Source organism: Oryctolagus cuniculus, chromosome 20, assembly GCF_051225735.1.
Source record: "Oryctolagus cuniculus isolate XC-2025 breed Fujian yellow rabbit chromosome 20, ASM5122573v1, whole genome shotgun sequence".
Lineage (NCBI taxonomy): Eukaryota > Metazoa > Chordata > Mammalia > Lagomorpha > Leporidae > Oryctolagus > Oryctolagus cuniculus.
The window spans coordinates 49,344,078-49,415,653 of NC_142886.1; the positions used below are offsets into that span (position 1 = coordinate 49,344,078).

Genomic DNA, 71,576 nt, shown 5'->3' on the forward strand with positions numbered 1-71,576 from the left:
TCTATTTCCTGTAATTCACTCATGAGGACATATGGAACATAATTTTTTACTGTTACTTCAAACCTGATTTTGGCAATAGATGTACAGATACAAACTCAGCTTTATTTCTTCAGTCAGCTTTGGTCGTGTGTGTCTTTCAGAACGCAGGGGTTCTCAAATACTCATGGAAAATGCATTTTAGGAAAAAAGAACCAGGCGTGGATTTCAAAAATTTTAGCACCAGAATAAACCACTTTGAATTCAGCTTGCTGCAGTTTTCTGAGTATGTGCGCCCCTCCACAGGGTGGACTCTGGCCTGCAGCTGCTCACTGTTGGCCCGACTGCCCCCTCCACAGGATCCACAGCAAGCTCCCCGCTCAGCCCTGGCGTCAGTGACCGCATCTGCGCTCTCCTGGGCCGGTGAGCTGCAAGTTTATTACTTGTGCTGCATCTTTTCAGAGAATCCGTTTTTCTTTACATCGATTTTCTCGACTTTTTTTTTTTTTTTTGACAGGCAGAGTTAGACACTGAGAGAGAGAGAGACAGAGAGAGAGTTATAGACAGTGAGAGAGAGACAGAGAGAAAGGTCTTCCTTTTGCCGTTGGTTCACTCCCCTAATGGCCGCTACGGCCGGCGCCATGCCGATCCGAAGCCAGGAGCCAGGTGCTTCTCCTGGTCTCCCATGCGGGTGCAGGGCCCAAGCACTTGGACCATCCTCCACTGCACTCCCAGGCCACAGCAGAGAGCTGGCCTGGAAGAAGAGCAACCAGGACTAGTACCCAGCACCACAACCGGGACTAGACCCGGTGTGCCAGCGCCGCAGGCGGAGGATTAGCCAAGTGAGCCACGGTGCCGGCCCCAACTGCTTTTTTGATTTCCATCTTATTTATTTCTACTACCACTATTGTCTTCTTCTTTGGCTCCAACTTTCTCTAAGTGCTGATTGAGTTCCTATCCTCCTCTCTAATACAAGCATCGAAAGTGGCAAATTTCCCCTCATCAGTGCTCTGGCTGAATTCCACAAATTATAATACGCTGCATTCAGATTTTCACACGGTTCATTTATTTAGTAAATACCTTGTCATTTCTTGTCTCATTGGTTGTTTAAAAATATGGATGGTACCTAAAATTCAGGCGTTTGGGGATTTTGCAGATTGATTTCTGTTACTGAGTCCTGCCTTAATCTGATTTGGTCAAACAATATATTCCGCCTACTTTCTCTCCCCTCCCCTTATTTAATGAGGCTGCTGACCGGTCATATAGTCAGCCTGGGTTAATTTCCTGTGTGCACCCAGAGGTTACGTTCTACACCTTACAGGGAGATGTCAATCACATCAGGTTGGTTTCTGGTGCTCAAGTCTCGTCTAATCAGATTAATTTTTTATCTACTCTATCGGTTCCTCAAAGAGAACTCTGAAACTTCCAGCTACAGCCATGAATACACCCTTCATCTTCCCTGTGCCTTCAGGTCTGACATCATTTATTTTAGAGCTGTCTTACTAACACCTTCAGGACGGCAGTGGGTGGACACTCACCACCACAAAGTGTCTGCATGGCTGTGTACACCCGCCCTGGGGACTCCTTTGATGACAGTAATACAGCCACACCAGCTTTCACATGACCCACGTCTGCATCGTATGCTTTTTCCTTCCTTCTCGTTTTAACACTCCATGTCTTCCTGTGTAGCATAAATTTGCTATAAACAGAATACAGACAGATGACGAAGCTTTGGTCCGGCAGTCCCTGTGTTAACAACAGTGTTCTGACCAGTGCTGTTTAATGCCAAGCATTCCAACCTGCTAGGTGGTACCTGTGAGTCCCATTTGTTCTTTGTTCTTTTTCTGCTATATTTTGATGAATTATGTTTTACCACCCCATTTTCTGTTACTGACTTTTGACCTAAACTTCTCTGTGTTTTTCTCTTCTTTCAGAAGCTACTCTATGATTGACACTATATAATTTAACACGGCGCCTTCACGTAACAATACAATGTTACCCACTTGACAAAGAACCCAAGAACCTTACAGCAGTTTATTTTTACCACCACCTGTCCTGGTCCTTTTCACTCTTACGTATGTAATAAACACCACAGTTAATTGTTTATTTATTCAAGATAGTTATCTATGAAGAAATTGTAAAATAAGAAAAAAAATATATTGTCTCACTTGGGGGGCTTCAAAAAGCACACGAAAATAGCATTAAACCACAGTGCCCACTTCCTAATGTTAGAGATGTGTTTGTTTATTTGTAAGCAGAGTTAGAGAGAGACAGGAAAAGAGAGAGAGAAAGATCTGCCATCTGCTGGTTCACTTCCCAAACGGCCGCAACAGCGGAGGCTGGGCCAGGCCAAAGCCAGGAGCCTGGAGCTTCATCCAGGTCTCCCACGTGTTGGGCCACCTTCTGCTGCATTCCTAGGTGCACTAGCAGGAGCTGGATCAGAAGAGGAACAGCCAGGACTGGAACTGGTGGTGCTCACAGGTGATGGCGGCACTGCAGGCGATGGCTTACCCAGCTGCCGGCTCCAATTTCTCCATGCCCATTTGAAGCACCTGGAATTCATCATGTGCACCATCCCTCATTACTTTGTGTGGACCCAAGTATCCATCTCATATCTGTTTTTCTCCTAGAACTTTCAATAATTCTTATAAAGCAGTTCTGCTCACAACAAACTGACACAGGCTCTTTGTGTTAGAAAAGTATATGTCTAAACTTCATTTCTAAGACGTGTTTTCTTTAACCATGTAACTTCGGGCTAACAGTTTGTTTCCTTCACACTGTAAAGATGTCATTCCATTTCCTCTAGCTTGCATAATTTCTGGTAAGAAGTCTGCAGTTCTGTTTCTCCCATAAAGTGTCATCAGTCTGGCTTGTTTCCTTTGCAATTATTTTCAGCAATCTGACTGTGCTGTACCTGCTGTCTAGAGTGTATGTGTGTGGGAGTTAATCCTGTTTGAATTGTGTGCATGTTCTTAGACCTCTGGGTTTACAGTTTTTTATCAAAGTATATATTCTTCCAACTGTGATTCCCTCAAACATTTTTATGTTCCTCCTCCTTGCTTTCTGGGATTTTCCATTTGCTGGGTCAGCTGACATTTTCCCCATAGTCACTGATACCTGTGTATTTTTCTTGCAGTCTTTTTTCTCTATTTCATTTTCAATAATTTCTCTTACTACAAATCCAAGCATACTGCTCTGATGAACAGAATTTTTCCCCTATAGTATCAAATCTACTATTAATTCTACCCAGTTTTTTGTCTCATATATTTCATTTCCCATCTCTAGAAGTTTCATGTATTTCTTATTTTTATATATTCATCTTTATCCCATTACATTCATGTTTTATTTTATGCTGCTATAAACACACTGCATGCTTTATAAACAGCTGTCTCGGCACTGCTGCCTGCTAATGCCATCTGCTTTGTCATTCGCGGGTCTGTTTCTAATGACAGACTTCTCTCCTATCTGTGGGCCATGCTGTCCTGCCTATTGGTATGTTTAGTACATTTTCACCAAACGCTAGCTCCTGTGAACTTATGTTTTCACTTGCTGGATTTTGTTGTATCTCTGTAAAGGGCAGGAGGTTACCTATGAATACCTCTGACGCTTTCAAGGCTTGCTTCAAAGCTGCTAACACCTTCCACCCAGCATCCCGTCTGTGTGCTTAGGGACGGTTCAGAATGGCCTTTCTTCAAGGACTAGGTTAGCCGCTCTACTCTGCATGGCCCTGTGTCCAGTCATCCCTGACCCTCTGTGGAATCTGGGAGTGTTCAGCTCACAGCTCCCTGAAGACTGCTGTTCTTAGCTTCGCCCTGTGGAACTTCATATCATGCAAGTGCACAAAACCCTTGAGCAGGAGGCTCAAGGAATCCTTACACAGTTTCTGGAGCCCTTTCTCTGGCACCCCCTCCCCTCGGTACACACCCTACCCACCTCCCCCGACTGCACCTTCCACACCTTCACCTCTCCACATGACGCACACCTGCCTGCTCATCCCACTCGTGCGCCCCTGCCCCAGGATGATGATCTGGTACTGATACTCAATGTATGGAAAGTTGGTTCATATACTTTTATCAACTTTTCCTTGTGATAACGGTACTCAGGTAAATCCAGACACTTTACTCCCTAGCAGTCAGAAGCAAAAGTCTGATGTCAGATGTGGACCAGCCTTGGGGAAAGCGATCCAGGAGAGGGTATGGTACCTATCACAAGTTCTTCCAGGACGCGCTCAGCACGTGTCAGCTGCTTCGGGGGACACAGACATACACTATCTTACATCACTGCACAAAACAAGCAAGCACACGCGTGGCACAGAGGAGAGAGGGCGAACAGTTCTGGAGATGACTGTGAGGTGCTGTGCCCCGCTACACCAGTCCCAGCTCCCGCGACTTTCTGCTCGCTCCTCCCATCGAACTTTCTGCTTTTGATTGCTTCGCCTGTTTTACGTCTTTTTTTTCTCCTCTCCTTCTGGGCCCATTCTGTGCTTTATATGACCTCCCTCCCTCTTTCACTAACCTGACAATTCTTCCTATGCTTTTAACAGTTACTCTTGAAATTAAGGTCTAATAAAAATCATTAAATCTTTTGCCCCCTCCTGGACAAGGCAAGGACCATGGAGCACTCTGATGTCACGTAGCCTCTGCTGCCTTTGGCCATAATTTGCATGACTCCTCCCTTGCTGTCTACTCAGGATTGCACCGGAAAAGGTCACTGCAGTCCCGTGGAGTCGGCTCGTTGTGACTTCCCCAGGCGTCGCCCCGCACTGCGCCTCCGCCTTCTGCTGTGAGGGACAGCTCCTGTCCCCACTGTCCTGTTTCGAAGGCCGCGTTTGTGCTCTGAAGGTGCCAGTGCCTCAGGTTGTGACCGCCCCTCTCTGCCAGGAAGTCAGTTCTGTCCTACCGGGGCTCCTTCGAGGGCCTCCATCTTGTGCTCTAGCTCCTTGGATTGTTCCTTAGCTGTTTCATTGTCATGCACTCTGTGAGTCTCCCTAGCAGCATGTACAACCCATGGGATTCATAGTAATTCTTCTTCTTCTTTTTTGTACAGGCAGAGTTATACAGTGAAAGAGAGAGACAGAGACAGAGAAAGGTCTTCCTTATTTCCATTGGTTCACCCCCCAAATGGCCGCTACAGCTGGCACGCTGTGCCGATCCGAAGCCAGGAGCCCAGTGCTTCCTCCTGGTCTCCCATGCGGGTGCAGGGCCCAAGCACTTGGGCCATCCTCCACTGCACTCCCGGGCCACAGCAGAGAGCTGGACTGCAAGAGGAGCAACCAGGACAGAATCCGGCGCCCCGACTGGGACTAGAACCCAGAGTACCGGCACCGCAGGCAGAGGATTAGCCTAGTGAGCCACGGCACCAGCCTCATGGTAATTCTTGAGTCTATTTTAAAGATTTATTTATTTGTTTGAAAGGCAGAGTTAGAGTGAGAATGAGAGTGAGAGAGAGAGAATAAGCTTCCACCTGCTGATTCATTTCCCAAATGGCCACAATAGCCAGGGCTGGGTGAGGCTGGGAGCCTAGAACTCCATCCTGGTCTCCCACATGGTTGGCAGGGGCCCAAGTACTCAGGCCATGTTCTGCTGTTTTCCCAGGTGCATTAGCAGGAAGCTGGATCAGAAGTGGAGCAGCAGGGACTCAAACCAGCACCCTTAAGGGATGCAGCGTCTCAGGCAACAGCTTAGCCTGCTGCACCACAGTGCCAGCTCCCACTTTTACCATTTCTGACCCATCTGGAGCTATCATAACTTCCAATTCTGCACCTCCCCCAGCCTGTCCCTTCTCCTTCTCAGGCTTCAGTTACAAACACCTGTGCTTCCTGGGTCCAGGGTGGGGCATTCCCACTCTTTCCCAAACAGCTCAGGCCCTCGCTCTTTGTCACCCCCTTTCTCTCCAGCCCCCAGAACAGCTCTTTTCTTCTCACTTACCCTCCCCGCGCTTCGTTTCTGCGAGTGGGAAAGGGCGACGATCGGGCTCCACCGCAGAGCGGCCATGGGGAGGAGCGGACCCACAGCAGCACACACTGAGAACAGGCGACCTGACCAAATCCCGGAGAGGAAGAGACGCCTTGCGAGCCCCCCAGCCGCAGGCGGACAGAGGGAAGAGCTGGGCACAGGGGACCGAGTGCAGCAGGGCAACTGGGAGGCAGACCACTGGGGCTGGATTACAGCCGTGGTCAGCTGCCCCACCAAGCCCCCAGGTTAACAGAGACTACAAAGAGACAAAGGTGTGTCTGCCACTTGCATGACATAACGTGTGTGGGGGGGGCATTTGAGGCACACTAAAGACACCCACTGCACACAGCAGGCCACAGTGCATTTGAAAGGGACCCCGTCGGGGGCTGGGCAAACCAGGGCCTCTCCACTGGCCTCACTGAACCCCCCGCCCGTGCCTAACGCCCTGCCCAGCAGCTCACTGCCAGGCTCTCCCTGCAGGACCCCAGCGTGCCAGGGGCATTCTTTCCAGGAAGTAACTCAACACCTGCGCCTCCCCTAGTTACAGAGCAAAGTAAGGAGGCGCTGTGTCCTGAGGGCTTCCCACTTCCTTTCACATAAAATGCAAGAGAACTCCACCGGTCTCCGCACTGCCCCGCCCAGCAGCCTGCTCTCGCTGTCACACTGCAGCGGGTCTGCAAAGGCCCTTTTGGCCTCTCTGCTACCTGGGGAGCTCAGCTCACACCGTGCCTCCCAGAGGGACCCCAACAGTCAGCCTGCACCCGCATCTCAGCCCGGGCGGCGGCGACCAGTGTGTGGGGTACCACTCAAAGGCTGCCGGGAGCAATGCGGGCAGCACTGGGCGCATCCTTCATGCCCCAAGCCCATCAGACAGTGACTGGATCCTTCCCAAGACTCGCTCTTGATGGAACAAAGACGTTCACCTCAGCCATTCTCACTCACTGCCCTCAAGACAAATGTTGGAATGTATCCCTCGTCCTTGAACCTCAGCTGGGTCTCACACCCAGCACCGTCACACCCCTGCATTCTTCCCAGGTCCCTAAGTCCCTGCGCAGCCACCTGAAAGACCAGTCCCAGGAACTCCCCCCCCCCCCCCGCCTGCTTCCCCTACCCCACCCCCATCCCTAGCCCTCCTAAAATATACAAAGGCCCCGCCCCCGGGGTTAGGGCCCTCTGCCACGTGTTCCATCAGTGTGCACGCCGGCAGCGTGCACGCCCATCTCTGCGGATTTATTTTCTCTGAATCAATTCGGTCTGGCTGGAGCTGTGTACACTGCCTCCTCTCCATTCTGCGCCTGCACTGCCCCAGGCTCAGCTCTCCGTATCACCTGTGTAGGAGCCCTCAGTCCACACAGCCTGGAAATCACCGCTCTTGGCAACTTGAAACCAAGCCCAGAACAGAACAGATAGCAGCTGGCAGCTTCCGAGATGCAGCTCTGAATCAAGACACGGCATGAATTTAAGTGCAGCCGGAAAAAAAAAAAAAAATCCTGCAATCCATGGAACTCAGGCCCTGGTCTGTCACCCAGAACCCTAAACACAGCATCAGCCTGGGCAGGGGACGCCCACCACAGAGCCGCAGGTGATCCTCTGCCCTGGCAGCTCCTGGTAAAAGCAATTTTTTTTTTTGAGAGGTAGAGTTGCAGAGAGAGGGAGGGAGAGGCAGAGAGAGAGAGAGTGGGGGGGAGTCTTCCATCCACTGGTTCACTCCCCAAATGGCTGGTGCTGGGCTGATCCACACCAGGAGCTGGAAGCTCCCTCCAGGTCTCTGACGTGGGTGCAGGGGCCCAAGGACTTGGCCCTCTTCTGCTGCTTTCTCAGGCCATAAGCAGGGAGCTGGGTGGGACGTGGAGCATCCAGGACTCGAACCAGCGTCCACATGAGATGCCGGCACTGCAGGCGGAGGCTCAGCCTACTAACCACAGCACCGGGCCTGTGATTTCCATCTCTATCTCTCTCCGTCTTCATTTGCTGAAGGGTCTTCTTTATCTCCGAATAACAAAATCATAAATACTGAACCCGCTGACTGCTGCTGCGATAAGACCAAGGAAACCATCCAAGTCCTGGGAGCCAACATCTTCCCCGTGGGCCCCTGGAGCAGCCAGGCAGGGAGGCCTCCAATTAGCAGGCAATCAGTGACTGGCGAGCTTTCGTACAGCGCTGGATCGGGCAGGGCTTTCCAAACGCTGAAGGACTCACAGGCGCGGAGTTCCCGAATTAGAAGGGAACTTGGAAGGAGAAGCGTCCCAGCCTGCTGTGCTCAGGCCCGAGGGCCAGGGTGCAGAGAAGCCCCACAAACCGCTGACAAGGGGCCCTTCTTGGACGTGGCACCAGCGAGGATCGGGGCGAATTCCACACTCGCCGACGGCTGTGTCCCGAGCTTCCTTCCTGGGGCCCCTCTGAACAGGACACAGCCGGGCGACTCTCTGGGGCCAAAAGGCGGCACAAGGGCCATTTGCCACCAGGCAGGCTCCAAAACAGGACAAGACCTGAAAGGAGGGGGAGGTCCCTGCCCATGAGGGCATCTACCAGTGGGAGGAGGGCTCCGGCCCACGCTTCTGCTCTCATGTGGTTTCGGTAGACTTTTTGTATTGTTTTAACATGTTTTTTGAATGTGTCTAAGACAGAAAACTTACATAACCCTTTGGACCAGTTCCCGAAGAGAAGAAGAAACCTTAAATGTCAATTTGCAGCTAATGAAGAGCAGACGCTACTTAAGCAGGCCGCCCTGCCTCAGATGGACCACGGGACGGGCCCCGGCCACGTGACAGGTAGCTCCCGGTGTGCCTCTCCCGAGAACCCCCGGGGACCCCCCGAGAGCCAGCTCTCCACCATGCTTGCTCCAAGAACGGCTCCGGATTCCCAGGAACAGTCAGGCCTCCAGACAAACCAGCGCTCCCCTCAAACTGGGTTCTGTTTTTTTTTTTTTTTTTTTTTTGAATGCTTCTGACTTGAGCCCTACCCTACACTGGAACTCTGAGCTGGTTTCGTGACATCGCAGGAATCTTAAACCACTTCAGATAAAAATTAACCTCTGAGAAGACTCGGTTGATGACTGGTTCTGTGATTTCATTTTCTCATTTTTTTCCAAGGAAAAGGCTTACCCAGGGAGATCCCAGTGATGTGCCAGCAGAGGCTCCGTCAGGTGCACAGGGACAACCCCGGGCGCCGGCATCTGCCTCCCTCACTTGACCCACAGCCCGGGCTGGGGGCTGTGCTCTGCAGCAGGGTCATTATCTCTGCGGAGCACCAAGGGGGGACCCTCCATGGGGAGCACTACAGTGGCAGGGGGCAGCCAGCAGGCCCTGGGAACCCTTCATGGGGAGCACTACAGGGACAGGGAGCCAGCAGGCCCTGGGGGACCCTCCATGGGGACACTGTGGGGGCAGGGGGCAGCCAGCAGGCCCTGGGGGACCCTCCATGGGGAGCACTGTGGGAGCAGGGAGCCAGCAGGCCCTGGGGGACCCTCCGTGGGGACACTGTGGGGGCAGGGGGCAGCCAGCAGGCCCTGGGAACCCTTCATGGGGAGCACTACAGGGACAGGGAGCCAGCAGGCCCTGGGGGACCCTCCGTGGGGACACTGTGGGGGCAGGGGGTAGCCAGCAGGCCCTGGGGGACCCTCCGTGGGGACACTGTGGGGGCAGGGGGCAGCCAGCAGGCGCTGGAGCCTCTGGTGGCCACCTGGAAGGGACCCAGATCCCGCTGTGCACAGCAGTTTGAATAGCCGCCCCTAACAAACAGGGTGGAGAAAGGCCGGCCTGTGGATGGCACACGGACACCCCAGGAAGGGGCCTGACCCACGGGGCCACGCAGCGCGCGCTGTCCCGGCCACTGTGCAAACTGCAGAGCAACACGGTCGAGCCAGCATCTGTCAGAGCTGAAGGCTTGAGGCGTAAGAGCGAGTGAGCGAGCGAGCGAGCACCCGTGGAGTCCTCCCAGACGGCAGCCGCTCAGGACACGCACACCTGCTGTGGGGTGAACACGATCATGTGACCACGAGGATGTCCCCGCACGGCACCTACAGCCCCGAGAACATGACTCACTCCTCTGTGACATCCACACTGAACCAGACGTCCTGGCGGGGGCTTTGTTTGTTGCCAGTTCGGGGGGAGGGGTGCTGTCACCTCTCCACACAATGCACACATGGATGACACTGAGAAAGTAAAGTCATCCACACACACACAAAGCCGCAGGATTGCTGACGCCTGCAGGGCCAGGAGCCCACCCCGGAGAGCCCTGCACCAGGGCCCGGCACGCGCGAACGAGAGCTACCCTGGCAACCCCGCGCTCCTCGCGGCTCCCTGCTCTCCACATCTCCCCAGGAACACGCGTGCTCTGGACCCACTGGGCTGCCTCTGCACACAGCTTGGTCTGGTGAAAGCCTGGCCTCTCCGGAGTCCATGTTTCCTAAGACCGGGACATTCCCAGGGACACAGAGGACCTGGACGCGTGGTCACTGAACAGAACTGAACCGGAAGGGAGGGAGGCCAGAGCGCAGGGTCCCAGTTTGACAGATGGCCCTGAGGACTGTCCTGAATGCCCCGGGGCCCTTGGTCAGCGCCCTGAAATCACCTGCCCGGGAAGCAGCCGATGGTGTCCCGCTGGGAGGACGCCACCCCCAGGGACAGGCGTGGGCCTGAACAGTGGACCAAGGCAGAATGCGGGGCCCCCAGGCAGGCAGCAGGGTGGAGGTGGGCTTCAGCCCTCCTCGCTCCCCAGCCCTGCAGCTCCCACACTCTGCCACCTGTCTCGGGTGCAGACAAGGGAGCACCTCAGCTACTGACTAACTCCTGGCAGGAGATCTCTGCCACCCAAGACATGCAGGAGAGAGAGAGAAAGCAACACACACACAGACACACATGCAGGCACACACAGGCACGCATGCACACACACACATGCACATGCACACACACAGGCACACATGCACACACATACATGCACATGCACACACAGGCACACATGCACGTGTACACACACATGCACACACTTGCATGCACACACAAGCATACACAGGCACACACGCATGCATAGGCACACACACATGCATGCACACACGCATGCATGCACACACAGGCACACATATACATACACATGCACACACAGGCACACACATGCAGAGACACACACACGCATGCACGCACATGCACACACATGCACACACATACATGCACATGGACACACACAAGCACACATAGGCATATACACACACAGGCACACAGTTACACACGTATACATGCACATGCACAGGGCACACACACAGGCACACAGGAACACACACAGGCACACGTGTACATGCACACACATGTACGTGCACATGCACACACGTACACAAGGCATGTACACGCAGGCACGCAGAGACACACATGCACACACGTATACATGCACAAGTGCACACACACACAGGCACACACACGCACGTGGGCACACACATAGGAACACACACATGCACACACGCGCACACAGGCACACACGTATACATGCACATGTACACACAGGCACACACAGGCACACACAGGCACACACACGCATGCGGGCACACACATAGGAACACACACATGCACACACGGGCACACACGGGCACTGCTGCGTGTGCGTCAGGACGGTACCGACTCCACTGCAGTGAGGTCTGAGTGCAGCTAATCCAATCCCATATTTTGCAGATGGAGCCAGTGGAGTACACAGCCCCTTCACGTACTTTCACTTTTTTACTGTCTTCTTCGTGGTTTTGATGCTGCTTCAAAGTAATGTAATGAAACAAGGGGAAGCCGTCCCAGGGCGACCGGCGCGAAGGCTGCCGCTCGCGGCGCAGCTGATTCGGCTGTGACCACCTCCCCGCGTTCCTCTCCGCGGCAGGGCGGCGCGGAGCCCCCGGCCCTTCCCTGCCGGGCCGAGTGCCTCCCCGCTGGCAGAGGAAGCAGCCCGCGCACCGCGGCCCCACCGAGGGGCAGCCCACTGCGCCGCCGGGAGGCCCCGCTAGAGCCCCGGCCACGGCCAGGGCGGACCCCGCCGCCCGCCATCAGCCCGCCGTCTCCCCAGAACCCGCCCGGAGCCACGCGTGTGCCTCGCTGCTGCTCAGCCCGGGTTCTGCCGAACGCTCCGAGCCCTGCCGTTCGCTGGAATTAGAAATTTCTCAAACTTCAAAATTACACCCTAAAGTCGATTTTTCAACAAAAGTGGGACTTCTTCGTTTACCTTCACTGCAATTTGGTTTGGGAAAATGTGGTTCTCAGCCATAGCGAAAAAATCGTCTTCAGAGCTCAAACTGTCTCCGGGGGAATGTCATTCTCACCCAACGTGTTTCCACGGAGAGTGCCAGCAGCGAGGCCAGCTGAGCTCAATCTAAATGGATCCCCGCTCTGCCCCACCCCCGTCCCACAATGCCCCGCTCTGCCCCACCCCCGTCCCACAATGCCCCGCTCTGCCCCACCCCCGTCCCACAATGCCCCGCTCTTCCTCGACACCCCGTCCCACAATGCCCCGCTCTGCCCCACCCCCGTCCCACAATGCCCTGCTCTGCCCCACACCCCATCCCACAATGCCCCGCTCTGCCCCACACCCCGTCCCACAATGCCCCGCTCTTCCTCGACTCCCCGTCCCACAATGCCCCGCTCTGCCCCGCCCCCGTCTTTTCAGCCTCCACTGCTCAAGCACCCGCGCACCAGGGTGCAGCCTCCTGGCCCCTGTCTCCCCGGAGCTGAGGGTCACCGGGCCCTTCCGCTGCTTAGAGAACGCGGGCCGTCCCACCGCACAGGAAGGGGGCTGGGGTTCTGCTTCAAGACAGCGACTGCGCGAGCGATGGAACAGCGCGGGCGAGAGCAGGGGCCGGGCCGCAGCACGGAAGAGCAGAGAACCAGCAGCGGCCCGGACCCGGAGTCCCCCGGGCAGCACAGGGACCCGGGTCGGCACACTGCGAGGACGCGCAGTCCTCTCCCCGACTCACCGGAGGCTCCCACTGCATCCTGAATTTCCCGCCACCAAATGGAAAGAGCGACGGAGAAAGGACGGCGGCCCCCTCCCGCGGCCCCCGGGGTGAGAGGTGGCTCCGAGCCAGGCCTGCCCAGCACCTGCGACCCCGTGGGGGCAGATGGCGCTCCGCAGGCCACGTCTGGGAGGTGCCTGTGCACAGGCGCGTGGGGGACAGGAGCCCGCGCCTCTCTCAGGCAGTGTCCTGGAGCAGTGAGAGGCAGGCCACCACCCACCCCTCCCCACACAGCATGGCCAGGAAGGCCAGCTGTCATTCTCCTGTCAGAACGGGACACTGAGGCACAAGGGTGTCCAACCACTCGCCTACGTGGCCTGCAGGCAATGCAGTCACGTCTCAGAGGCCGCCTCCGCCCAGGGCCGCCCAGCGCCCACTCACGTGGGCGGGAGGAGGCGCTCGCCTGTCTAACCTCTTGGCTGCGAGGGCAGGCAGTGGTTTGCAGCGACAGTCCATCCGGGACGTTCCGTGGAAGCCCCGGGCTGTCAGCCGGGCGGCAACAGCCTGCCTCTCCCCTGGCCGGAGCCGAGCACACGGGCTGGCACTCGGCGCCCACCTCCCAGACTCACGGGCTGATGGGCTGGGACCTGACCGTACAGGACACGGAGGCAGGACGGTGCCACCTCCCCGCGGCCTCAGGGGCCAGCATCCCAGGAGAAGGACCGCAGAGAGCTCGGCGCGGCCCCAGCCAGGGCAGGAGGGAGCCCTGCGGGGCACAGGCTGAGAGCGAGCCCGCCCGCCCCCCGCGGAGGACAGAGGCCGGGGCAGGTGCAGCCCAGCCACCCTCCCGCCCCCCGCGGAGGACAGAGGACCGGGCAGGCGCAGCCCAGCCACCCTCTCGGCCCCCGCGGAGGACAGAGGACAGGGCAGGCGCAGCCCAGCCACCCTCCCGCCCCCCGTGGAGGACAGAGGACAGGGCAGGCGCGGCCCAGCCACCCTCCCGCCCCCCGCGGAGGACAGAGGACAGGGCAGGTGCGGCCCAGCCACCCTCCCGCCCCCCGCGGAGGACAGAGGACGGTGCAGGTGCAGCCCAGCCACCCTCCCGGCCCCACGGAGGACAGAGGACGGGGCAGGCGCGGCCCAGCCACCCTCCCGCCCCCGCGGAGGACAGAGGACGGGGCAGGCGCGGCCCAGCCACCCTCCCGCCCCCGCGGAGGACAGAGGACGGGGCAGGCACGGCCCAGCCACCCTCCCGCCCCCCGCGGAGGACAGAGGACGGGGCAGGCGCGGCCCAGCCACCCTCCCGCCCCCGCGGAGGACAGAGGACGGGGCAGGCACGGCCCAGCCACCCTCCCGCCCCCCGCGGAGGACAGAGGACGGCGCAGGTGCAGCCCAGCCACCCTCCCGGCCCCCACAGAGGACAGGACGGGGCAGGCACGGCCCAGCCACCCCCCCCCCACGGAGGACAGAGGACAGGGCAGGCGCGGCCCAGCCACCCTCCCGGCCCCCATAGAGGACAGAGGACGGGCAGGCGCGGCCCAGGCACCCTCCCGCCCCCCACGGAGGACAGAGGACTGGCAGGCGCGGCCCAGGCACCCTCCCGCCCCCCCGCGGAGGACAGAGGACAGGGCAGGTGCGGCCCAGCCACCCTCTCGGCCCCCGCGGAGGACAGAGGACCGGGCAGGCGCGGCCCAGCCACCCTCCCGGCCCCACGGAGGACAGAGGACCGGGCAGGCGCGGCCCAGCCACCCTCCCGCCCCCCGCGGAGGACAGAGGACGGTGCAGGTGCAGCCCAGCCACCCTCCCGGCCCCACGGAGGACAGAGGACGGGGCAGGCGCGGCCCAGCCACCCTCCCGCCCCCGCGGAGGACAGAGGACGGGGCAGGCACGGCCCAGCCACCCTCCCGCCCCCCGCGGAGGACAGAGGACGGCGCAGGTGCAGCCCAGCCACCCTCCCGCCCCCCGCGGAGGACAGAGGACAGGGCAGGCGCGGCCCAGCCACCCTCCCGGCCCCACGGAGGACAGAGGACCGGGCAGGTGCAGCCCAGCCACCCTCCCAGCCCCACGGAGGACAGAGGACCGGGCAGGCGCGGCCCAGCCACCCTCCCGGCCCCACGGAGGACAGAGGACGGGGCAGGCGCGGCCCAGCCACCCTCCCGGCCCCACGGAGGACAGAGGACGGGGCAGGCGCGGCCCAGCCACCCTCCCGGCCCCACGGAGGACAGAGGACGGGCAGGCGCGGCCCAGCCACCCTCCCGGCCCCACGGAGGACAGAGGACGGGCAGGCGCGGCCCAGCCACCCTCCCGGCACACTATTGAAGCCAGCAGTGCTGCAGCCAGTCTGCGCCCCGCAGGTGCAGGGCTCTGCGTCTGAGCACAAGGCCCTTCCCCCGCGGTACCCCACCACGACCCCCAGCCAGCAGCAGGGCAGCTTTCTGCAGCTTCCAGCCGCCATAGATCTGGAATTTACATAATCACAGGCAAATAAAATGATAAAAGCGCTCTCTTTCATAACAGGCATATTGTTACTATTATTATTCTTAAGGCAAATTAGCTTCTGATTATAGAGATTAGTCAAAACCATGATTCTGTTGTCTGTGAGGTGGGACTGATTTTCTTTTCTTTCTTTTAACAAGCAGAAGAGCTGTTGTTTCGATGTCAGAAAATTACATAAAGTGGCACGCAGAGAGAGAAAGTTCCTGAAGTCATCTAATTACCAGCTCTCGGAAGCAGGCAGGCACTCCAGCCTTTCAGCGCTGCTCACCCAGCCCAATATTTTACCCGAGTTTATTAACTTTTTTAAACTGTTTCTATTTAACCTCTTCCTTTTAAAAGGCTCTCCAGTTCTAAGGCATCCCGTGTTCAGGTTCTGGTGTGCACACTGGGGTTCTCCCGGCAACTGCAGGGACGTTTGTTCTTGGCCACCAGCCCTGTGGGAGGACGGCCCGGGAGGCACCGGCTCCTCTGGGCCGACGAAGGGCCTGGAGCCGAGGGCGGCCCAGGGCCTGCCAGACTCGGCGCTCCGACGGCCGGGACGGGGTGCGGGCGTGTCACCCACAGCCGGGAGGAGCACTCAGAGGCCCGCCTCCTTCCGTGGTTATCCCACGTCTCACCTGGAGGTCATCCTGCCCCTCAACTTGCTTCTGGCATCTGGCGGAGCGGGGACAGCCCCCACCACAGGCAGAGCCCTGGCCTTCCTGACATTCACCCGCTGTTGAGAGGCCCTGGTCCACTGGAAGGGAAACCCTTCAGAACCGGTCATGGCCTCTGTCACGAAGCCCACAGGGCTCTGGGCGCAGGGAGACGGGGCTCACACCTGCTTCCTTTTGGTTCCTTGGGACGCACCGGACTCATGATGACATTCTGCGTAGAATTAAACTGGGGCAGCACAAAAATTATAGCATTAACTGTCCCCATAGGTCTGAATATAGGGAGAATTTCCAAACAGAAAGATCCCTTCCATTCCCAAAACATGCGCATACAAGCTTTTACGGATGGGGCTGATGAGGCCGGGGGCTACGCTGTCGCCGCCACATCGGCATCCCCTGTGAGCACCCGTGCGAGTCCCGGCTGCTCCGCTTCCCATCTGGCTCCCTGCTGACGCACCTGGAAAAGCAGCACAAAGTGGACCAAGTGCTTGGCCCCCGCCCAGCCCCCCACCATGGGAAACCTGGGTGGGGGTTCAGGCTCCGGGCTTCAATCTGGCCCAGCCCTGGTGGTTGCAGCCATCTGGGGAGTGAACCAGTGGATAGATTCTCCCTCTCCCTCTCCCCCTCCCCCTCCCCCTCCCTCTCCCTGATTTTGCCTTTCAAGTTGATTAATTGATTAAAAACAACAGAACTGCTCAGGGATGCAGATGAAACAGTCACTGGTCCACTTCCTTCACCCCGCCTCGCCCCAGCTGTGGTCAGGCGGGCTCTGCCATACCGCTGACCACCTTCTCGGTTCTCCCATTCATCACAGTGCTGGGGACTAACCCTGAGGCTGTGTTTCCTGACTGTCACAGGAGGCTTCAGAGGAAATCAGTTTCCCCTGCTTTAGCTCTCTGGAGTAAGACACACAGTTACATGCCCCAGGCTGCAGAGTTAAACTGGTCTCGGCTCTGCTGCCAGAGCCCAGAGCCCCACGGTCAACGGCCGACCTGCAATACACGGGTACAGCTGGGTTCTAATAAAACTTTATTTACACAATTGGGCCGTGGGAGGGACTTGGCCCCGTGACCTACTGCCGTCTTAGGTCACACATTTCCTGGAAAGCAGGGGTTCAGGCAGCAGGGTGTGGGGTCCTGCAGAGACAGCCATATTCCCGCTGCCCCCAGGAAGGGGTCTGCAGGCTGCACGGAGCGGGGGTGGGGGAGAGGTTGTCGCAGCCACACCGCTCAGCACCCGGCGCCCTGGGAGCCTCTCTTGGGCTAAGGTATCGCGTTTGCTTCAGAACCCCCTGCCCCGCCCCTCACACACAGCAGGAGGGAGGTCGGCCTCAGAGGGGCGCGGTGGCCAGGGTGCCCTAGGGTCATGTGGAGCCAGGGCGTGGGCACTGATGGACTCCCCAAGAACGCGTCGCCATGCACACCAGCACCCGTGGTGTGGGGTATGAGATCCGCATCTCCCGCGGGGCCGTGTCCCCGACCCCTGGCAGGCTGGGTGTCGGGATGTAGTCTGTGAAGGGCCCTGGGGTGCAAGACACAGACTGGGTGTTCAGGGTAGGGGAGGCCGCCCCATGGAGGCGCAGTGAGGGCGGGGGCGCCGGTCCAGCCTGCCCACCGCTGCGGCCTCAAGCCCCGCCTGGTCCCAGCTTCCAAGCAGTCGCACCTTCCCTAGCAACCGTTGCTACTGAGAGCCCACGGCCTGACATTCCCGCACGTTACCGCACGGGCCGGGCTTGGACAGGAGCGCCGTTCCCACCCTGCAGCGGCAGGCCGGCGCGGCGGGCGTCCTTCTGTCTCCCTGTGGCCACATCCCGCTGCTCCCTGTTCCCACTCAGCGGGGTCCACGCGTGCCTGTAGCCCCTCCCTAGAGGGAAATCAGAGCAGCATCAGCAGCCCCAGGAATGACAAACGACTCAAGCATGGAGGCAGATGCTAAGTACTCCACAGTGCTCAGACGGCACCAGAAAAGCTCGGGTGAGAAAACACGCAGCTGTGTGCACATTTCCCTGAGCGCGCACCCGCTCTGCGCCCCGCCAGCCTTCAGTGTAACAGATACGCCCATTCGGCGGGGGCCACGGAGCAGCAGCCCCACACGCTGCCCTGCACGACCGCGGCTCAGGCCTCCCCTCCTCCGGAGCTCAGAGCGGGGCAGAAAGTTCAGAACACACAGAGCCCGGGGCGTTCGTTTTCCCACTGGCCTCCTTGCTACATTAGCCCAACCGTGGCCAACTCGTCTGCCTCTGTCTCGGTCCTGCTCTTGGCCACAGCCATTCACAAAATGCTTTGTCATACTCGGGATGAGTCGGAGAGCCCAGGGGTGCCTTCTGCACAAAAGGCAGTCAGAGGGTGGCCAGCCTCCACCGTCCCCCTTTGGAGATGCAGGCCAGCTCTACAGTTAAACAGCGATGACAGCCAAAGGCCAGGTCAGCCAGGTATGCCATGAGCAAGATCCCCGGATGGACGGTGTGCAGGGGACAGGCTGGCCAGAGCACCAGGGTCTCCACCAACCTCCCAAGGCTTACTCTTGGCACGGCCACAAAACCAAGCAACAAACAGACCAGGCCAGCAAAGAGTATGGTAAGAACTCAGCCACCCTCACTCCTCAGACTCCCCAGGAGGGCTGGGGGTCCTCTGTCCATCAGCCAGGGGACAGGATCAAGGAGCCCCGTGGGCCAGGGCCTCTGCTCCTGCCTCTGCCTCAAACCAGGCCCCTGCCCTCAAGGAGCTCAGTTCCAGTGACATGACCAGCAATGACCACACTCAGAGACAGCATGGCCTGCACCTGACCCCTGAGCAGCCCAGGAGGTCTGGGCAAGGGCCTCGGAGGCCAGAGGAAGAGGGCTCAGTCCAGTGAGGACGAGCATGGGGAGCAGGAGAGCCTGCCCAGACAAAGCATCTGCCTGGAGCACATCCCCCTTCCTCCTCTGATGTCTTCTCCAGGGGACGGGGCCCTGGGCTTGACAGCAGCGGCCGGCCACGACAGGCACCCAGGGGCTTGAGAGCAGCAGCCGCCACACGGGCACCCTGGGGCTTGACAGCAGCGGCCGGCCACGACGAGCACCCTGGGGCTTGACAGCATCGGCCGGCCACGACGGGCACCCAGGGCTTGACAGCAGCAGCTGGCCAAGACAGGCGCCCTGGGGCTTGACAGCAGCAGCCACCACACGGGCACCCAGGGGCTTGACAGCAGCGGCTGCCACACGGGCACCCTGGGGCTTGACAGCAGCGGCCGGCCACGACGGGCACCCTGGGCTTGACAGCAGCGGCCGCCACACAGGCACCCTGGGCTTGACAGCAGTGGCCGCCACATGGGCACCCAGGCGTTCTTCCTGCTGTGTCCCTGCAGGAGTCAGAAACAACGCCCCCGCCCCCGCACCAAGGACAAACATCAAGCCCCCTTCCCACTTCTGGAGGTACGGTCTCCTCCATCTGAGTCCTGCTGGGGAAGCCGTGGGGGGAGCCTCATGGCCGGCCACGTGGTCAGGCCCAGCCACTACAGGAGCACTCTCAGCCCAGGGGCAGGACCGACGTTTGCATGGAGCTGCCGGGTCGCTGTTCCTGCAGGCAGGAGGAAGGGCTGCAGACCCAGCCAGTCCAAGGCCAGGTGGGTGCGACCCTGCACAGGTTGCCGCCTCTCCCTCCGCCCCGCGATGCTGAGAAGTGGGGGACCTCTCCCTCCGCCCCGCGACGCTGTCTGAGAAGTGGGGGACCTCTCCCTCCACCCTGCGACGCTGTCTGAGAAGTGGGTGACCTCCTCGCTGTCCGGCAGGTCATGCTGCTTTCCAGCCGTGTTTATTTTCAATTGCTTCCCCCAAGCGGCTGCAAGGAACTTGTGTGTTTAAACCCCCTCACCTTTCTGTCCACAGCCGACTTCCTCCTGGGAAGGGCGGTCAGCGCCTGCGGACCCAGCATCATGTGACCCAGCTGGAAGGAACCAGGGAGCAGGGCCAGCCGGAGGCCGGGTTCACCTCGAGGGTCTGTTTCTCCATCCCCTGCCTTCCTACCCACCCTCGCCGGAGCCACGGATACACTCAGAGTCCTCACGGGGAACTCTGGACGGAACCAGGACAGACATCGATGGTGGCTGACATATGCTAGCAACACTGATCCGAGGACCACCATTTCCGAGGCACCCGCTAGCGCCGGAACCGTCCGTGCACTTCACACGTTAGCCCGCTTCTCTCCAGCACCTTACAGAGCAGGAGCGGAGGCGCAGGGCTGTGAGGTGATGCGCCGTCCACGTGTCCCAGGGTCCACCTTCGAGGCTCACGCCAGGACTCGCCACGGATACCAGGATGTTGGCATTCAGGAACCTCGCCGACCAAATGACCTGCAGTGGGCGGGAATCAGCCACGTCCGAGTGAACTTGGCGTCAGTGTCTGTCCCCAGCCCTCTGGTGTTCCGGGCAGCATTTCCTGGAGCCCCCACAGAACGGGAGAAGCCGTGTTTCAGATGCGAGGACCCCGTGTTGCTCCTGTACCCTAGCACCGGTCTCTAATGAGCCAAACGAGCAGCTGCACCCGGGCCTGCACTCTGCCTCCTTGCTGTTGCCACCTGCACGGCTCACCCTTCCACCAGGAGACCAGTGTCTGCTCTGTGACACAGAACCAAGTACGACTTCACCGGTGAACAGCTGAGCAACAGGCTGTGGCTTATGAGGTACACACGGTCACGGTCACGGTTAGCAATGCCCACGAGGTGGCTGGGTCCACGGAGGCGCGGAGTGCGTGGCGAGCATGGGCGCCCCTGGTGCACGCAGCTGCATCAGCCGCCCGTGCGCGTGCACGGCCTGCAGACCACGGCTTGCAGTGGCGCCATCCCGCAGCCGCGGCGCCCACCACGCATCAGTGTTGACATCTGCTCGTGTTTGCCTCAGGACTCAGCTGAACACAAGTGATTTTTTTTCAGGGAAGACTAAATCAAGACAGAAATGCCAGGATTTTTCTCCAAGTGGAAGTAGACATTCATTACTTAAGAAATTGCCTAAGTATCTGTTACTGAGGCCTATTATGGGGGTCCACAGGGTCCTGGGAAGAAAAACCGACCCCACTGATTCTGCAGCGGTGACTGCCCCGGGCGAATGGCCCATCTATGACCGACAGTGGCACAGACAGGCAGCACCTGCAGTGTCAGAATGCTGGGGGTGGGCGCACTCCGGTGACAACCACAGAGGAAAACTGGCCATTCCTTACAACTCAGTTCCCCTCACTTCTAAAATGAAAATGGCGAGCTTGTTAAGATGCAATGTAGCCCAACTCCCAAGAAAACGGGGGTGGAAATAACAGCCCAACGGAGAGCCCGAGCCGAGGAAACACCTGTGGGAGGGCTCTACCTCCGGGTGTGCCAGACAGCAACAATCATCTGACCTCTGACCTCCACAGCAGGGGCATCAGGCTCTCAGCGACGTCCATTCTGAAATCAGTCAAGAAGGCAACTGTCCAAATGCAACCATGGCGTCCGGATGGTGCCCCAGGCTCTGTTCCGTTGAGGTCTAACGGGCCCTCGTCCACTCTGAAATCAGTCAAGAAGGCAACTGTCCAAATGCAACCATGGCATCCGGATGGCGCCCCAGGCTCTGCTCCGTTGAGGTCTAACGGGCCCTGAGCGGGAGGATGGAGGACGCTCCCGCACGGCTGGCGGGGAGCTGCCGACTTGTGTCCGTCCACAGAGAGCGGGAGGCTCAGACCGGTTCTCCCTTCAAACATCTCCCATTGGGCACCAGCAGCCTTTCCAAGCGCATGATTCAGGCAAGGAGACCGGGCGGCTTTCTCTGTGAGCGGTCCCTGGGGTCCTGCACACCCCAAGGGGCCGAGACACGACGCGGACACCAGACAATGGCTCCTGTGCCATTGTCCTGCGCCAAATATCTTTGCAAATTAGACAGTACCAAGAGAAAGAGAATGCACCTTTGCTGTCCTAGAGACCCACGTATTCTCCACCAATGCAGCGTGACTTAACTCTGTCCGGGGTTGCATCGTGTCCCCAGAACTCATGTCTGTCTGGAAGCTCAGGATGCAGCTGCATTTGGGGAGGGGCTTCTTGCAGGTTCCGTTAGTTAAGATGAAGTCAACCCAACGACTGATGCCCTCCCAGGTGGAGGATGCAGATGGCGGGAAGAAGGCCACGCATCAAGAGAGACTGGGGCGGGCAAGTGACAAGACACAACGCCAGCGAAGCCGGGGTGTGGAGAGGAAGGGTCCTCCTGGCACCGTCCACAGCCGGGGCGTGGAGAGGAAGGGTCCTCCCACAGCCGGGACGTGGAGAGGAAGGGTCCCCCCGGCACTGTCCACAGCCGGGACATGGAGAGGAAGGGTCCCCCCGGCACTGTCAGAGAGTCCATGGCAGCTGGTGCTTTGCTATCAGCCTCCAGAATACCTTAGTTTTTTGTAAGATATATTTATTTTTATTTGAAAGGCAGAGTTATAGAAAGAGGGAGAGACAGAAAGACATCATCCATCTCCATGTTCTCTCCCAAAAGGCCACAGTGGCAGGGGCTGTGACAGACTGAGGACAGGCACCTGGGACTCATCCAGGCCACCGCCACGGGTGCAGGGGTTCGCGCACTCGGGCCATGTTACCGCTGCTTTCCCAGCCTCGTCAGCAGGACCCTGGATCAGAAGTGACACAGCTGGGACCGGAATCAGCATTCCTGGGGGATGCTGATGTCTCAAGCAGAGGCCTAACCGGCTGTGCCACCGCGCAGGCCCCATCTCTCTCATTTTAAGCCCCCCCTCCCCCCAGTTTGTGCTCATTTGTCATGGCAGCCCTAGGACACCAACACATTGCTGCAAATGAGCCTTGTGTGGATGTGTCTTATCCTGTGAGACTGCTGATGTGACTGGGCCATCTGCATCCCTTGTGGTGGGTGGGCCCCTGGCTACTGCAGATTGGAGTCCCCTACAAGCTTTTGGAAAAAATCCCACCGCCACGCTGCACCCCTGCCCACTGGAATCAGAACCTCGGAAGGTGGGCGTTTCCCAACCTGGGTGGGGGTGGTGACCCCAGCGGGCGGGCAGTGCAGTGGGAGGGTTTCTAGCAAAGCTCCCCACTTCGGGGTTCCTCGCGTCCTGGGCCGATTTCTGGCTCTGCTACCTCCTAGCTGAGTCCTTGGGCAAGTCACTTAATTCATCGGCTGACAATGAGACTGCCAAGATTAATCTTAAGTATGTGAAACATCTGAAACCGCTGACTCATATCCGACACCACTCAAATGTCCCTTGAGAGGCAACTCAGCGCAGGCCAGAACCCAGCTGCGGGCGCCAGGCTCCGAAGCCAGGCTCCGAAGCCAGGCCCTGAAGCCAGTCCTGAGCCACCGCGTGCCTGCCGGGAGCTGCCACACTTGCCAGCGCTCGGTTTCCTTATCTGTCCGGCATCCCAGGGCCGTCCCGGGGTGGACGCAGATGAATGAGCGATCCAATCCGGGTGCAGCACGATCCAGCGTTCTGCCGCTCGCGGTGCAGACCTGCCTGCGACACGCACGGCCCTCCCGACAAGGCGGGGCTCCCGCTTGGCTCCCTTCACTGTCAGCAGCAGGGGGCACACAGGCGACCACACGCTGTTCACGCAGAAGTGGGATGCAAGGACGCCTCTATCTGGGCTCAGGGACTTCTGAAACACGCAGAGTGTGTTCACAGTGAGCATGTCTCTGAGCCTGTCGAACACGCCTGTGTGCACGGAGTCAGAATGTTCTCTGCACCAAAATCAACTTCCTTTAAATGTCACTTCCATGACGTTCCTGGAGTCCCCCTGTCCACGGCAGAGCTGACTCAGCCCAGGAGCCAGAGCCGGGCGCTGAGCGCAGCAAACACACCGCGGCGCGTGGCAGAGCTCTGCTCACGAACACAGGGTCAATCGGCGGACCCCGGCAGCTGCCTGAGCGTGATAACACGATAGGTGAAATCGTACTTGTGCACACGAACGACTCCAGTGGATTTATGGTTACCATTTTATTTTGAGGTTAGGATTCACAAAAACCCACATCAGTAACTAGGACTAGAATTCTACTTCCTTGGGACAAAGGACAAAGTAGGGCTTTTTTCCCCCCCCAAGAAGTTCCAGGTCAAAGGCACTGGAGTGAGCCATAAAAGCCGACTAAAGCTGGAGAGACGCCGCCGGGCTCCCACGTGCTGTGCCCTGGAGACGGCTCTGTGTGCGACCACAGGTTGGTACAACTGCTCTCCCTCTAACAAGAAATTAGGCGAGACAGATTACTAGTCAAAAAAATACACAGCGATGCCATTTCTAGGCATCAAGCTTGAAGAAATAAAATTAAAGTGGGAAACTACATAATATGATTAATAGTCTAAAAAGGACGTGGCAACTGCATTTCTCGGGATCTATCCTAACCAAATACCCTAACCAAATACCCTAACCAAATACCCTAACCAAATACCCTAACCAAATAGTTACATTCTCCTTGTGCATGCTCCCGAGGTCAGCAGGTGGACAGCCTGGCCAGTTCCCTGGGAAGTCAGTTCACCAGGGAGCGCTGGATCCGCAGCACAGGAGTGCCACAGCGCGGTGTTACAGATCACGGTGCAGACGCAAACCCACTCATCCTCTTCCCAGAAGCACCGAGGCCCTGCCGAGAACTCACGCTGCAGAGGACTCGGACTTTTCTTACACGAAGCCTGAACTCCTGCTCCGAGTTCTGAGTTTGGGCCTCTGAAGCCGGCACAGCAGACTCCACACGGTCCCGCCTGCTCAACTGTTCACGGTACCTGGCCCAGGACCTAATCCTCAGCTGCTTGGTTGGTGAGCTCCCTGCAGCGTTCAACTTGGATCTTCCAGGAACAACCACGTCCTCTCTTTCCTCACTCCCCCCTCATCAGTCAGGATCCCAGTCAACTCCATCCCAGCACCACCACGTAAACAACCTGAAACACATGCAGGTAACCCCCAGTCAGCATCTCAACACTGAGAGCCCCGGAGGCAGGGGAGGCGTGGGGAGCAGGACCACTCCCGCCTCACACGGTTCACACAGGCCACGTGCAAGGGAGGCGTGGGGAGCAGGACCACTCTGCCTCACAGTTCACACGGGCTGCGTGCAAGGGTACTTGCAAGACTGGCAACTGTCAGGGGCAAAAACACGGTAGCAGAGTATGTTTTTACAATGGAAAACAGCTAAGTAAATTAGCAAATACCCATATGATGAGAAGGTATACAGGCATTAAAAAATGTGTTTTAAGGCTGGCGCCGTGGCTCACTAGGCTAATCCTCCACCTAGCGGCGCCGGCACACCGGGTTCTAGTCCCGGTCGGGGTGCCGGATTCTGTCCCGGTTGCCCCTCTTCCAGGCCAGCCCTCTGCTGTGGCCAGGGAGTGCAGTGGAGGATGGCCCAGGTGCTTGGGCCCTGCACCCCATGGGAGACCAGGAAAAGCACCTGGCTCCTGGCTCCTGCCATCGGATCAGCGCGGTGCACCGGCCGCGGCGGCCATTGGAGGGTGAACCAACGGCAAAAGGAAGACCTTTCTCTCTGTCTCTCTCTCTCACTGTCCACTCTGCCTGTCAAAAAAAAAAAAAAAAAAAAAATGTGTTTTAAAGATTGTTTTCTGATAGAAGAAATGCCCACAATATAATCATAATAAACAATTCAATACATACTTATTATGGAAAACAGCATTTTGTAATTTTTTTGAAGATCATATTTTGTGTCTTATAAAAATCAAAGGCGGCCAGGACTCAGAGAAACGGGACTGATCTCACGCTAAGCTCTCCCTCTCCTGCACCCTCTGGCTTCGATGGAGCTGAGGCAACGCTTTTAAGAAAAAGCACATCTGGGGCCGACAGGGTGGCACAGCAGGTAAAGCTTCCACCTACAATGCCAGCATCCATGTGGGCGCCGGTTCAAGTCCCGGCTGCTCCACTTCCAGTCCAGCTCCCCATTAATGCGCCTGGGAAAGCAGTGGAAGACAATCCAAGTGTTTGGGCCCCTGCACCCACGTGGGAGACCGGGAAGAAGCTCCTGGCTGCTGGCTTCCGCCTGGCCCAGCTCCGGCCGTTGCAGCCACTTGAGGAGTGAATCAGTGGACAGAAGGTCTCTCTCTCTCCTGCTAACGCTGCCTTTCAAACAAACAGATACATCGTAAAGAAAAGAGAAGAAAAGAAAAAGCCCGCCGTGCGGGTTGTCTAAAAATAAGCACACGTCACCTCAGGGGAAGGAAGAGGTGCGTCCCTTCTGGACAGAGTGAGCTCGCCGAGACCCAGCCCTTGCCGACGGGAACCCCGGCTCCGGCGCCCACGTCAGACGGGGCAGGCCCGGGCCAGAGATGCCGGGACGCTTGTCTCCCACAGTGGAGCGCCTGGGCTCGAGTCCCAGCTCCACCACTGACCCCAGCCTCCTACCAAGGTGCCCGGGAGACAGCAGTGCGGGCCCAGCACTGGGGCCCCTGCCACCACATGGGAGACCCAGCTTCCGTTCCAGGCTCCTGGCTTTGGCCGGGCCCAGCCACAGCTGTTGCAGGCATTTGGGGAGTGAACCAGCAGATGGGAGATGTTGCTCTCTCACTCTGCCTTTCAAATTAAAAAAAAAAAAATCAGTCTCTAAAATATGTGTACACACACACACACACAAATAAAACAGGAGTTCTGGTCACTGGAGGATGAACGAAAGCAGGTAGACTGGGGAGGGAAGTTGACATTGGGAAGGCAAAGATGTGACATGTTCATGTTCACAGCTTTTAGCCTGAGGACAAGGTGCGGTTTTCACCACAGCAGTGACTAATCTCTGAGAAAACTCACAGCTGTTCTGGCCAGAGCTCAGGTTGGCCTGGGCCCTGCAGGTGCAGGGACAAATCTGGAAGACAGAGACAGAGAACCAGAGAGAGGCGCGTCAGCTGTGCGGGGGGCCTGGGCCTCACGGGTCAGAGTGGACTCCGCGCAGCCGCGTGGAGGACAAAGCACTGGAGCCGGATCTCAGCGGCTCCACTCCAACCCAGCTCCAGTCTGTCCTCCTTCAGAGAAACGCAGCAGAACCCAGACGGTACGCGCGCGGCCAAAATTACACGGCAGAGAAAAAGCAAGGAAATGTGACCTATCCACAAGAGAAAAACAGAGACCAATCCCAGAATGATGCAAACTTTAAAACTACAAGACCAGGATTTAAAAGCAAGGACAGAAATGAAAATATCTTCTCCACGCATGTAAAGATAGGAAATGTCATCATATAAATAAAAACTATAAAATAGAATTAAAGGCAAAGTCTACAGCATCAGAATACAATCCATGCTTCGTGCTGTCACGCTGGGCACACGTGATCATGTCCAAACCCAGCTCACGTCCAGCACGGGCGTGCACCTGGACTCAGCCGTCCTGACGCTTAAGGTGGTTGCACAGCTCTGATGGGGACATGGGGGGGGGGGGGCGTGTGCGCGTGGAGGCGGGAGTGTGTGCAACTCTCTACCTTCTTCTCAACTTTGCTGTGAGCCTAGAATTGCTCTAAAAATTAAGTCTTTTTACAAAAATACAACATATGAACATTTCTTTAGATTGGGCTTACTAGCATAATGAATATGATGGAGGAAAGAGCCTATGAGTTTTGAGCCAATAGACATTACCTATTCAGAAAAACACGAAGAAAAAGACTGGGAGAAATGAACAGAGCCACAGAAACCTGTGGAACAAAACCAGCAAATCTCTCATCCGTGGAATTGATGGAATGAGGAGGAAGACAGACTAGTACAGAGAACACTCGAAAATCAATGGCCAAAAAAAAAATCTAATTTGATTTAAAAAAAAAAAAAACAATAAATTCAAAGATAAGAAATTCAGGGAACATCAAGCAAAAAAACTACAAAGAAAGCCACACCCACCCACCCATAGCCAAAAATAAATCCAATCAGAGGCAGGGTGGGGTGCATCGCGAAAGCAACCAGAGAAAAACGCAACGTGACGTACAGGAGACAGCACATCCAAAGCCTCTGTAACTGCCGCAGGGGCCAAAACACACAAGGGCAGCGTCTCCAACATTCTACTAAAAATGCGGAACGCTTGCTAGCCCGGAACTCTACGGTCAGCATATGTGTCTTGTAAGAGTTAACACAAATAAAGAGAATTCCAAATACAAGACAACTGAGAATTCACTGACGGTAGATCCACATCAAATATGCTATAAGAAGTTCTTCATCCTGAAAGAAACTAACTCCATGTGGAAATTCAGATCTTGGAGACACAGAATACGGGGAGTATCTTGGTAATGAGGAAAACAACTGTTCTTCTTGATTTGTCTGTAGATGTGTATAAAGAGATGTGTATTATCTGGCTGGAAGCGAGATGTGGGTGTGGTCTATAGATTACTGATGCCGTGGGGGAGGGGGGCAAAGACCCTCTGCAGCTGCAACCCACGTTCCACTCCCCTGCGAGAGTAACTACCAGGTAACAGTAAGTAATGGCAGGAATTCCACAACATACGTCGTGATGTCTGAAGAAACGACTAGAAAGCGCAAAGATGAACAACTGAAAAATCCACAGATAAACTAAAATGAAATTCTAAAAACAAATAAACTAAATAATCTCAAAGAAGGCTGAATGGGAAGAATGGAGAAAAAAAAAAAAAAAACACATGGGACAAAGAACACAAAGTGGTAGACCTGAATCAAGCGATACAAAAACCACTGTGTTAGCTGACTAAATATCCTAATTAAAACGCAGAGATAGAATGGGTTTTAAAAGAGCTGGACACAACTATATGTTGTCTACAAGATAAGCACATTTTTAAATATAAAGACACAGAGGCCAGTGCCTACAGTACCGGCATCCCATATGGGCACTGGTTCAAGTCCCAGCTGCTCCACTTCCGACCCAGATCTCTGCTATGGCTTGGGAGAGTAGTGGAAGATGGCCCAAGTCCTTGGGCCCCAGCACTCTTGTGGGAGACCGGGAAGACGGATCGGCCCAGCTCTGGCCATTGTGGCCAACTGGGGAGTGAACCAGCAGATGGGAGATCCCAATCTCTCTCCCTCTCTCTCTCTGTCTTTGCCTCCCTGTAACTCTGCCTTTCAAATAAAATAAATTTTTCAAAAAAATAAATATAAAGAAACAGAGAGGTTGAAAGTACCTGAGTAGAAAAATGTATAGAATAAAAACCCCAAGCACGTGTCGGGTGACTGTATTAATAACAGAGAAAAAGGACTTCAGGGCTACTATGTCCCAAACCTGGAGAATACACTCCATCAACACACAAAACCACCCTCACCAGAATCACGACAATAATGCAATTATAAATCAAGTAACCGTAAAATACCTGAAAAAATCCAAAATTTTCATCATGAAAAACACATTCACAAATAACGCATGAGTTAAAGACAAGGTCACAGCAGAATTAGGAACTACCTGAGCTGCGTGACAGCGGAGACGGAGCGCGACACGCGGCACTGGTTCAGGCGAAGTCAGCTTCACATGCTTGCGCTGGAAAAGGAGAAATATCCACAACAACGACCCGAGATTCCAACTTCAGGCACCCGAGGAAGAGGAACGAAGGAAACAGTGTGGACAAGAGGAAATGAAAGCAGTAATCAATTCAAAATAAAGCAGAAACTACAAAACATCAGTAAGACAGAAAGATTGCTCTTTGAAAGGTAAATGTGAGATGCCCCAAGCTACTCTGATCAAAAAACAGCGAAGACACAACGAACAAATCAAGACAGAGCAGGGCCGACACTGTGGTGCGGGGGTTAGGCAGCCCTTTGTGGTGCCAGCATCTCCCGTGAGCACCGGTTCGAGTCCCGGCTGCCCCACTTCCCTCCCAGCTCCCTGCTGACGGCCTGGGAAGGCAGCAGCGGATGGGCCACCCCCGGTCGCTGCCACCATGAGGAGGCCTGGACGGGGCTGTAAGCTCCTGGCTTCAGCGTGGCCCAGCCCTGGCTGCTGCAGCCGTTTGGCGAGTGAACCAGCGGATGGAAGACCTCTCCCCCTCTCGGATGCTCTGCCTTTCAAATAAATCAATCAATCTTTTTAAAAGCTCATGGAAAATGAAATTAAAAAAAAAAAGAAAGAAAGAAAGAATGAGACAGGAGACATCACTGCAGATATCGCAGATCTAACAAGAGACTCTACTAATTTTTAATGAAGAAATTTAACAATTTAAATGAAATAGATAAATTCTGTAGAGCAGAAAACCTCAACGGTCATATACCTACGCAGGAACTGGCTCCTTATCAAATGCATGCCCTCAGTCCCAGACAGCTTCACCAGCATTCAGGAAGTGAGAACAACCACGTCACTCTCCCCAGGTGTCCAAGAGAAAACCTGCCCGGCCTGTTTTAAGAGGCCACTGAGCCCTACAATCCAAGCCCGACGAATAAATTACAGAATACAAGAAGACTATAGACCAGTATCACTCATAGACACAGACGCAAAATATTTAACAAAATATCAGTAAATAGAACACAGAGTGTGCAAAACAGACACTACATCACGACCAGCAAGGTAATGCCCCAGAAATGTACGGTTGGAGTTGTCGCTCCCCGTCTTCGTGGAGGAACGACACAGGACCCTGTGCTGTTCTTTCGTCTGCTCGGCCCTCCCCGGGTTTGCTGCTGGTTCTTCCCGGGTTGGCTACCGACCCTTCCACCTCCGTGGAAGGGCGGTTCCCCCTAGCCACTTTCCCCACTTCCGCGGGGGAGCGGCACACCACCGGCCGGCTCTCTCGGGGGCTGCACAGGTGTTCCTTCAGATAGATGTTCCCCTTAGATGTTCCTGGTGCATGTTGTCTCTCTCCTCCTTTATAGTCCTCTTCCACCAATCCCAACTCTGCTACCCACACGCCGAGTACGCTGCTCTCCTCCAATCAGGAGCAGGTCCTGCTGTTTATGGTTGAACTGGAGGCAGCTGTGTAGAAGCTGTTTCCTCCTCTCCCAGCGCCATATTGTGGGAGAGCAGATGCATAGAATAAGTCTTAATTCCAGTAACTTAGTCTAGTCCGAGTTGCTCCCAGTTGCTCCCCACAGGAGTTTCATTCAAAAATCAGTGTAACTCAGTCTCAACAGACTGAAGACAAACCATACGATGATGTCAATTCACGCAGAACAAGAATTGAATGAAACTCCAGATTCATGATGAGAACCAGAAACAGCACCGGCCCCGAGCTGGCCCTGTGTTTCGTGACGGCCGCCTGAGCCCTTCCCACTGAGCTGAGGACAAGGTGAGTGTCCTTTCTCGCCGTTCAGCACTGCGCTGGGGCTTCCAGCCAGCACAAAAGGATAACAGAAATAGGTGCTCACCCAAATAAAACCACTCAGAGCGAAAGAGGAGCAGTAGAACTACACCTACACTACTCACTGAGTCAGCAAGGTCAGAGGATTAGAAGGAAAATACATCAAATCCAACTGCAGGAAACAGCGGAAAAATAAATCTCAAAAATAAAATTTGTAAAATGAATTTCAAAATTAATTCCACTTACAACACCATCAAAAACCACAACACGCTTAGACATTCAACAAAATCGCTTCAAGACTGAAAACCACAAAATACTTTTGAGGAAATAACGGTGTGAGCACACGGAGAGACGGGGCCCAGTAACGAACGGAAGATTCACATGGCTAAGCCATCAACCCTGCCAAACGGAGCTGAAGATTCCGTGTGACCCCAACTGTGGTGCCAGCACTGGCCAGCTCCTCCCAAACACGTCTGGAAGTGCACAGGGCCCACAGCGGAACTGTCCAGTATGGGCATCCTGACCACCCGCGGCTCAGCTCCTCATCACGCTGACCACATTCCAAGTGCTAGCACCCCACATGTGGTCAGTGGTGACCCTTCTTAAATGGTGCAAACGTACAACAATGCCACCACTGCAGAAAGCTCTGGTGGACGGCGCTGATCTCCAATGTGTAAAGCAGCCCTGAAACCCAAACAAGATGAGCGGACTTAGGCGATCTGACTCCAACACCTGCCACAAAGCCACGGGGATCAGACACTGCGGTACCTGCGCGGAACAGCAAAGCTGCTCATGGCTTGAGCCAGGCAAACGTTGCGGGCACAAATCACACAAAACAACAATCATAACAGAAAACACTGGATAAGCAGAGTTCATCAAAATTAGAATCCTCTCCTCACGTGACATCCTAAATTTGGTGACTTTCAAAGTTTACATGGTATGAGTGAAGGATTACTGTTTGCAGCCACATCTGTTTTTCCTGCTGGGCTGCAGCCATTTTACTTTTTATTTGTTGAACCCTTGATTTAGTAGAGTCATTAAGCCTCTGACTATAATGTAAATTTAAAATGTCATCTCGAGGGGCTGGCGCTGTGGTACAGCGGGTAAAGCTGCCGCCTGCAGTGCCGGCATCCCATATGGGCGCCGGTTCGAGTCCCGGCTGCTCCACGTCCCATCCAGCTCCCTGCTATGGCCTGGGAAAGCAGTAGAAGATGGCCCAAGTGCTTGGGCCTCTGTGCCAGTGGGGAGACCCAGGGGAGGCTCCAGGCTCGTGGCTTCATATCAGCCCAGCTCGTCTCTCTCTCTCTCTCTCTCTCTCTCTCTCTCCCTCTCTCTCTCTCTCTGCCTCTCTGTAAGTCTGCCTTTCAAATTAATAAATAAATGTTTAAAAATAGTTATCTCAAAAAATACTAAATAAAATATTAAGTTAAAGAAAAAAGACAAGGAAAACTCCTAGGCAAGCCACATCCTGAGAAAAAAAGATTTGTAAAACCAAAATCCTTACCTAGATTGGCATCCAGGGCACAAAAAGAACCCTTGAGACACGGCATAAAATCACAAAACACGCATCCTCAAAACCAGAGCGCGGCGAAGGTTCTCAGCACCGGGCGTCTGGCACAGTGTGCAGATGCTACTTGGGATGCCCAGCTCAGCTCTCCAGTCCAGCCTCCGGCCAGTGCTCCCCCGGGGAGGCAGCAATGGTGGCCCAAGCACTTGGGTCCCTGCCACACACACGAAACACCAAGACGGAGTTCTGGGCACCTGGCTCCAGTCCAGCCCAGCCCAGTCTGCTGTGGGCCTGCGGGGAGTGAACCAGCATGTGGAAGATCTGTGTGTGTGTGCGTGTATGTGTGTGTGTGTGTGCCTTTTGTTTTAAAAAACATTTAAAGACATTTCCAAAACAGGATAAGCAAATATCTACTAAGCACATGAACAAAGCACTCAACATCCTAGAAATCAGGACAATGAGGATCAAAACCACAGTGAGATGGCATCGCGGGCTCAGCTGTCAGAGCTGCCGGCTGGGACGCAGTGCGGCTACGCTGGGACAACACGTCACAGTCTCCTGAAAAACTCATCTGACAACCTCCTGGCACCAGCAGGTCCTAACTAGGTATTTACTCCAGAAATAAAAGCATATTTTTATTCGCAAAAGGACTTGTGCAAAAAAATTTATAGGAGATTTATGTATAACAGGCAAATACTAGATATTACTGACCCTAGCTCAACAGGAAAATGGATGAACAAATGATGATCAATTCCTACAACAAAATTAGACTCAGTAACAGAAAGGACCTACTACTGCTATACGGCATCATGGATAAATCCCCAAATTATGCTAAGTGAAAGAAGCCTGACCCCAAAAACAAGAAAGAGAGAGAGACAGAGACAGAGAGAGCGAGCTCTGTGTGGCTTCCTTTACTTAGAATACTCGAACAGGCAGGTTGACCTACTGCCCCGTCTGAGCAGGACCAGAAGGGTTCTGCCCTGGGCTTTGAGGACGGGGACCCAGAAGTGGCGCGAGGCAATCTGTGCGCACCTGGCTGGACAGTATGATGTCGTCACCACGTGGCACATCCCTTCCCTACCGCCGCGTGACGAAGTACCACAGACAGGGCCTCGGCCTCACAGCCCCCGTCAGTCCCACCGCAACCCACTGACCGGCAGCCGCGCTCTCTCCCACGTCTGGGGAGGCTCCACTTCCCGGCTCACCCGGGCAGCTGACTGCAGCCCTGGCTGCCCCTGGAGACTGCCCTCGGGGCCCAGGGCCCACCGCCCCCAGAAGATCCCTCATTTGCTTGTCACATGGGCACGTTCAGATGATTTTTAATGTTAGTGCCGAGACAGAGAGGAAAGCTCCAGTCTGCTGGCCCACTCCCCGGGTGCACGCCGTGACCGGGGCTGGACGAGGCCCAAAGGTGGGAAGCCGACACTCGATCCAGGTACCCACGTGGTGCCTCTCGGGGTCTGGGTCACCGGGAAGCTGCAGGCAGCGGCCAGAGCGCGAGCTGAGGCCAGGTCCTCCGACGTGGGGCACGCTCATCCTGCGGCCACTCACTCCTGACGACAGCCTCGGGCCCGTCTGCAAGCTCCATGCACGTGCTGAGGGGACGCCCGCGGCCCCCGGGGGCTCTGTGAGGCATGGCCCTGGACGCTCTGACCTTTCCGTCTCCGGGGTTTTAGCAAGAGGCTGAAGGGCCACACGCTCAGACTCCCTAGAGAGCACGGTTTTCTAAAATCACCCGATCCTAGGTCCTCTGGGTTCACCTGTTCCTCCCTCAAATCCCCCTCCTCTTACTTCTTACTAAAGGCTGCAAGAAACTGGGCACCCTTCCACGCGGCCTGGGGTTCTCTGGGGCTGCAGAGCCCAGTTCACTGCCTACGAATTCTGCTTCCCGCGTGACCGAGCTGACACTGCGTGAGCTTTCTGTCACCACGCCACAAGGACCCCCTTACCTGCTCCGAGCCTTACTCCGAGCCTTCATCGGCAGTGTCTTCAGCTCCCAGGTTGCTGCTGCTAACAGTCTTCCCAGGAGACTCGAGCTTTCTCCACCACACTTCTCCGCCCACTGCTGAGATCCGGAACTGCTCCACGTTCTCAGGAACGTGCTGCAGCTAGACCCGCCCTCAGGTACCACTTCCTGTGTTTGCTTTCTGCTGCTGTGTCCCAAGCTCCCACGCCCTGAGCGGTTTCACACAGCACCTATCTGCTATTCGCGTTCCTGCAGGCCAGCTGTCCAGGAGCGTCGCTGGGCTGACGCTGGAGTCTGCGAGGCTGCAGTCCCACCTGGACGCTCACCTCGGGGAGAGTCCACTTCCAGGCTCACCTGGGAGCTGGCTTGAGACTCCTCTGCTTGGAGCCCCGCGACCCAGGGCAGCCTTCCGCTGCTCACTGGCCTGCGGCCAGCTCAGGCCCCCGCCACGTGTGTCCATGCACCGTGCCCACGGGAAGCGAGCTCCCGCCTACCAGAAATGGAGGCTTCCACAACACCTAACGACGATGCAGGGACGTCCCCTCTCCAGAGCTCTATGTCACTGGTCATGCTCAGCCAGGGAAGGCCGGGGAGGGAGTGAGCCCCGGGAGGTAAGTGTCAGTAGAGTCCACGTGGCGTATATCCACCACAGTCCAGGCGGGGCATCGTCCAGGTGTGGGCGTTTCACGTCAGAGGGAAAAGCAGAATGAACTCTAGAAGTGCAGGCTGAATTGCTGAGGGCCAGTGCATGCATCAGAAATGAACAGGGGCCGGCGCTGTGGCACACTAGGTTAATCCTCCATCCGTGGTGCCGGCATCCCATAGGGGCGCCGGTTCGAGTCCCGGCTGCTCCTCTTCCAGTTCCGCTCTCTGCCGTGGCCTGGGATAGCAGTAGAAGATGGCCTAAGTCCTTGGGCCCCTGCACCCGCGTGGGAGACTGGGAAGAGACACCTAGCTCCTGGCTTTGGATCGGCACAGCTCCGGCCATTGCAGCCATCTGGGGAGTGAACCAACCAAAGGAAGACCTTTCTCTCTGTGTCTCTCCCTCTCACTGTCTGTAACGCTACCTCTCAAATAAATAAATAAAATCTTTTTTAAAAAATGGACTGATGGAGGGACAGGAAACAGATGGGTGGATAAACATAGTAAAGCAAGAAGAGTACAAGGTCAATGGCAGAAACTAGGTAAGTTCTAAACATTTATCTGGGGACCAGTGTCACGGCACAGCAGGCTAAGCCACCACCCGCAATGCTGGCATCCCGTATCACAGCGCCAATTCCCAGAATGCTCTTCCAATCCAACTTCCTGCTAATGTACCTGGGAAGGCAGCAGATGATGGCCCAAGTGCTTGGGCTCCTGCCACCCATGTGGGAGACCCAGAAGGCATTCCAGGCTCCTGGTTTCAGCCCGGCCCAGCCCTGGCCCTTAACAGGGGGGAATGAACCAGCAGGTGGAAAATTTGTCTTTCTCTCTGTCCCTCCCTCTTTCTCTGTAACTGCCTTTCAAATAAATAAATCTTTAATAAATAAAAATATATATCAACATTTGAAATTTTTCATGACAAAATATCAGAAAAATAAAAGCATATGTATTAAGAAGACGCAGCAGCTATCACTCACTGAGCAGTGATAATGAGAGTTACCTGCTTTTTATTGCTTTTTGGCATCTTCTCGTCTTACTACAGTAGGCATGAATTTTGGATAAGGTCAGGAGTTGGGAGAATGATCAAGCAGCCAGCGTACCGGGCCGCAGATCTCCCCGGCCCGATCCCCGTCTGCCTGAATCCGGTCTCCCGGAGACGAGGGGTGACCCCGGCCACTCTCGAGGCTGCCTAACGGCCAGCGCAGCTCCATCACTCAAGCGGCTCCATCCAGCGGCTCTTCTTGTCCCACAACCATCTCCCTCCCGTGTCTGGTCTCCGCTCCGGTTCTAGCATTTCTGTATGTGGTAAGTAAACCTAAGTCCATGCTAATCTTAGTGATTCAGTTTTTACATAAAAATTAATACGCAGTATGCAGAACTGAGCACTCGGGCAAAATAAACAACACAGCCAGCAGCACTGTTCGAGTCGCGCCTTTGCAGGTAAATTAATGAGTCGGTGCGGTTTAGACTGTGTCGCACCACAGCCAAGAAAAACAACACATGTTTGGGAAATGAAGTAACTGGTATACACAGGCCCAGACGTTAGCTTTTTTGTTTTCTTTTTTTTTTTACAAGAAGGGATGGTTCTGTCCAGTCGCGCACATTATTAAGGATTCACACTGACGAAGTGGGTCCCGACACATGGAGAAGGTTCTGAGGCCACTCACCAGCTGCCCAGAGTACCTGTGTCCCCCCAGGACCAGCAGTGCTCACCTCCCCCGTGTTAAGTCTGTGCTACGGGCAACGCTATCAAAAAGACAGGAAGTAAATACACATAACCACTAGCAGGCAGTACAGTAGGTAACTGTGTCAGAATAATTAGCGATCCAGTTCAGCATTCCTTAGGTCACACGCTCATAAATCAGCAGAAAAGGTACTGCTCTTGCCTCAAGGGGTTCCCAGCAAGAGCAACAGAGGGAGGCAGACCCTGCCAACACCATCGGCTGCGCCTCATCCGGCTTGGAAACCCACGGAGGTGACGAGGAGGTCAGGATCGGAGGGCAAGGAATCCAAGACTCTTAAATGGTGGGTCCGGTTTGGACAGCACAGGAAGAATCAAGAAAGAGCCTGAAACACCATCTCCACTCATGGCGTAACAAGGATGTCCTGAAGTTTTCACGGTGACCTGCCTGCTCCCGGGAGGGAGAACCAACGCATACCAGGCCCTGGAGTCAGGGGAATAACCGTGTCTCCCAATGAAGGATAACTACATCAGCACCCCATGACGTCAGTACCTCAGCCAGCGTCCGATGACGTCAGTACCTCAACCAGCATCCGATGACGTCAATACAACCAGCATCCGATGATGTCAGTACCTCAACCAGTGTCCAACGACGTCAGTACCTCAACCAGCGCCCAACAATGTCAGTACCTCAACCAGCACCCCATGATGTCAGTACCTCAATCAGTGTCCGATGACGTCAGTACCTCAACCAGCATCCAACGATGTCAGTACCTCAACCAATGACGTCAGTACCTCAACCAGCGTCCAACGACGTCAGTACCTCAACCAGCGCCCAACAATGTCAGTACCTCAACCAGCACCCCATGACGTCAGTACCTCAATCAGTGTCCGATGACGTCAGTACCTCAACCAGCGTCCAACGACGTCAGTACCTCAACCAATGACGTCAGTACCTCAACTAGTGTCCAACAACGTCAATACCTCAACCAGCATCCAACGTTGTCAGTACAACCAGCATCTGACGACATCAGTACCTCAACCAACGGCGTCAGTACCTCAACCAGTGTCCCCCGTGAAGGGGTCAGAGGCACCAGGAGAAAGGGCAGGGTGGGGTGAGCACCTTCACTGGCCACTTGTGTAGGAGGTGCCACCTGAACTTTTAACATGCAGCAGACACCCAGTAGGCTGCATGTACCGAAGGGCTGCCCTGTACCTGCTCCTTAACATCCAATGGGATTCCATCCTGATAGGTGTTCAAGCCCAAGTTCATTTACACAACTGACCTCCTCACCACCACAGCTTCACCGATTTCACCGTCGTGGTCATGCAGATGTGGCCACCACCTAGCATGGCAGGCAGACTGACTCTCACTATGTATCAGTAGCCTGGGGAAACTTGAAATTCAAAGTATGGCCTCAACAGAATGAATGCCACTTTTGCACCATCATAAAATCGAACAATCCCAGTCAATAATAAGGGAACCACCCATATTCACTCATCCACGAACTCAACCACTGCACAGGTGACAGTGAAATGTCCATCGCTCCCCACTCACCCACAAAGTCAACCACTGCACAGGTGACAGTGAAATGTCCATCGCTTCCCACTCACCCACAAACTCAACCACTGCACAGGTGACAGTGAAATGTCCATTGCTCCCCACTCACCCACAAAGTCAACCACTGCATGAGAGACAGTGAAATGTCCATCACTCCCCACTCACCCACAAAGTCAACCACTGCCCAGATGACAATGAAAACGTCCATCGCTCCCCCCAGGCACTGCCTTGTCCCCCTGTACTGCGTTCACACCACCCTCCTCTCCCATCATGCTCAGGCACCACTGATCTACTCTCTGTCGCTATGTCTTAGTTTGTATTTTCTGAAGCTTCATATGAGGGTACTTTGAGAAGTTTGTAGAAAATAGAATTAAAAGATAAATTCATTTTTGTGCAAAAAATATTTGGAAATCCATGCATCTTTTTTCATTATACACATTTCCCGAGAACTTTTTCAAAATACGCACAGATCTCAAAAATTTTTGCACCAAAATAAATTTAACCTTTAATTCTATTTTACCACAAACTTTTTGAAGTATCCTCAAATAACTAAATTCATATTGCATATATCCTGTCTGGCTTCTCTCTCTCAGCGTAAGTATTTTGCAATTCCCCCATGTTACAGCACGTTGACAGTCTATTTCCTTTTATGGTTAAGTAGTACTCCATTGAATGGATATACCACAGTCATCGTTTATTTGTGGACAGATGTTAGACAAGTCATTTCCAGATATTGGCAGTTGCCAAAAAAGCTGCTACAGACATTTGTCCAGTGCTTTGCACGGTCACAAATGCAGGTGCTTGTCTTTTCCCTCTCTTTTAAAAAAATTCTTTTCAGAGAAAGACAAAAAGAGATCTCTCTCCTACTTGGTCACACCCCAGATGCTCACACAACAGTCAGGGCTGCACAGAGCCAAAGTCAGGAGCCCAGAACTCAGTCTGGGTCTCCCATGTGGGTAGCAGGAAGCCAAGCACTCGAGATTCCACTGCTGCCTGCTAAGAGGCTCCATCGAAAGGAGGCTGAAGCCAGGAACCCCAGCAGAGAGTTGAACCCGGACACCCCAACAGGGGACACAGGGATCTCGAGCAGTGCCTTCACCACCCCTGCCCCATGTCACTTCTCTCAAGAGGCACGCGCGACCGGCAGGCCAGCCCCCACCCGGGCACGCGCGACCGGCAGGCCAGCCCCTACCCGGGCATGCATGCACGACCGGCAGGCCAGCCCCCACCCGGGCACGCGCGACCACCAGGCCAGCCCCAACAAGGGCACACGCGACCGCCAGACCAGCCCCCACCCGGGCACGCGCGACTGCCAGACCAGCCCCCACCCGGGCACGCGCGACTGCCAGGCCAGCCCCCACCCGGGCACGCGTGACCGCCAGGCCAGCCCCCACCCGGGCACGCGCGACCGCCAGGCCAGCCCCCATCTGGCGTTCCCACTGTGAAACCCCTGCAGTGCGAGGCGGTTCCATGTTTCACACCCTTGCCCACACTTGCTGTGGTCATTCTTTCTAACGTACCCATTTCAATGGATGCGCAGTGACACCTCATCACGTTCTAACGCCAGTTCCAGCGTCTCTCCCAGCCCTTCCCTGCCATCTGTACGTCTTCCCTGGTGAAGGCTCATTCAGATCGTCTGCCTCATTTTTAATTGTATTGTTTTTCCTTATTACTGAATGTTTACAGATTCTGCAAACAAGTCTTTACTGAACATGATTCATAAGCATTTCCCCCATCTTCTGTTTTCCTTAAAATATCATTTGAAGAAGTGTTTAATATTAAGTCCAATTTATCAATTTTTTCTTGTATCGGTCCTATTTTTTATGTGGTGTCTAAGAAATCTTTGCCTGATCCAATGTCATAGAGGTGTTCTGTTTTTCTTCTACAAATTCTACAGCTTTAGGTTTAAGGTTTCTGAGTTAGGTTTCTGTATATGCTTGGATCAAAGCCCCAGCCCTGGCTATTGGAAAGATTATCCCCTGGCCTGCATCTCCTTCCACGGATAAATCTGGCCCTGTTTCAGCCAGCACCGCACTGGCTTCCTTATTGTCACTTTATGATAAGTGTTGAAATCACATCACACTGATCTTCATTTTCAAAGCTGTTCTGGCTACTCGAGGGCATTTACATTTCCTTAGGGATTTTAGAGTCATTCTGCCAAGTGCTGCCACAAAGCCGCCCGAGAGCCCAGCTGGGGCCGCGTTAAATCCACACAGCACCCCTGGGAGAAGCAGCAGGTGAACTGTAAGCTCCCCCGACCGACCCGCGGGGTGCGTCTCCTCTGACTTCCCGGCAACGCTCCGTGCGCAGTGACCACAGCGGGCGCGCCTCTCGTTGAGGCGTCCTCACACACTGCACGGGTCCCATGCTGTATTACAGACACTTCAAAGTTTCCGTGTATGGTTTTCTCATTCTTAATGGATACAAAGACCATTGATCTCTGTGTGTTAACTTTTAGTTCTGGTAGCTTTTTTGTAGATTCCATTAGATTTTCCACGTGGACAACTGCAGCATGGGATCGCTTGGTGTCTTTCATTTCTGTCTCCTGCCCAGCTGACCTGGTCATGGACTGGCCACGGTTGGGACACAATCCAGTGCTGGCAGCTTCGTCCCAGTGTGGTGTGTCAGAGGGTGGAGCCTCCAAGGGCTGCAGCCTAGTAAAGGCAGTGAGGAGACTGGGGAAGCCGCTGTGGGAGGGATTCACGCAATTCCTGTCACCACAGAGCAGACCCCTGAAGTGTCCGCTGCCCTCTGGTCCCACCATGCGGCTGTCCCCTCCACACACAGCCATTTCCCGTCCTCTTTGTCCCAAGGACCTCACCAGAGACCAAAGAGACGGGGCTGACCATCTCTGTCTTTCTGCCCCCCAAACTGTAAGCTAAATAAACCTCTTTTCTTTATAAAGAGCTCAGCCTCAAGTATTCCGTTAAAGCATCAGAAAATGGACTGAGGCTGGGGTGGGCGTTTGAGGCAGCACTGAGACGCCGGCATCCCATGTCAGAGACCCTGGTTTTGGGTCCTGGCTACTCCACTTCCGATCCAGTTTCCTGCTGTTGCACGCCCTGGGTAGCAGCAGGTGACGGCTTAAGTAGTTCAGCCCCTGCCACGCATGTGTCTTTCCCTCTCTGTCACTGAAATAAGATCTGAAAAAAGAGAAGACATGGACGAAGGCTCAAAGCAGTGAGAGAACGCATCCTTGCCTTGCTACGAATCCCAGGGGAAGGTCAGTATTTGACGTTTGCTGAAGTCTTCCTGTGGAGGCCCTGAGCGGACCCCGTCAACCCCTGGTTTGCTTAGCGTTTGCATCCTGTCCAGACGCTGGCTTCTGTGAAGTGATGTCTGAGAGAAGAGGGCACCTACTGAAATAACCATGTGGTTCTCTGTCTCAGTGTATTAACACAGTGTGTTGCAGTGACTGATTTTTCTAAAGTTACTCATTATTGTGTTCCTGGGGTAAGCCACACAGGTCATGATGCATTTTCCTTTATGAATATTGTTTGATTCAATTTGCTGGCATTTTGTTTACAATTGTTTGCATTTATGTTCATGAAGGACATGGGTCTGTACCTCTTTTCTTATAACGCTTTGGTCTTGTTCTGTTCATTAGGATCATATTAGCCTTAAAAATGAGACATACTTCTTCCTCTTAAATTAAAAAAACAAAAACCTGTTCATGTGTAATTGGTATTATTTCTTCCTTAAATGCTTGGTGGAATTTACCAGTGTAGCCATTTTTGACTTGACATTTTCCACTGTGGGTAGGTATATGACTACAAATTCCATTTCTGTAACAGTCCTAGGGCTGTACAGCTCATTTAATTTTTAATGAATTAGCACTGGTAATTCCTGTCTTTCAAGATATCTGTCCATTTCATGTAAGATGTAAATTTGTTGGGATAAACTTTTCCTATTATTCCTTTAGTTTAAACAATATAATTCGTAATGATGACACCTCTCTCATTTCTGATGTCAGAGGTTTTTCTCTCCTTCCTCCTGGTCAGTCTGTATAGAGGCTCATTATTTCATTGATCTGTTCAAAGAACCAGCATTTGGTTCCATGGATTTTTCTCTATTATTTTTCTGTTCTTTTTTACTACTGATTTCCACTCTGTTCCTTTAAGGTTTCTTTCTTCCGTTAATTTCGAGTCTGCTTTGACTTTGTCTCATTCCCTTAGGTGGGAAGCCGGGCCGCCGGATGAGGTCTTTCCTGGCTGCAGGTAGGTGTCTCCTGCGGGTCTCTGCCGCGCCGCCATCCCAACCCCGACACTCGGCTGCAGGCCCCACTCACTCACTTCACAGCACGTCCTCAGCTCCCTTCTGATGTCATCACTGATCCACGAGGCACGCACAGTGTGTGTGCAGTTTCCAGTTAGTTAGGGACTATCCAGGTATCTTTGTGGTACGGATTTCTAACTCGGTTCCACTGTGGACAGAGGACACTCTTCATATGATTCAGAACCTCTTTAATTTACTGAGACTTGTTTATGGCCCCTAGTATAATGCATGCTGATGCACGTGTCACGTTCAGTTGAAAAAACCTGCCCTCCCCTATCGTCACACGTTCTCCACACGTCGGCTCACGTGGGCCATGGTGCTGTCCAGGTCTCCTCTGTCCTTCCCAATTTCTGTCTCCTTGTCGCGCCGCTCCCGAGAAGGGCACTGCAAGCGTATACGCTTCTCTGTGTCCTCGCGGGCCTGCAGGTTCGTTCCCTCTGCTTTAAAGTTCTACTGCTTGGGCACATGAACTGTTACGCTGCCCTCTTGCTGAACTGACTTCAGTATCTTTGCTGAGATTCTCTGTGTACAGAAACATTATTTGAGATTTACCTCGTTTGGCATTAATACAGAAATGAGATCTTTTTAAAATTATGACAAGAACACAACATGCAAGCTGCCATATTAACAAACTTTTAAGTGCACAGTACCTCTCCCTGCATGTCAACTACGTGATTATTATCATCACGACACGTCTTTTTCTGTATATCTGTGTCTTCATGTGTCTTTTATGTGGACAGGATGCACTCTAACAACCACCCCGTCTACATGGGGTTAATGGGGTCCTGCACCATTTACATTAGTGTGATTATTTGTGCGCCTACATTCACATGGATGATCTTACTGTTTGCTTTCTAGTAATTCCATCTGTGCTTCCTTCTTTTTCTTCTTTTGAATTAATTTTATTTTTGTAATTTTATGAGTTGTCTGTTTTATTATGTTAGTAGTAATTTTGGGATTTATAGTATACGTGCTCGCCTGTCGCTGTCTACCTTCAGCAACCGTTATATCACTACATACAGGATATGAGCCTTACAATATATATTTCTATTTCCCTTATGATCTTAGTGCTACTGCTGTCATGCCTTCTATTTTTACGTGCTATAAACTTCACACACCACATTATTTTTTATTATTATTTTTTGACAGGCAGAGTTAGACAGTGAGAGAGAGAGACAGAGAGAGAGTTATAGACAGTGAGAGAGAGACAGAGAGAAAGGTCTTCCTTCTGTTGGTTCACTCCCCTAACAGCCACTATGGCTGGTGTGCTGCACCGATCCGAAGCCAGGAGCTGGGTGCCTCTCCTGGTCTCCCACGTGGGTGCAGGGCCCAAGCACTTGGGCCATCCTCCACTGCCTTCCCAGGCCACAGCAGAGAGCTGGACTGGAAGAGGAGCAACCGGGACTAGTACCCGGCACCCCAACGGGGACTAGAACCCGAGGTGCCGGCGTCGCAGGCGGAGGATTAGCCTAGTGAGCCACGGCGCCGGCCCACACCACATTATTTTTAAAAGCTGTCAACTATCTTTTGTTTTTTTAAAAAAGATTTACCTGTTTATTTGAAAGACTTACAAAGAAAGGGAGAGAGAGATCTGTTATCTGCTCCCCAAATGGCCACAATGGCCAGGGCCAGGCCAGGAGGAAGCGAGGAGCCTGGAACTCCGTCCAGGAACTGGATCAGAAGTGGAGCAGCCAGGACTCGAACTGGCACTCATGGCATGCTTGCACTGCAGGTGGCAAATTAACCCACAGTGTCACAAAACCAATCCTGTCAGCTATCTTTCAAGTGGACCTCAGTAATAGTAAAACTATCTAAAATATTAATCCAGCGTTATACATGCATCCGGTGTCAGGCACTCCCCAGAGTAGATTCCTTATTTTACATCGCGCCAGTTTCCTTCTATCTTTGAGAATGCAGGTCCGCCTGGTGATGCATTCTTTCAGTTTTGAGTGCTTATAATTATCTGAGCCTAGAGAGTGACTATTTTATGTGTGAACACAGACGGTCTGAGGGGTTTACTTTTCACATGTAATGAGTAAGTTTTCTAGGAATATGATGGTTGTGCCAATAGAGCTAAAAGATTATTTCTCGTTTTTCTATTTGTCCAGGAATCGGTCACCGTCTCAGAAAATCACAGGACCGATGGCAACGCCACTCATGTACTGAGCCGCCGCCAGTACAGCAGACTGCGCCTGCGGCAGAGCTCAGGATGACGAGGCGCATGTAACTGCTGCGTCATGACTTCCAGTGTGGCCATGCGCATGCACCTGCACATCATCTCGCCTGCGGATTGCGTCCCTGCTAGCCCCCGTGTGATGATTAGGTTATTACACGGCTAAGTGTACGTGTGCTAGGTTACATGACCCGTGACTTTCAGAGGAAACAAAGGGGAGTTTCAGTTCTCTCTTGATGTTTGAGGAACTGCCCCCACGCTCAGTGGCTTTAACAGCAACTATTTCCTCACTCGTACTCCTGTGGGCTGGCAATCTGGGCAGGGCTCAGCTGGGACGGTTCATCTTTGCTCCACAGCATGCTGGCTTTGTGCTTCATTGGCAGACCCGTAGGGGGATGGCCCATCCCCGAAGGCCACCTCTGTGTGGCCAGCTCAGGCTCCATCACACAGGAAGAGGAAGGAGGCGGAAGCCACAAAGCCTTAGAGACCTTTGCTCCCCACTCCTACTGCTTCCTGCTGGTCGTGATTCATCACAAAGCCAGCCTGGACTCAGGGGATGGAAACAGGTGCAGGGTGCAATGACAAGCTGGCACTATCACGTTGCAGGGGGTGCGCACACAGGTGGAGAAGTCTGCAATCCTGTTTTGTCACTGACCCCGGAGCACTACCAAGTATACATTAGGTCTAACAGGGTTAACAACTTTTGCCATAAACAGTATTTTCCCCTTTCCAATCCTCACCTATCTGAAGGCCTCTCTTCCCTCCTCTGTTCCCTCTGTGTGCCAGGTCCCTCCACTGTGGTCTCCTCTCCAGCCTGCGGCTGCAGTAAGCCTTCCTCACAGAGCATTTAAGCATCAAAAAGAAACAAGGAAGGCCAGCATTGTGGCGTAGCAGGTAAAGCCATCGCCTGCAGTGCCGGCATCTCTATTGGCACTGGTTCAAGTCCTGGCTGCTCCTCTTCCAATCCAGCTCTCTGCTATGACCTGGGAAAGCAGTAGAAGATGGCCCAAGTCCTTGGGCTCCTGCACCCGCATGGGGGACCTGGAAGAAGCTCCTGGCTCCTGGCTTCGGATCATCTCAGCTCCAGCCATTGCAGCCATGTGGGGAGTGAACCAGCGGATGGAAGACCTCCCTCTCCCTCTCTCACCTCCCCACCCCCATGCCTCTCTGTAACTCTGCCTTTCAAATAAATAAATATTTTTTTAAAAATGAAAGAAACAAGGGGCAGCACTATAGCACAGCAGGTTAAGCCACCACCTATAATGCCAGCATCCCATAAGAGCACCAGTTCGCATCCCAGCTGCTCCACTTCCAATCTAGCTCCCTGCTAATGCACCAGAGAAAGAAGTGGAAGAAGGCCCAAGTTCTTGGGCCTCTGTACCCACGTGGGAGGTCTGGACAGAGTTCTAGGCCACTGGCTTAGCCCTGGCCATCAAGTCCATTGGAAGAGTGAACCAGTGGATGAAAAATCACTCTCTCTCTCCCTTTCCAATAAATAAATAAATAAATAAATAGGAAACAGGTGAGACAGGGATTTGGTAGTTAGCTGCTTCTCACTTCTGCTTTGTCTTGTTTTGTTTGTGTTTCTAGAAACAGACAGACCAGCACACAGACAGCGTACATGAGTTCTCAGGTGCAGGCCCTGTCCCCTCCTCCAAACTCCTGTGCTGGGATGCGTCCCAGGGCGACGGCGCTGACAGGCGAGACCTCTGAGGCAGTGACCGTCAGGGATGAGGACGGGCCCCCGTGAACGCGCTGAGTGACCTCTGCTGAGGACGGGCCCCTGTGAACGCACTGAGTGACCTCTGCTGAGGACGGGCCCCCGTGAACACGCTGAGTGACCTCTGCTGAGGACGGGGCCCCGTGAACGCGCTGAATGACCTCTGCTGAGGACGGGGCCCCGTGAACGCGCTGAGTGACCATCAGGATGAGGACGGGGCCCCGTGAACGCGCTGAGTGACCATCAGGGATGAGGACAGGGCCCTGTGAACGCACTGAGTGGCCTCTGCTGAGGACGGGGCCCCGTGAACTCGCTGAGTGCCCTCCGCTGAGGACGGGGCCCCGTGAACGCGCTGAGTGACCATGAGGATGAGGACAGGGCCCCGTGAACGCGCTGAGTGACCATGAGGATGAGGACAGGGCCCCATGAATGCGCTGAGTGACCTCTGCCATGTGACGGAGAAGCGAGAGGGCCACTTCTGTGAAGCAGGCGGCGAGACCGCACCTGACACTGAACCTGCTGGGGCCCTGGTCACAGCCTTCTCAGTCCGCAGAACCGTGGGCCTAAGTGTCTGCTGTCTATAAATTACCCGGCCCCTGATTCTGTGACGGCAGCCCAGACAGACTAAGACGAGTCTTCGTCATTGCCTAGCTGGGAATTGTGTACTGTCACTGGACAATGGACACATTTCTGTACCCAAGTGCTACACAGACTGCACCTGGGCTTCTACCTGGTGGTATCCCCTGCATTAGAGACACGAAGAGATGGGCACCCAGGACCCAGAGTCTAGTCGCAGAATACAATGTGTGTGCTGGCCGCATCTGGTCATCTCAACAGAAGCAGGGCGTCCCCCCTCCAAAGTCATGGTCTTCCACTGGGATGGTCCTGGGAGCGAGTGCATTTCACATCCCACTCCCAGAGAGCCGGGCCTTCCTGGCGGGGTCTGAGCGGCACACAGTGGACACTGTTGGTCTTCCCAGCCCCTGACCTGGTCCCTGTACCTCCCCAGCTGCTGCTGCGCCGTGCTCCCAGCTGCCTCCCCAGAGGCAGGCCACAGACAGACCCACCCTGCAGTAGCAAAGCCCTCACTGCCTGCAGGTGGGATCCACCCTGTGGTACGAGTCGGGCTCCAGAGCCCGGGTCCTCACTCAGCCCCTCCCCTGCCCTGGCCTGCACACCTCGCTTCCTTTCTCCAGAGACGTGGGCTCAGGGAACAAGGGCAGCACTTCTCCGAGACACACACTCGGGCAGAGGGGCAGAGCCCTCTTCACAGCCTTCAGGAGCACCACAGCACACACCATCCACCTTCTGAGGGACCGCAGGGGTCCTGCCGGGGGTGCCCAGCCCTTTTGGAGCCGCTGTGTGTCACAGGAGGTCGTATGAAGGCACCGTTCACCTAACATGTCTGTGCGGGCAGAGGCGGAAGCAGTGGACACTACTCCAGTGCTGTTCACACGACCGCACTCAAAGCAGCAGGAGCTTTAGAAGGAGAGCAGCTCGCGAGTGCAAAGGCTGCAAGGAGGGAACAGGTGATGGAGGGTGAGGTGCTGTTTGGGTGGGGTGCAGGGAGACACAGGTAATGGAGGGTGAGGTGCTGTTTGGGTGGGGTGCAGGGAGACACAGGTGATGGGGAGTGAGGTGCTGTGGGGTGGGGTGCAGGGAGACACAGGTGATGGAGGGTGAGGTGCTGTGTGGGTGGGGTGGGGTGCAGGGAGACACAGGTGATGGAGGGTGAGGTGCTGTGTGGGTGGGGTGCAGGGAGACACAGGTGATGGAGGGTGAGGTGCTGTAGGGTGGGGTGCAGGGAGACACAGGTGATGGAGGGTGAGGTGCTGTGTGGGTGGGTGTAGGGAGACACAGGTAATGGAGGGTGAGGTGCTGTGTGGGTGGGTGCAGGGAGACACAGTGATGGAGGGTGAGGTGCTGTGTGGGTGGGGTGGGGTGCAGGGAGACACAGGTGATGGAGGGTGAGGTGCTGTGTGGGTGGGGTGGGGTGTAGGGAGACACAGGTGATGGAGGGTGAGGTGCTGTGTGGGTGGGGTGCAGGGAGACACCAGCACGGTCACACATGTGCAGACACAGGTTCCTGCACACTCCCAGCAGCAGTAACTGCCCGCCTGACTCTAGGTCTTGCTTTCTAACACCCTTCTCTACTAACAAGGAACCAGGTGCCCTTGGGGAAGGGGCTGACTGTGGTTGGAGAGGGAAGTCTGTAAGATGAGCCCAGACCACCTTGTAGTTACACCAGGTAAAACGACGCAGCACCTCCACCTCCCCCACAATCCACCGTTCTGGGTGCATGCACAGGACTGGGCCCAAGAGCCAACCGAACAGCCTCCCGCTAGCCAAAGCCAGAACAGTGTGAGGATCGAAATGAACAGCACAGTAGATGACTGCCCAAAGCGTAAACGAAACCTCGTGGGTCTGCACTGATGATGAACGAGGAAACAGCTCAGTGAGGGCAGAGTGATGGGTCTCCCGTGCAGAACAAGCGGAGATGCCCGCAGCCGCCCTCCTCGTGCCCGTCTCCCAGTGGGCGCTGCGCTCGGTGACCGCCTTCCCCAGACGTCAGCAGAAAGGGCAGAAGTGAGAAACCCGAGACACGAGGGCAGCACCCACCGTGGCAAGTCGCCATGACACCACGTGACGACAAAGGCCTCGACGTCCGCTGTCCTCCTCCCAGAACCCAGAACCCACATCCCTGGGAGGAAAAATCAGACAAATCCCAACTGGGGACATCCCACAGGATGCCTGACCAAGGCTCCTCAGAACTGGCCAGGTCACTGGCAGCGAGGAAAATCACAGCAACTGCCACAGTCAAGAGACGCCCGGCGAGACGCGGTGTTCTGGAGCCGGCAGCCCAGAGGGCGGCAGGGAGTCTGGAGCAGGTGCACGGCGTCCACACGGTGTCTGACCACAGTGGACGAGCCACGCCTCCGAAAGCCACCAGTCACCCGGCAGCCTGGCGTGGGGCACGCAGGAACTCAGCCCTGCGTCGGCAGGTTTCCCTGAACCCAAAACTATTCCAAAATGAAAATGGTATTTTTAAAAAATCCATGGGAAACCTTAAACAGAAACACAGGGCGAGGAACACGTGTGGATATCCACTGTAACTGCTGACCAGCTATCAGTTCACTAACGCATAGTTCATCTTGCAACAGTTCACTCTGAAGGCCACTACGATGTCAGACACTGCCACTGACTCCTGGGATATCACTCTAAAATAGGCTGACGCTGTCACACCAGGACTCACGTTCCAGAAAGGGAGCAGAGGCAGGGGCTCCTCCAGCCTCACCCCCCAGGACAGGCCCAGAGGTGGCAGGAGGCGCTGGCGCCGCACGTGCTGGCCGCCAGGACCCCTACCCAGACGGCATGCGGCTGCACGCTAGCTCGAGCCAAGTGGCCGTCTTGGCTCACCGCCCCTGCAGCCAGCGCCGGCGGACAAGGAGGGTGACCCAAGCTGAGACGAAGGCTGCGGGTCATGGCCCAGTGAGTCGGTAGCTCGCGGCTGTGTGGAGAGGCCGAGCGGCAGCACGGCTGCACTGCCTGCAGGGTGAGGCACACGGGGCTCGGTCCACAAAACGTTTACCCAGAAACCCCTGCTCCACTGCCAGCAAACCTGTACCTATTCAAAGGCACTAAGATGTTTTTAAAGGGACTAGGGCAAGCCGGTCCTGCTTACATTTTTAAATGTTAAAGCAGATCTAATTAAATCTTGATTGATTTGTCACCTCTGTGCTGTCTAGAAAGAAAGGTAACGTCAGTGCCAACGAAACCCTTGCTAACACCCATTGACATGGCCAACACTGGACCCCCGCTGGTCCACCCGATGCATAGCTCCTGTCCCTGCACTGTGACGTCCAGAACTACCCCCAGCCAGCCATCAGCAGCTGCCCGGGTGAGAGCAGGGATCAGCCCTCTGCAAACTAAGATTCAGAAGCACGCTGCCCGCTCATTCCCCGAGGTGCGGCTCAAGTGGCAGCGCCCACGAGGCCCTCACAGTTCGCTGCCCAGTCCTCACGCACACGTCTGCAAGCGCTGCCCCGGCCTCCCCGGTCCTCCTGGATCCGCACGGCGGCCCTGCCTTGGCCTTGCTGCCCCCTGGGCCGGGTTTCACTTGGCATCCAGGAAGCCCGTTTCTGAAGCCTGATTTTGTCCCTGGGGCCTCCCCGTGCTTGGGATGAACTGAATTCCCTGCCCTGCCATCAGCCCCTGCTGCCACTGCCCGCCTCTGAGAGGCGTGTGTTCTCCGGTGGAAGAAAGCCCAGCCCTGACCTGCAGACTCCAGCACTCCAGTGGAAGAGTCTGGGTCACATGGCATCACCGGCCGGAGCCTCACCTGCGGCAGCAGCCGCGGCCCTCTGTGCTGTCGGCTCTCGTGCCCGCCCAGCTGTGCCTCCAAGGCAGCAGGACGGGGACCACCGCCTCCTGCAGGGACAGCAAGAGCCACGGGCACTGTGGGCCCTTCCGTACATCCTCCCGGTCGCTAGATACTCAGGGCCACCTGCGCACCTCCCCCGTCACCTCCAGATGACTGATAATTCCTAACGCAACACAAGAGCCGTGCGACCGCCGTACACTGCATCATCTAGGGGAACACCAAAGAGGGAAGTCTGTCCGTGTTCAGAACACATGCAACTTTCCCCCAGACATTTGCAGTGGGTTGAATTTGCAGGCGAAAGCCAACTGCACGTGTAGTTCAGGTGCTGACCACTGCCCTCGTCCATGTCTGTGCCTGCAGGAGAGCCCGGCACCTACTCTGCGTTGAGCATCCTGCAGCAGGGACTTCCTGTCCTTAGGATGACCTGAAACAGGAGACAAATGAACTCCCTCTTGTAATCTGGTGCACACACAGATTACATGTGTGCATGTGCGTACATGTGTGTATAGTGTGTGCACGTGCATACATGTGGTGTGCATGTGTGTACATGTGTGTGAGCGTGCATGTGTGTATGGTGTGTGCATGTGCGTGCATGTTGTATGCATGTGCATGTGTGTGCCTGTGTGTATAGTGTATGTGTGTGGTATACATGTTTATTTAGTGTATGGGTGTGTGTGTGATATATGTGTGCATCGTATGTGCGCATATGGGTATATGAGTGTACATGTGATATGTGTACATGTGCATATAAGTATGTGTGCACACGTGTGAGTGTGCCCATCTGAGAGACATGTCAGATGGAGCGTTTACCTCTACCGTGCACATTTCCTGCTGCATTTTCTAAATGCCGGCACAGCTCACTAAGCCTCACTAACCACTAGTGCACTGGGACACACAGTGCAACAGACACGCCTGCCGCTCCTGGCAAGGTGCCTCGCTCGACAGACGCCTCCTGACACAGTGGCCGAGAGGTCAGGTGACTGCCTGGTGAGGAGAGGCAGTGGGAAGGAGCTGATCTATGGCTCTGGGCCTTTGGGTCTTTCTGGTTTGTCAGACTCTGTGGTGAGGCCCCTCCCAGGGGTCCCAGAGTGCTGCTATGAGGGTCTCCCCAAGGCCCAGGCTCCCCGGGAGATGCTGTAATTTGGGGAATATTAAGATCACGGACCATCTGAAGAGAACCCACAATGAGCTCAAAGCAATCCCTCCAGCACACAGCCACGAAGACCGCACGCAAACGAACCAACCGCACAAATGAAAAACAGCAGAGGAACCAACCTCACAAATGAAAAACAGCAGAGGCATGGGGAGCTGTGCCGGGAGAGCCCAGGCAGGGTGAACACACGAGGACACCGCCCTGCATCCACACACCTTGGCTGACCACGCCCACCAGCCCCGGGCATGGCTGCTGCGGAGCCCTGAGCACCTCCCGCTCTGCCATGCTCGCTCCTGACACCAGGAGGAACGGGCTCCCGCGCACAGGGACTTCAAAAAGTCTGCAGAGAGGTGGAATTCAAAGTTCATTTGGGGGCAAAGTTCTGAAATTCATGTACAGTTTTACAAAATGCACATTTCCCATGAACATTTGAATACCACTCACACGCATAGATTTCAAAACCTTTTGTACCAAGATAAATTTATCTTTTTTTCTTTTAAAGCCTTATTTATTTTAAAAGTCAGAGTAAGAGAGATCTTCCATCTGCTGGTTCACTCCCCAGATGCCCACGACAGCCAGGGCTGGGCCAGGCCAAGGCCAGGAGCTAGAAACCTCATCTTGGTCTCCCACACGGGAGCCATGTGCTTGAGCCATGATCAGCTGCCTCCAGGCACACAGCAGGAGGCTGGGTCAGAAGCAGGGGCAGGACTCAGCCCCATGCACTCCCACAGGGGACGTGGGTGCCCCACATGCACTCCCATATAGGACGAGGGTGCCCCACGTGCACTCCCATATAGGACGAGGGTGCCCCACGTGCACTCCCATATAGGACGTGGGTGCCCCACATGCACTCCCACAGGGGACGTGGGTGCCCCACATGCACTCCCATATAGGACGAGGGTGCCCCACGTGCACTCCCATATAGGACGAGGGTGCCCCACGTGCACTCCCACAGGGGACGTGGGTGCCCCACGGGCACTCCCATATAGGACGAGGGTGCCCCACATGCACTCCCACAGGGGACGTGGGTGCCCCACATGCACTCCCACAGGGGACGTGGGTGTCCCACGTGCACTCCCATATAGGACGTGGGTGTCCCACGTGCACTCCCATATAGGACGAGGGTGCCCCACGTGCACTCCCACAGGGGACGTGGGTGCCCCACATGCACTCCCACAGGGGACGTGGGTGCCCCACATGCACTCCCACAGGGGACGTGGGTGCCCCACATGCACTCCCACAGGGGACGTGGGTGTCCCACGTGCACTCCCATATAGGACAAGGGTGCCCCACATGCACTCCCATATAGGACGTGGGTGCCCCACGTGCACTCCCATATAGGACGTGGGTGCCCCACATGCACTCCCATATAGGACGAGGGTGCCCCACGTGCACTCCCACAGGGGACGTGGGTGCCCCACATGCACTCCCATATAGGACGTGGGTGCCCCACGTGCACTCCCATATAGGACAAGGGTACCCCACATGCACTCCCATATAGGACAAGGGTACCCCACATGCACTCCCATATAGGACGAGGGTGCCCCACATGCACTCCCATATAGGACGAGGGTGCCCCACGTGCACTCCCATATAGGACGTGGGTGTCCCACGGGGCAGCTTAATGTGCTGTGCTCCAAACGCCTACCCCTATCAACTCACCTTTTACTTTCACTTTCCTACAAACTTTATGATGGACCTCAGACTATAAACTCACATTCCGCCAGGCAGGACAAACTTCACTTTGTCTTATTTATGGCTGCATTTACCACAAAGGGGTCCATGAACTTGAATGGGAAAAAACTGGTCTTTATTTCCATACGCTGTCGCAGAACTTCAGAACAGGCGCTTTGGTTATGAACTGAGGCAAGAAGCCTCGGCAATAGCTTCAAATTCTGTGGCTCTGTCATCGACAGAAATCACAAATACCTTCTGATCACACGGAACTCGTTATGTCACAGAATCTCTCTCAACACTGATCGCTGCTTCCAAATCTGTGGTAGCTGTTAGCTTTGCCGATACTGACGGCGAAGCACACAGTCTGCCTTTCGGTGTCGTGTCACTTTATTGCAGCACAGATTTCTGTTGTATTTTAATCCATTCATTCAAACACATCAGAACGCCCAGCAGAGAGGGCCCGGCGATGGGCCCACGGCACGGGGAAGAGCTCTGACCAATGCTTCCGTGGGACACGCACTTCGTAAAACAGCTTCTTCTCATTCCCAACCACTCGGTCAATTTTTTAAAAAGTTTATTTACTAGTAGTTTCCATTTACACAAATACACTATTATGACAAGCGAATCAGTGTAAGAGAAGGTTACGCCAGGCCACAGTCTCCTCCTCCCGCTCCCGCCCCTCCCCACAAACACCAGCCCGCAGACGCGCACAGACAGGGCGCACCTGCTGCTCACTGCACCGAGAGCCCCTTCCAGGCACTGCCCCGGTCTCCATCTGCACCTGACAGAGACACTGCAACAGATTCCTACAGTCAGCGAGGACGGATCTGAGCACTGCCCCGGTCTCTATCTGCACTTGACAGAGACACTGCAACAGATTCCTACAGTCAGCGAGGACGGATCTGACGACGCCTTTTCCAGTTTCTTTAGGCACACTTACATAAAACTTTATGTGAATGAAAAGATATCACACATGTCATACTTTTTTTAGTACAGTCTTTTTCTTGTAGTCTTTCTTTTCTCCCTAATTGGTGTCAGTTCTCCCTCCCTATGTAACTCAGAACTTCGTGCCTCAAAGCAACCACACATGGGCGCGTGGGGCACTGTGGCTCTGAGCTCCCGGTGGTCAGGAGTCGGCAGCGCACGGCAGTAGCTGGCTCGGGGCTCTCGAGGGGCTCCTGCAAGGCTGTGGTCAGGACGTGGGACGGCACTGCCATGCTCCGGGGGGCCGGGGGGCTGGCAGGTGCGGCCGCAGGTGGCTCCGTCCGGCCGGGCTGCTGCCAGGCGTGCCCTCGCCTGCTCTGATGCTGACCGTGGTGGCTGACCAGGCTGGAGCAACAGTGAGGGCACAGAGACTGCCGCGCCTTCGTGGGCCAGCCTCAACGTGCCACATCTTCCTTCCTCAAGGCCAGCTCTGGTCACTGCGGGAAGGAGTGCCCAAGGACCCTGGTGTTCTGGCCAAATGCAGCCCACCACCCCCCAGCACAGCCTCTCCCAGGTGGTCACGCTAACAAGCCGTGTGGCCCCTCTATACATGCAAGCCATGGAGATTCCTGTCACCTCAAGAGACAGGTATCACCAAGATTTAAATGTTTATAGTTTTAAACATTAATATAAATCTTTAACTTATAAAATTTAGTAAGCTTTAAAAACACCAGGAGTCTTCAGTTCATGGGAAATGTGCATTATGAAAAATATCTTTAGGGGCCGGCGCTGTGGCACAGCGGTTAACACCTGGGCCTGAAGCGCCGGCATCCCATATAGGCACCGGTTCTAGTCCTGGCTACTCCTCTTCCAATCCAGCTCTCTGCTATAGCCTGGGAAAGCAGAGGAAGATGGCCCAAGTGCTTGGGCCCCTACACCCACATGGGAGACCTGGAAGAGGCTCCTGGCTCCTGGCTTTGGATTGGCACAATTCCAGCCATTGCGGCCAATTGGGGAATGAGCCATCGATGGAAGACCTCTCTCTCTCTCTCTCTCTCTGCCTCTCCTCTCTCTGTGTAACTCTGACTTGTAAATCAAATAAATCTTTAAAAAAAAACTTTAAATTTCAAGTATCCAGGAATTTGGGGATGTATCTTCATAAATATTTTTAAATATTTAAAAATAAAGACATCAAAACTCTGGTCCAAAATCACGGGACTAAAAAGTGGAGCCGGGCCGGCACCACGGCATAGCACCTGCAGCACCAGCATCCCATATGGGCGCCGATTTGAATCCCAGCCGCTCCACTTCCAATCCAGCCCTCTGCTACGGCCTGGGAACTCAGTAGAAGACGGCCCAAGTCCTTGGGCCCCTGCACCCGTGTGGGAGACCCAAAGGAGGCTCCTGGCTCCGGATTGGTGCAGCTCTGGCCATCGCGGCCAATTGGGGAGTGAACCAGCGTATAGAAGACCTCCCTCCCTCCCTCCCTCCCTCCCTCCCTCCCTCCCTCTCTCTCTCTCTCTTTCTCTCTCTCTGCCTCTCCTCCTCTCTCTGTGTAACTCTTCCAAATAAAAAAATAAATATTAAAAAAAAAGCAGTGTAGCTGCCGGCATACAGAGGCAAGACAGTCCGACCCAAAGCACACTCTTCCAGCCCTACCTAGCCGGCCCCCTGGGCCACAGCCCACGGCTCTCTGCAGACAGGGTCACCACTGCGGTGCTCAGGAAAGTGACGTGTGGGCAAGGCTGCCCTTGCAGGCCCTGTGCTCACTGCCCAGAGCCCCCGCGTGAACACTGACGCTGCCCGCTGAGGCCGCCCATCAGCGAGTCTGCCGGGAGCCCTCCTCCCTCACAGCAGCGGTCCCCAGCTCAGAATCGACAAGCTTCCCACACATTGCATTCCTGCAAGGGAAGAGGAAGATGCTACTGGAGGGCTCTGCTGCCCAGCAAAGGGCAACCGGAGTGGACAGCTCCACACACGCCATTCCTCGTCGCCGCTGCTTCCCAGCTCCCAGACGCAGCACGATTAGCAGATCCAAAGCCGCGCCCTTCCGGGATCCACACCGGACAAGGTCTGCACAGGCACTTCCGGCACAGGGAGAGGAGGCGGCAAAGGCATCTGCCCTCCACGCCATGCCCACCCCAGCAGCGTGGACAAGGCGCTGTAGCAAGCACAGGCACATTAGCAGGAGGCTGCATCAGAGCGGAGGGAGGCCTCAGCCCCATGCACTCCCACAGGGGACGTGGGTGTCCCACAGGGCAACTTAACTTGCTGTGCCCCAAACACCTGCGCCCATCAACTCACCTTTTAATTTCACTTTCCCACAAACTTTCTGAAGGACCCTCAGACTATAAACTCACATTCCGCCAGGCATGGCAAACTTCACTTTGTCTCATTCATAGCTGCATTTACCACAAAGGGTTTCATGAACTTGAACAGAAAAAATAGTCTTGGGGCCGGCACTGTGGCGTAGCAGGTAAAGCCACTGCCTATGGCGCTGGCATCCCATATGGGCACCGGTTTGAGTCCTGGCTGCTCCACTTCTGATCCAGCTCTCTGCTATGGCCTCGGAATGCAATAGAAGTTCACCCAAGTCCTTGGGTCCCTGCCCCCTCGTAGGAGACCTGGAAGAAGCTCCTGGCTTCGGATCGGTGCAGCTCTGGCCATTGCAGTCATCGGGGGAGTGAACCAGTGGATGGAAGACCTCTCTCTCTCTGCCTCTCTTCTCTCTGTGTAACTCTGACTTTCAAATAAATAAATAAACCTTTAAAAACTAGCCTTTATTTTCCATACTCTGTAGCAGAACTCCAGAACAGGTGCTCTGGAGAAAGGCGGGGAGGCTGGGGTGAAGCGTGAGGTGGGTGGCGGTTCCACTGTGGCGGCAGTCCATGGTCACCCCGGCAGGGCGGGGCTGCGGCTGTGGGGGATGGGAGGGTGCTGGCTCACCCGGCAGGCGGCCTGCATCTGACCCGCTACAGCACATCGCCATGTCCGGGGGAGCGGGAACACGGGAGGGGGAGACTTCAGGAGGTCCGTGGGAAGACAGAACTAAAAGACAAGCTGCCTTACAGGGCAAGAACTTGACATCCACACCGCGTGTTCTTCCTGAGGCCCGTTTCCAGGAGCTTCGTGAACACCCCTCGCACTCGAGCCCTCAGAATCTGAGCCGCCCATGAAATCCTCCCCCGCGTCCCCCCCAGGAGATCGCTTATATTCCCCAGAACACAGCCCAGGAACTGCTGAGACAGGGTAATCCAAGTGCTGTCCTGACCTCAGCAATTTACGGCACGCAACCAGCGCCGCGGCCCCTTGGCTGCCGCCCGCTAGGTTAGGGACGAGGTAAGACTTCTCTCCCGCCGGAGCTGCTCACCCATTAAGGGAACCAGCAGAGGTCTCACCGCCGGGGCCCTACCGCCCTGCGGACTGCTCCACCTTGCTGGAGGAGGGCCCACTCACTCCCAGGTTTTCTAGAACCGTCCTCAGTTCAACCCCGCCACGGTTTACACTGCGGCCCACATGACAGAATCCCACTGGCATGTGGCTCCTCGGCGTCCCTCAGTGGGAGTGCTGAGCTCCCAGGGACGCACTCAGAGGGCTGAGGGCGCCCAGCCAGCCGCGGCCGCGTGCGGTCAGCCATGGGTCCCGCCTCCCCGCCAAGGGCAGAAGGCAGCCCCTCCCCCACCCCCACTTCCCACGAGCCGCGCCTGCTCACTTGGAAGCCCGTGGCCTAAAGACTCGCACCCCACGTGCCCGGCAGCAGCCAGCAGAAGGAAGGGACTCGGCCACCCCCGAGCCAGTGTCAGAAGTCAGAACGTTCCTCTTCCACACAGCTTTCGAAGTGCTCGGCCAACAAGTCCTCTCGGTCTTTAAGGCGGCGTGGGTGGCTGCAGTCCCTGCACAGAGTGAGGGTCCTCTGGGATGGGAGGTCCTGGTAGCCGCGTCAGGGCCGTCGGGGCACGGAGGCCTCCCTCTCTGTCCATCCTGGTAGCCGCATCAGGGCCGTCGGGGCACGGAGGCCTCCCTCTCTGTCCATCCTGGTAGCTGCGTCAGGGCCGTCGGGGCACGGAGGCCTCCCTCTCTGTCCATCCTGGTAGCCGCATCAGGGCCGTCGGGGCACGGAGGCCTCCCTCTCTCCATCCTGGTAGCCGCGTCAGGGCCGTCGGGGCACGGAGGCCTCCCTCTCTGTCCATCAAAGACCTCCCAGAGGGCAGGAAAGACAGGCTCCTCTGACAACCTGCCGCCCACGCCCACTCTGCAGCACAGGTGCACTCAGAATGGCACTGAAGGGGACAGTGGTGTGGACGGTGACGGTCGCTCAGTCAGGACACACCCTGGCCCTCTCCCCAGTCTGGGCCGCCTGCCACCCAAATGGCTGCAGCCCGTCACGGCCAGCCCATCACCTCCGATGTGGACGATGCCCAGGCTTCCCTCGTCCCGGTGGGCCCCACGATCGTGTTTCTACCACACCTGGCCTGCAGTGAGAACACCCATGGGCGACTACTCGGCCTCCACTCCTGACATCCAAGCTGTTTTAATCCCCCCAAGTCGAACATAATATTATAATTTCAAGTAATGCAACAGCGATTTCTCCCATCATTGGATACCAAGCTCAAGATGTTACAGGAAAAAGAAATAGCTTTTACTGCTGATACGAGAATTTTTTAAGCGAGACAAGTGTGAGCAAACAAAAGCTGTCACATCAAATACTGTGGCAAAAAAAAAAAAAAAAAAATCTAGAAAAAATGCCAGAAATGCTCAAATCTAAATAAAGTCATTTATTTGTCGTCGTAACCCCTTCACAGCCGAGCTCCTGCGGCACCTGGCTCATCCTCCACAGGCAGCGGGCTGGTGCAGTAACCACCGCGTCTCTCTCGTCTGCTCACAGAGGGTCCCACAGAACTGGCTCGTACGCTCTCTCCAGCCAGTCAGGCACAGAAACCGGGCTGGGAGCACCAGAGGCCAGGGGTCGCTCAGCCGCCACCTGCCGCGGCTCCCCCAGAACACAGGGGGAGGTGCTCCTCGTGGTTGCCATGTCGGCAGGTAACGGCAGCTCAAACACCACGCACAGGGGCTCCCGGGAAGCCAGGAAGTGGGAAACAAACGCGAGAGACCCAGGCCGAGCCCCAGCTCCTCCTCAGTGAGTGTGGAAGCTGGCTTCCTGGCTCGAGCTTTGATAAAAATTAGGATAACATTGGCGAAAGCACGTCACAGAGGCCTATGCGAGCACAGGGCAGTGCACGACTGGGTCCTCACTTCGCACCAGGTGCGTGGGTGGACCCTGACCCGCTCCCCCACCCTTCTCGGCCCTCTGCCACCCAGGGAGGCCTCCCTGCCCGATGGCTCCGGCAGTGGCTACCAGGCCCTCTGGACCGAGAAGACCCTGGACGGTGCAGCCCTCACTCTGTGCGGTGACTGCAGCCACCCACACGGCTGACCACCAGACTCAGGCCAGCCTCGCGGTGGCCCTGCTGATGGGTGCTTCCCCCACGGTAATGCCATTCCTTGCCTGGCTCCTGGGACCAGCCCAGGATGTGGGTCATCAGGGCTCCTCCTCATCCCCCACTCGGCCACACAGATACCCTCCCCCCAGGTCCCCGTCTTATCGCACTGCCACGGGTGACTGTGCTCACTGCGGGGCCCCTGCCCGATCGGCTCTGAGAGGCCCAGGGCTCCCAGCCTGAGGACACCCGGTGCTTGTGCCTCCCCCGGGCTCTGCTGAGGGGCCACATCCTCAGCGTTTCTCGCCACCTCATCCCTTGGGGCCCTCACACCTCCCCCGTGCAGGTCGCCAAGGGGCCTGTCTGCCCCGCAGTGCCCTCCAACAGTGCCTGTCACTGGCTACGCCCAACCGCAGGTCCCCACGCCAGTCCCAACGTGTCAGTGCCGCATGCAAAGGCATCCTGGCTCTCCAGCCTCCCCATGAGGCTCCCCACAGACCTGGCCCAGCTGCCACTCCTCAGCCCTGCTCAGCCTCCCCTGCCATCCCCCACCCACTGCTCCTCTCCCACATCTGGGTGCCCACCCACCTGCTGTCCCCCCATGTGGTAAGGCCCTTGCAGGCAGGAGCCACACCTGCCAGCGCTGGAAGCCCAGGGCCTCGCAGAGTGGCACAGGGCTGAATGCAAGATGCTCACTCCACAGAGCAAAAGCAGTTCTGGGTTTCTAACCGGCAAAACTCACTTCTAAAAATGGGCCTTGGTGGCCCAACGGGGTGAGCCACCATGTGGGACACCTGCATCCCACACTGCAGTAGCTGGCTCAAGTCCCAGCTCCTCCACGCTTCCAACCCAGCTCCCTGCTCATGTGCCCGGAGGCAGCTGATGAGGGGCCAAGTGCCTCTTCCCCTGCCACCACATGCAAGGTCTGATTGGAGAACCTGGCTCCTGGCTTCGGCCTCGCCCAGCCCCAACTGTTACAAGCATTTAGGGGATGAGTGAGTGCATGGACAATACCTGTGTGTGTGTGTGTGTGTGTGTGTGTGTGAGAGAGAGAGAGAGAGAGAGAGAGAGAGAGAGAGACTGACTCTCACCTTTTCAAATAAACAGACCTTTGAAAAAGTAAAAAACAGAAATGAGTGTGGTTAACAGATGCTGTGGTTCTGAAAGCCACACCCCAACAGACAGGGCTCGCAGGGACCCCCACCCAGGATGGGACGCCTTGGGCACCTGCGACTGCTTCCCCGCCCCAAATTCCTCTCCTCACCTTCATTTGGGGACTTTCTGGTTGCTTCCTTGCCTTCTGCAGAGTTGCTGTGGGGGTTGGGAGGTGCCTGGGGGCTCTGCTGCCCAGGCGGGGACCACTGTTTGGCAGGGGCTACCCTTCCAGGTCCCCACACCCCAGGCTCCTTCAGGCAGGTCCACAAGGAGCAGCCACCGGCCTCTCGCCGGGCCACGTGCTGCAGCCCAGACTCTCGCTGTGGGCTTCTGTGTGGGAGAGCAAGAGATGCGCCCGCCCTCCGCAAGTCTAGAATTTGTGGTTTGTGTTATCTCACAACTTCATATTTGGCAGAGGTGTTTTTAAATTTCTTAAGAGTTGTGAATAATTATGTAATTCTGCCACCTCCTTAAAACTAAGAGTTTTGAAACTGAATCCTGCAGTCTGGGGCTGACAGCCTGAAGGGAACTTTGCGGGTTTGTTTTTCCCTTTGGGTTTGAAGCAAGTATGTGCCAAACACATTCTTTCGTCCGGCTGAAATGGTTCGTTATGGGGAACTATCCTGTTTTAAAAAAAGCCGGGTGGGGGATGGTGGAAGGGATCCATCTCCCTCCAAATTAATTCTCAAAGGACCGCCTCTGAAACACTACGGCTGCCCGGACGCCCCGAGGCGTCCGCACACCGCAGGCTCCGGCGCTACTCTCCAGCGCTGCAAGGCTCTCCCATCTGCGGCTCCGCCCTGCGCACCCAGCAACTCCCCCCGGGGGTCTCCCTTACTCCTCCTCGGTTACTTGAGAGCCCAGGGACGGGCTGGAAGAAGCCTGCACCATCCACGCTCCACAGTCTGCCCAGGGCTCACCCACACACTTCAGGCCACGTCCCAAAGGCCCCTCTCTCCATTCCGGACGCATCGCCGCCAGCCACGGCACGGCCAGATCTGCACAGGTTTCTGAGCACCTGCGGCATCCGAGACCCTGGGGGGAGCACAGGGCGGGTGAGACCACAGCCACCCACGCCACGGCAGCACCGCGGGAGGCGAGCATCTCGGACAGACGAGGGGCTGGCAGGAGTTAGGAATTGCTCATCTTTTGTCCCTGGGCATCGAGTCCTCTTTTCTCACGTGCACCCGCTAGCCCTGGCTGGCATCTAAGTGTTGGCACCAGGAGCTGTGCCACAGACTCCAGTGGGCGAACGAGAGCTGGGTTACTCTTTTTCCCCTGGAAATGAGGACAAGCACATCTGGATCCCAGCAAAACAGGAGCCCAGCAGCTGCCTCCTCCACCCACATGTTCTCGGGAGACGGACGGGGCACGGGGGTTCCTGTCGGGCACATTTGATCATCTGTGACCTCACTTACGCAATAAATCAAGTGTGTTGCAACACACAGATGCCGGAGACCTGGTGTGCAGTTGCTCGCTCAGACGGCTGCTGGCTGCTCTTGGTTGCGACTGGGTAACGAAGCCCTCGGGACCTGTTCCAGATTCGATCGCGTGCAGCCCTCAATCGATATTTCATTAAGTGTTACTATCTTTTGCCAGTATTCCCCAAGTTGGGGTTTGACGTGTTCCTGCCGAAGCTGCTGCTGCTCTGAGAAGAGGAGGACCCGGAAGCCTCCCCTCCCGCACCTCCAGCAGAGCCCCTGCCCTCCGCACTCGTCCCTCCACCCGCTCCGCACGGCCTCCTGCGGGGACGGGGTCTCCCTCTGACCCCAGCAACTGGCACAGGAGAGGTGCTCAGGAAGCAGGAGGGATTCTGAAGAACAAAACTGGGCTCTACCCCCCCACCCACGACTCGTTCACAGTGGGGGCGGAGGCGGGAGTGAGGGCGGGGTCCGTGCTTGCAACATTAGTGCCCCCTTAAAGCTGTGCAGGGCAGAGTCAATCCAGTCAATCCGGGAGCATCCCCAGACAGCCGTGCACACAGGAGAACATCTCTGAACCCCACCGTTCCGACAGGCTGCCTGCTGCAAGTTGGGGTGCTGCTGTGAAATCTGCCGACAGTCCTGACATCCGCCGTACCTGCTGCTTGCTCCATGGGCTGTCATACAAGCAGCTGTCAGGAGAAACTGAAGAAGCCCACAAGCCTCTGCCACCTGGGGGGCGGGAAGCACCCAGGGCTCTGGGGGTTCTTACGACAACACGTTTTATAACAACACACTTCAGCGCCTGGCCTGCCCTCGTCACGCACGGTGAGACCCAGCTCCGCCACCCACAGTGAACTGGGACAGGAATCTTCTCCAGCGAGGCCGGGACTGGAGAGAGGCTGGGGGAGGCGGCTGTGGGAACACCTGGTGGCATACTTTGGCTTTGTCTTCTCTTTAACACAAAAGTGAACACAAGGTGAAAAAAACCTGAAAACTGCTGTAGTCAGCAAAACGTGCGCGTGGAAGGCAGCGGGGCCCACGACACGCTGGTCCCCACGCCACGGCTGTGCTCCGCACTCACACGGGTAAATGCAGCCAAGTCTCCCCACTCCCACCAGCTTGTGCCTCATGCCACAGGGACCAGACCACCACCTGCCGGAGCACATGGGAGCGGGCCAGGCCCCTCCCACCAGAGGAAGGAGACAGAAGCCTCTCCCACACCCTCAGAGGCCTTTGGCGCAGAGGAACAGTGTGAGAGTCCCGCTTCCTGAGCTTGTCCTCACAGCAGCCCGCGCTCCGCAGCCTCAGGCCGAGGGCCGAGGGACACAGAGGGGGCTTCCCCCGACCGTGCTGCTTATGGTCCACGGAGTTCACACCTTGTGTTGGGCTCCTCCTCGGCCCCAGAGCAGACACGGGCTACTTGCAAACTTTGCAGAACTGGACACGGGTGTGTGTGTGTGTGTGTGTGTGTGAGTGAGAGCGAGCGAGCGAGCGAGCATACATCACACTAACAACCTAGTAGCTTCCATGGCCAACGAGGTGTGACGCTCGCTCTTCAGGACTGGGACACGAGCACGTGCAGTCATGTAACGGACGGCAGCTGACACGCTCTCTGCGCCGTTTGGAAACCATCGCACTGACAAAGCAAATGCCCAACCGCCCAATTCTGGTTTGGTTTCTGCCTTACCTGGCACTCAGGGAGCTCTGGGCCGACCTGGGGCTGCCGGGGGAATCCTGAGGAGGCGGCAAAACCAGGCGCAGAGAACAGCCCGCTCCACAGCACAGCGCCAGCACAGCCCGGGGTCCTCGCTCTGCAGGCAAACCACCCGAGCCACGCGGCCTCCCCACGCAGGCCCTCCTCCCACACTGCCCCAGCCACGCGGCCTCCCCACACAGGCCCTCCTCCCACACTGCCCCAGCCACGCGGCCTCCCCACACAGGCCCTCCTCCCACACTGCCCCAGCCACGCGGCCTCCCCACGCACGTCCTCCTCCCACACTGCCCGAGCCACGCGGCCTCCCCACGCACGTCCTCCTCCCACACTGCCCCAGCCACGCGGCCTCCCCACGCAGGCCCTCCTCCCACACTGCCCCAGCCACGCGGCCTCCCCACGCACGTCCTCCTCCCACACTGCCCGAGCCACGTGGCCTCCCCACGCACGTCCTCCTCCCACACTGCCCCAGCCACGCGGCCTCCCCACGCAGGCCCTCCTCCCACACTGCCCCAGCCACGCGGCCTCCCCACACACGTCCTCCTCCCACACTGCCCGAGCCACGTGGCCTCCCCACGCAGGCCCTCCTCCCACACTGCCCGAGCCACGCGGCCTCCCCACGCAGGCCCTCCTCCCACACTGCCCGAGCCACGCGGCCTCCCCACGCACGTCCTCCTCCCACACTGCCCCAGCCACGCGGCCTCCCCACACAGGCCCTCCTCCCACACTGCCCCAGCCACGCGGCCTCCCCACACAGGCCCTCCTCCCACACTGCCCGGGCCACGCGGCCTCCCCACACAGGCCCTCCTCCCACACTGCCCGAGCCACGCGGCCTCCCCACACAGGCCTTCCTCCCACACTGCCCCAGCCACGCGGCCTCCCCACGCACGTCCTCCTCCCACACTGCCCCAGCCACGCGGCCTCCCCACACAGGCCTTCCTCCCAGACGCCCCAGCACCCTGCGGTCCATGATGGACCCCGGGGGGCCTCTCGTCTGAGGCCCACCCAAGGAGCCACACAGACCTGAGACCACAGCGTCTTAGTGACTGCGCCACGGCGCACTTCCCCGGGAGGCTCTCCAGGGCGTCTCCACCTCCACCTCTGGGATTCACCCAACCTCGCCTTGGAAACGTCCCGGGATCTTCAAGGACCGCGAGGAAAACACACACCTGAAGCAGTGCAAACTCACGCACAACACGCACCTGAAGCAGTGCAAACTCACGCACCCAGACAACCCCATCTCCCGTCTCTGCCTCACACACGGCGCCTCGGCACACCGCTCACCATGTGCGGGGGCTCCGTGTCGTCCGAGGGTCTAAGGTGCGTGGGAGCCACGGCAGGCACGGAGCCCAGCGGGAAGACTCCCGCAGCCTGCACAGAGGGCCTGGCCTCAATTCCTGGCTCCAGCCACCTGCTGATGCCGATGCTGCCGATGCTGCACAACCCGGGAGGGAGCAATGTTGGCTCAGCGATCTGGCTCCTGGCATCCACACGGGAGACCAGGATGGATCGCCTCACCAGCCCAGCCAAGGCCATCACGCTGTTTGGGCTGTGAGCCAGCAAATGAGAGCACGCGCTCTCCCTCTCTCCTGCCTCGCACGTCAGTAAGTGAGGAACAGGAAGAATGTGCAAGGTCCACGCAGATCCCGCAGCGCTGACGTCAGGCAGGGGCGCACCATGGGCTGGGGTCCTGGGCCCCATCCTCCGGCACTCTCACCCTGAGACTTCGTAGTGAAAAGGACAGGAAATACCAGCCTGAATACTTTCTAAGGCTCGCTCAGTGATGGGGACGTATAAGCACACCAATGCTAACTCGGCGTACCGGTCAGGGAGAATTTATCTGACGTGGCTCTTCCTGTGGATTTATTTCACACTGTGACTTAGAGTCTCCCACTCCCTCCCACTCTTCAGGGATCAGGCATCACTCCGTCGAGGCTGAGTACTGGCCCACAGCGGGCTGGCCTCCAGGAGGGAGAACACAGAGCCGGGAGTCAACAGGCACATGCTCATGGGAGATGTGCATCCCTCCCTGTCCTGTCGCTCTTTCCAGCAAGACAGAGATTCATCCCTGGGAGCTCAGGTACCGAGAGTGTAGGCGCCAAGGAGGAGCTGTCAGTAAGGGCGAAAATGAAAGATTTTCACACCTGAAGCCGGTCCCTTTCTTCATGGCCAAAGACAGCCATGGCTGCACCACCAGAGACAGACACACGGCTGCTCATACCCCAGAGAGACCCACAGCTGCTCCACCAGAGACAGACACATGGCTGCTCCCACCCCGGAGAGACCCACGGCTGCTGCACCATAGATGGACACGCGGCTGCTCCCACCCCGGAGAGACCCACGGCTGCTCCACCAGAGACGGACACGCGGCTGCTCCCACCCCGGAGAGACCCACAGCTGCTCCACCAGAGACAGACACATGGCTGCTCCCACCCCGGAGAGACCCACGGCTACTGCACCATAGATGGACACGCGGCTGCTCCCACCCCGGAGAGACCCACGGCTGCTCCACCAGAGACGGACACGCGGCTGCTCCCACCCCGGGAAGACCCACGGCTGCTCCCACCCCGGAGAGACCCACGGCTACTGCACCAGAGATGGACACGCAGCTGCTCCCACCCCAGAGAGACCCACGGCTGCTCCCACCCCGGAGAGACCCACGGCTACTGCACCAGAGATGGACACGCGGCTGCTCCCACCCCAGAGAGACCCACGGCTGCTCCCACCCCAGAGAGACCCACGGCTGCTCCCACCCCGGGAAGACCCATGGCTACTGCACCAGAGATGGACACGCGGCTGCTCCCACCCTGGCAAGAGCAGAGGTTCCTCGTGCCGCACGCCCAGCAAGCCTCACTTACTCCCAGGAACAAACAAGACTGGCCGAGCCGCTTGGCAGATGTGGTTTCGTACAAAACTGGTGATGCTGTTGACGCCCCACCATCTTGAACATGCTACAAAAACTCTCTTTTCAAAACGGTTTTTCTACAGATTCGATGCCACCATCTTCACTGAAAACCAGTGGGCAGACACGTCTCCTTGCTTCTGGGGGACGAATCCTGGGACCGTCTGGAAACCCAAGTCCGACTCCTGCAGCACCACAGCGGCTAACTCGGGGCCTGCCGCAGCGGACGGGCCTCCTGCATACTGACCTGAAGTGCGGCTCACGCTGCACATGGAAGCTGCCCTTCCCCCAGCTTTATCTGAGCAGCCTGACAGTGGTGACAGGCACAGGACCAGCTTCACCGGCTGAGACAATTCTATCCGTGATCGACTGACAGCCTCCACGATTTTTAAGTGCAATTAAATCCTAAGAATTTGCCCAGAAAAAAATATCTACCACATTAAAAAATTTTTTTAAGAAGACAAAAAAACAGCTGAATTGAACAAGTAATTATGAAAAGGTTGCTCTTTAAAAAAAAAATAAGATATTTGTCTGAGCCCAGAAATCAACTTCATTATATGGTTTTCAGGACTAGGAAGCTGAAGGCCACGTGGATGCTGGGCCATTTTGACCACGTCCCCCACGTGACGCCTTCCCCACACTCAGGACACAGATATGACACCCTCCACAGACCTCAGCTCCCTGCACACCCCCGCTGCTGTCCATGGCCCACACCTCCCTCCCCCGCTGCTGTCCACGGCCCCCGCCTCCCTCCCCCGCTGCTGTCCACGGCCCCCACCTCGCTCCCCCGCTGCTGTCCGCGGCCCCCGTCTCCCTCCCCCGCTGCTGTCCGCGGCCCCCGTCTCCCTCCCCCGCTGCTGTCCGCGGCCCCCACCTCCCTCCCCCGCTGCTGTCCGCGGCCCCCACCTCCCTCCCCCGCTGCTGTCCGCGGCCCCCACCTCCCTCCCCCGCTGCTGTCCGCGGCCCCCACCTCCCTCCCCCGCTGCTGTCCGCGGCCCCCACCTCCCTCCCCCGCTGCTGTCCGCGGCCCCCACCTCCCTCCCCCGCTGCTGTCCGCGGCCCCCACCTCCCTCCCCCGCTGCTGTCCGCGGCCCCCACCTCCCTCCCCCGCTGCTGTCCGCGGCCCCCACCTCCCTCCCCCGCTGCTGTCCGCGGCCCCCACCTCCCTCCCCCGCTGCTGTCCGCGGCCCCCACCTCCCTCCCCCGCTGCTGTCCGCGGCCCCCACCTCCCTCCCCCGCTGCTGTCCGCGGCCCCCACCTCCCTCCCCCGCTGCTGTCCGCGGCCCCTACCTCCCTCCCCCGCTGCTGTCCACGGCCCGCACTGCACGCAGGATCCCCCTCAGGTCAGACCACAGGTGGCCCCTGGAGGGCTCACCAACATGGCCGTCTCAGACCCACAGAGGGGGCACCACCATCTGTGCCCCCTCTTGGCACCCACGCTTCGAGTCCTTAGTCAACAGGAAGCTGACCCCACACGAAGACAGCTCGGCCAGGCCGCGGGAAGTGGCGTCCTCTGTAGTGACGCTCGCTTACACCCAAAGCCCTGGAACCGCTTATAAAATGGGAGCCGAAGGGTGAGCACTTCGCACGGAAGACGCTACTGCAGCCCCGGCTTCCTGTCCAGCTTCCTGCTAACGCACCCTGGGGGCAGCCAATGACTCCGTGCTTGGGCCCCTCCCACCCTCGTGGCAGGACCAGAGGGAGTTCCGGGATCCGGGCTTTTTCCTGACCCAGCCCTGGCTGGCACAGGCACCTGGGGAGCGAACCAGCAGACTGGAGCTCTTTCTCTCTCTGCCCTTCAAATCGTAAATATAAATCAAAAATTCAGAAGTGTTTGCGCTAGAATGTGAGCTCACAGCCACAGAACATTGTAGCCTGAGAGCAGGAAACAAACACCAAGGTGAACCCCGGGAAGCCAGGCCGCGGCCACCTGGCACCTGCACGTAGGCCACGGCCACCTGGCACCTGCACGTAGGCCGCGGCCACCTGGCACCTGCACTAGGCCACGGCCACCTGGCACCTGCACTAGGCCGCGGCCACCGGGCACCTGCACGCAGGCCGCGGCCACCTGGCACCTGCACGTAGGCCACAGCCACCTGGCACCTGCACTAGGCCGCGGCCACCTGGCACCTGCACGTTCTACAGACCTCCTGCCTGCCGGGAGGCCCCGTGCGGCAGCACCGCCCCTCAGGGCCTGCAGTCACCTGGCTGCGGGGTTGGCGCCGCCGCGGTCTGCAGTCGGTGAGTCCCATCACAGCAGAAAGCACGCTGGTCCCGCCGTCCTCCGGGGCCCGGGCCGGCGCTCTGGGCCTGTGTATAGAAGAAACGGAAGCAGACAACGCTGACACACGGGTGCCGCCCTCAGCCTGCACGTCTGTAACCCAAGCCTTCGAACATCTCTCCACGGGGCGCTGGGGAAAGCGTCCATCAGGGTTTCTCCGTCGCAAACGCCCGAGTCCCCAGAACGGACCTGCCGCATTGCGACCAGCGCTAGGCCGACAGGGCCCTTCTCGCGAGCCCACCTCATCGCCTGGTCTCGGAGGAGGGAGCCCACACCGCCCTTCCACACGCGGTGACCCCCTTCCACACATCACCCCACGCCCTCTGCTCTTGGCCAAGGCCACCCGATCCAATCCTGGAAGACCCACCCTGGGGCCCGCCTCGCCGAGGTGCCCGCCTGACCCCGCCTGGCAGGAATGCATCTGAGCTCTGTCGCCCTCACCCGGCAGAGCCCCTCGCCAGGGCCAGGGTCTGGATCTGCTGTCGCCCCGCCCCGCCCCCACCCCTGCCCCCTACCTGAGTCCTGCTCCCTAGCCCGACTGCACCTCCACCCACTTCCTGATTTAAATCCTGCAAACCTGAATGGACGGCGCTTCCCACGCAGACGCTCTGCCACGCACCTGGAGCTCCCTTGCAGGTGAAAAGGCGACAACAGGATGGAAACTGCTCTGCGGCAGGCACCCGTCCCCAGATGCCGAAGCGGCCTGTGAGGGTCTGCGGCACCGTGGCGGTCAGGGTCTCCCTGCCCGGGTGTACACAGTACGTCCCTGGAGCCGTGAAGGGTGGGCCGGGTGCATTTCCAAAAGCACCCAGAACGGCACCTTCTGGAGATTTGCTGCAGGGAGCGCTGCCCCCAGGGACCCTGCCCTCAAGCCCTCCTCTCTCCCGGGAGTGAGAGGCTGCGCTGTCAGGCTGAGCCCCTGGGTGTGCGCCCAGGGAACCCCGCGTTATTTTCAGGACCCCCTAAAACGTGCACTGCAAACCAGGCCTGTTTTCTTTGGGTACTGCGTGGATTCCGGAGCAGGACGCGCAAAGCTGACCACTGGCAGTGAATCCTCTCTCTGATGCCTTTTCTTTAAGCGGACGTATTATGGGGTGCGGTGGCTAATCCAGCAGGTAGCACCCAGTGAGCAGGGACCAATCAGGGGAGTCAGCATTCCCAGGGCGGGAACTCCAAGCACCTTAGGAAACAACTAGGGCCGGCGCCTTGGCTCACTTGGCTAATCCTCCGCCTGCGGCACCGGCGCCCCGGGTTCTAGTCCCGGTTGCTCCTCTTGCAGTCCAGCTCTCTGCTGTGGCCCGGGAGGGCAGTGGAGGATGGCCCAAGTACTTGGGCCCTGCACCTGCATGGGAGAGACCAGGAGGAAGCACCTGGCTCCTGGCTTCGGATCAGCACAGCACAGTGCTGGCCATAGCAGCCATTTGCGGAGTGAACCGACAGAAGGAAGACCTTTCTTTCTGTCTAACTCTGTGTGGCAAAAAAAAAAAAAAAAAAAAAAAAAAAAAAAAAAAAAAGGAACATCTAACCAATGCTGAGCTACTGGGAGAGGCACCCCGCTGTGCTGTGGCCAAGACAGCACCTCCCACCTGTCTCTGGGACCCTCTGCGAAATCAACACTCCCACCCCCACGGGAGGAAGAACACGTGACATCTGTCTTGCTGCGCACGGCTCATCTCACCCAACACACGGTCCTCGAGCTCCACCCACGTGGCCCCAAGCTCCAGCATTCCCTTCCTTGTGTGGCGGGACAATGGCCCTTTGCGTGCGCGTGTGCCCGGGCCTTCCACGTGAGTTTCCCAGCGCGCTCACAGCAACCACCATACCGGATCCCAGGGGACCTCGCCTGCCCCCACGCGT

The 71,576-nt window shown here is 56.5% G+C and overlaps 1 long non-coding RNA gene across 2 annotated transcripts; it reads right to left on the reverse strand.

Moving 5' to 3' along the window:
• Nucleotides 1-2,199: 2,199 nt before the first annotated feature.
• LOC138847266 (uncharacterized) lies at nucleotides 2,200-34,732 on the reverse strand. 2 transcript variants are annotated; one of them, XR_011384978.2, is made up of 2 exons: nucleotides 34,605-34,732; nucleotides 2,200-2,528 (listed from the first exon to the last, which is right to left on the reverse strand). It is a non-coding gene; the product is annotated as an uncharacterized LOC138847266 (long non-coding RNA). The 2 variants fall into 2 exon arrangements; XR_016226836.1 differs by lacking the exon at nucleotides 34,605-34,732 and adding an exon at nucleotides 12,123-12,285.
• Nucleotides 34,733-71,576: the final 36,844 nt, after the last annotated feature.